At 40.3% G+C, this 72,089-nt stretch overlaps 1 protein-coding gene across 1 annotated transcript; it reads left to right on the top strand.

Moving 5' to 3' along the window:
- Window positions 1-6,569: 6,569 nt before the first annotated feature.
- On the top strand, window positions 6,570-33,454 carry ntsr1 (neurotensin receptor 1 (high affinity)). Its single transcript, XM_063015945.1, has 4 exons — window positions 6,570-7,223; window positions 26,144-26,345; window positions 29,078-29,162; window positions 33,205-33,454. Exons 1-4 carry the CDS (start codon window positions 6,570-6,572, stop codon window positions 33,452-33,454), a joined length of 1,191 nt encoding a protein of 396 aa, XP_062872015.1.
- Window positions 33,455-72,089: the final 38,635 nt, after the last annotated feature.

Raw genomic sequence — 72,089 nt, forward strand, 5'->3', positions numbered from 1 at the left:
TGGTTTGTCCACGTGATCTGTAGCAAACTGCAGACGAGCAGCAATGTTCTTTTTGGAGAGCAGTTGCTTTCTCCTTGCAACCCTGCCATGCACACCATTGTTGTTCAGTGTTCTCCTGATGGTGGACTCATGAACATTAACATTAGCCAATGTGAGAGAGGCCTTCAGTTGCTTAGAAGTTACCCTGGGGTCCTTTGTGACCTCGCCGACTATTACACGCCTTGCTCTTGGAGTGATCTTTGTTGGTCGACCACTCCTGGGGAGGGAAATCTCCTTTGGAAATCTCCTTTGTTCGTGCCATGATACACTTCCACAAACATGTGTTGTGAAGAGCAGACTTTGATAGATCCCTGTTCTTTAAATAAAACAGGGTGCCCACTCACACCTGATTGTCATCCCATTGATTGAAAACACCTGACTCTAATTTCACCTTCAAATTAACTGCAAATCCTAGAGGTTCACATACTTTTGCCACTCACGAATATGTAATATTGGATAATTTTCCTCAATAAATAAATGACCATGACTTTTAGGACTTGTGTGAAGATCTGATGATGTTTTAGGTTATATTTATGCAGAAATATAGAAAATTCTAAAGGGTTCACAAACTTTCAAGCACCACTGTAAAACCACATCCTTGTTTGGATCCTTGTTGTATTAACTGTGCTAAGGTATGGTGGTATATGAAAAATCCATACTGTATGAGGATTTATATACATATACAGTGTATCACAAAAGTGAGTACACCCCTCACATTTCTGCAAATATTTCATTATATCTTTTCATGGGACAACACTATAGACAAGAAACTTGGATATAATTTAGAGTAGTCAGTGTACAGCTTGTATAGCAGTGTAGATTTACTGTCTTCTGAAAATAACTCAACACACAGCCATTAATGTCTAAATAGCTGGCAACATAAGTGAGTACACCCCACAGTGAACATGTCCAAATTGTGCCCAAATGTGTCGTTGTCCCTCCCTGGTGTCATGTGTCAAGGTCCCAGCTGTAAATGGGGAGCAGGGCTGTTAAATTTGGTGTTTTGGGTACAATTCTCTCATACTGGCCACTGGATATTCAACATGGCACCTCATGGCAAAGAACTCTCTGAGGATGTGAGAAATAGAATTGTTGCTCTCCACAAAGATGGCCTGGGCTATAAGAAGATTGCTAACACCCTGAAACTGAGCTACAGCATGGTGGCCAAGGTCATACAGTGGTTTTCCAGGACAGGTTCCACTCGGAACAGGCTTCGCCAGGGTCGACCAAAGAAGTTGAGTCCACGTGTTCGGCATCATATCCAGAGGTTGGCTTTAAAAAATAGACACATGAGTGCTGCCAGCATTGCTGCAGAGGTTGAAGACGTGGGAGGTCAGCCTGTCAGTGCTCAGACCATACGCCGCACACTGCATCAACTCGGTCTGCATGGTCGTCATCCCAGAAGGAAGCTGACGCACAAGAAAGCCTGCAAACAGTTTGCTGAAGACAAGCAGTCGAAGAACATGGATTACGGGAATGCCCTGTGGTCTGACGAGACCAAGATAAACTTGTTTGGCTCAGATGGTGTCCAGCATGTGTGGCGGCGCCCTGGTGAGAAGTACCAAGACAACTGTATCTTGCCTACAGTCAAGCATGGTGGTGGTAGCATCATGGTCTTGGGCTGCATGAGTGTTGCTGGCACTGGGGAGCTGCAGTTCATTGAGGGAAACATGAATTCCAACATGTACTGTGACATTCTGAAACACAGCATGATCCCCTCCCTTCGAAAACTGGGCCTCATGGCAGTTTTCCAACAGGATAACGACCCCAAACACAACCTCCAAGATGACAACTGCCTTGCTGAGGAAGCTGAAGGTAAAGGTGATGGACTAAACCCAATTGAGCACCTGTGGCGCATCCTCAAGTGGAAGGTGGAGGAGTTCAAGGTGTCTAACATCCACCAGTTCCGTGATGTCATCATGGAGGAGTGGAAGAGGACTCCAGTAGCAACCTGTGCAGCTCTGGTGAATTCCATGCCCAGGAGGGTTAAGGCAGTGCTGGATAATAATGGTGGTCACACAAAATATTGACACTTTGGGCACAATTTGGACATGTTCACTGTGGGGTGTACTCACTTATGTTGCCAGCCATTTAGACATTAATGGCTGTGTGTTGAGTTCTTTTCAGAAGACAGTAAATCTACACTGCTATACAAGTTGTACACTGACTACTCTAAGTTATATCCAAGTTTTATTTCTATAGTGTTGTCCCATGAAAAGATATAATAAAATATTTGCAGAAATGTGAGGGGTGTACTCACTTTTGTGATACACTGTATAAGGTGATTTAATTTCCACTGGGTGCCAGATGAATTTTTGAATTATACTATGTTTTACAAAATGTGATAAAGCATGTTTGCTCAATGATCAGTATGTCAGTAGTAAAGGCAATGGAATGACCAAAAAAAAAATCACAGTATTTTTTAAGACTCTGACAGTTTCACAGTACTGTACTGTATTGTATGACTGGGACTTTTTTTTATATGCCGGTGGCTGATTTTATTGTCATAAGTACATAGAATATAAAAAATTTTCATTCACCAGGTATGTAATGAAGGTTTTAAGTACTATAAATGTTTGCTTGGTGCAATATGATGTTTATTATTAATATATTATTTAAGTATTGTACAATTACCATAAGCTTTCCCTTTAACAAATAACATGCAGTTTCCCAGTCACCACTGATGAAGTGCACAGTTATACTGAGGTATGACTCCATTGATTGTACAACTTGATCACAGGTCTGTTGTAGAAAAGTGGACGACTTTATATATCTATGCTTCCAGCTTGCTTTGGTGTCGTTGGTATACCATTAGTATAGTATTTTGGCCTTGGTAGTAACGTCGCTTAACATTTTGCTTTTGTGCAAGAACCGTGCCCCAGCAAACTGTACAGTAAGTAGTGTTTTAATCTGTGTCAGAACCAAAAACAACTTCTAAACTGCCGACACAGCTCATTTCTTTGCTGTTTTTGTTTGGGGGTTTTTTCCACGGTATCGAAAACACCTCTGTCATCTGTTAACACTGTTATGCTAATGCTGCCTTTTAGCGGTGAGCAATATTATATGATTTGCTGCCTATTGACGCTCACAACTGTGGCTACGGTATGGCAGTTTATGAAAAATCCATACTGTACGAGGAACCGAAGCTGGTATACCCTGATCAGCCATAACATTAAAACCACCTCCTTGTTTCTACACTCACTGTCCATTTTATCAGCTCCACTTACCATATAGAAGCTCTTTGTAGTTCTACAATTACTGACTCTAGTCCATCTATTTCTCTACATACTTTTTAAGCCTTCTTTCACCCTGTTCTTCAATGGTCAGGTCCCCCACAGGACCACTACACAGCAGATATCATTCATGGTCATGGTGGTGGTGTGTTCGTGTGTGTGGTGCTGGTATGAGTGGATCAGACACAGCAGCGCTGCTGGAGTTTTTAAATACCGTGTATCCACTCACTGTCCACTCTGTTAGACTCTCCTACCTGGTTGGTCCACCTTATAGATGTAAAGTCAGAGACGCTCATCTATTGCTGCTGTTTGAGTTGGTCATCTTTGAGATCTTCATCAGTGGTCACAGGATGCTGCCCACAGGACGCTGTTGGCTGGATGTTTTTGGTTGGCGGACTATTCTTAGTTCAGCTCCAGCAGCTCTGCTGTGTCTTATCCATTATATATCAATAATATAATATAGTGTATATACAGTGTATCACAAAAGTGAGTACACCCCTCACATTTTTGCAAATATTTTATTATATCTTTTCATGGGACAACACTATAGACATGAAACTTGGATATAACTTAGAGTAGTCAGTGTACAGCTTGTATAGCAGTGTAGATTTACTGTCTTCTGAAAATAACTCAACACACAGGCAATAATGTCTAAATAGCTGGCAACATAAGTGAGTACACCCCACAGTGAACATGTCCAAATTGTGCCCAAATGTGTCGTTGTCCCTCCCTGGTGTCATGTGTCAAGGTCCCAGGTGTAAATGGGGAGCAGGGCTGTTAAATTTGGTGTTTTGGGTACAATTCTCTCATACTGGCCACTGGATATTCAACATGGCACCTCATGGCAAAGAACTCTCTGAGGATGTGAGAAATAGAATTGTTGCTCTCCACAAAGATGGCCTGGGCTATAAGAAGATTGCTAACACCCTGAAACTGAGCTACAGCATGGTGGCCAAGGTCATACAGCGGTTTTCCAGGACAGGTTCCACTCGGAACAGGCTTCGCCAGGGTCGACCAAAGAAGTTGAGTCCACGTGTTCGGCGTGATATCCAGAGGTTGGCTTTAAAAAATAGACACATGAGTGCTGCCAGCATTGCTGCAGAGTTTGAAGACGTGGGAGGTCAGCCTGTCAGTGCTCAGACCATACGCCGCACACTGCATCAACTCGGTCTGCATGGTCGTTATCCCAGAAGGAAGCTGACGCACAAGAAAGCCCGCAAACAGTTTGCTGAAGACAAGCAGTCCAAGAACATGGATTACTGGAATGCCCTGTGGTCTGACGAGACCAAGATAAACTTGTTTGGCTCAGATGGTGTCCAGCATGTGTGGCGGCGCCCTGGTGAGAAGTACCAAGACAACTGTATCTTGCCTACAGTCAAGCATGGTGGTGGTAGCATCATGGTCTTGGGCTGCATGAGTGTTGCTGGCACTGAGGAGCTGCGGTTCATTGAGGGAAACATGAATTCCAACATGTACTGTGACATTCTGAAACAGAGCATGATCCCCTCCCTTCGAAAACTGGGCCTCATGGCAGTTTTCCAACAGGATAACGACCCCAAACACAACCTCCAAGATGACAACTGCCTTGCTGAGGAAGCTGAAGGTAAAGGTGATGGACTAAACCCAATTGAGCACCTGTGGCGCATCCTCAAGTGGAAGGTGGAGGAGTTCAAGGTGTCTAACATCCACCAGCGCCGTGATGTCATCATGGAGGAGTGGAAGAGGATTCCAGTAGCAACCTGTGCAGCTCTGGTGAATTCCATGCCCAGGAGGGTTAAGGCAGTGCTGGATAATAATGGTGGTCACACAAAATATTGACACTTTGGGCACAATTTGGACATGTTCACTCTGAGGTGTACTCACTTATGTTGCCAGCCATTTAGACATTAATGGCTGTGTGTTGAGTTATTTTCAGAAGACAGTAAATCTACACTGCTATACAAGTTGTACACTGACTACTCTAAGTTATATCCAAGTTTTATTTCTATAGTGTTGTCCCATGAAAAGATATAATAAAATATTTGCAGAAATGTGAGGGGTGTACTTACTTTTGTGATACACTGTATGTTAATATATATATTATTATTATTATATTATACACTGCCTGGCCAAAAAAAGGTCACACACTCGAATATTAGCTTTTAGCTTTGATTATGGCACGCATTCACTGTGGCATCGTTTCCACAAGCCCCCTATGCTCCCTAGCAAATTAAAGCCATTTTTGCTGGTTAGCCTCACTGACAAGTGGTTTTTTTAAGGCTACACAGCTGTTTAGTCCCAATCCCTCGAGTGCCCTTTGCATTGTGCGTGTGGAAATGCTCTTACTTTTATTATTAAACATATCCTTGAGTTTAAGTGATCGCCGATCACGATTATTCAAGATTTTTTGCACATTCCTTCCTTGAAGATGATGTTTCCCAACTGTGCTTGTCACTGTTTATTTCATTACGCATCTGGACATTTAATGACAAGACACTTATATAATTTTTCTATTATATTACATATTGCATGTATACTGTATTTATTTCTACCAACATTGTACTGCAATGCTTACTGATTATTTCTTATGCACCTTAAGCCTATTTAATTATGACTTTTTAACTAAGTCTTTTATTTACTTAATACTTTTTGCTATTGTACATTGAGCTGTTGTAATACTTGACTTTCCCTCTGGGATTAATAAAGTGATCTATCTATCTATCTATCTATCTATCTATCTATCTATCTATCTATCTATCTATCTATCTAATCTAACTCACTGCAACAGTTAGGGTTAAATAACTTGTTGCCAGCTGAAACATCCAATGGGAGGCTCTTACCTATTTGCTTAGTTAAATCCAGGTGGTGACCTTTTTTTGGCCAGGCAGTGTGGTGTGTATATATATATATATAGGGTAGAGGCGCCTGCATAGGGGGCATTTACTTTATGGCAGAACTGCATATTTTTATACTCCACGTTTTATTTGAAGACGACTTTGTCAAGGCTGAGAACAAGTATCGTGATGTTAGAAAAACAAGAACTATAGAAATCGATCAATAGCGGTGCGTCACTTCTCAAGGTCTGAGCACGTACCCACCTCTCTGCGCGCTCCCGCTATAAAAGCGCTCCAACTTCAGCGCGCCCCCGCTATAAAAGCGCTCCGAGTTCAGCGCGCTTTCGAAGCGCATGAGCTCGCTGTGTCTCCTTATACAGTAGTTTCTGATCCATATAACAAACAAGTGCACCATGATGAGCACCTGGTGCACTTTAGATTTGTAATCAATTAGCGTGGAATTTAGGCTTCTAAACCAAACACAATGGATCTAAACGGCACACTAACGCAGAGCGATTTGTTCAAGTTGCGCGCTTTTACGCAGGAACTTGTAGCGCGGGGGAACCACTCTAACGGAACCGAACCCGCACCTCTGGACGATCTAGACGTCAATACGGACATTTACTCCAAACTGCTGGTCACTGTGATATACGTGGTTCTGTTTATCGTGGGCTGCCTCGGAAACTCGATCACCCTGTACACACTCCTGACCAAGAGGTCCTTGCAGAACCTGCAGAGCACGGTGCATTACCACCTGGCGAGCCTGGCAGTGTCCGACCTGCTCATCCTGCTGCTCAGCATGCCGGTAGAACTCTATAACTTTATATGGGTGCACCACCCGTGGGCATTCGGTGCAGCCGCTTGTAAGGGTTACTATTTCCTGCGTGATGGCTGTTCCTATGCCACTGCTTTTAACGTGGCGAGTCTGAGTGCTGAGCGCTACATGGCAATCTGTCACCCGTTCAAAGCCAAGAGCGTGATGTCGCGCAGCCGCACCAAGAAGCTCATCAGCGCCATGTGGGCAGCATCGTTCCTGCTTGCAACCCCCATGCTCTTCACCATGGGTCAGAGGACTGTGGATGCTGAACCCATCTGCACCACCATCGTTTCCCTAGTCACAGCCAAAACTGTGTTACAGGTGAGGAGCTCTAAACTAGAATTAATTCATTTATTCATTTATTTATTCATTTTTGAGGATCATTTTGTTAGGATGGCATAATGGCTTGGTGGGTAGCACTGTCGCCTAGGTTCGATTCCCAGATGAAGCGGTCCGGGTCCTTACTATGTAGAGTTCTATGTATGCATGTTCTCCCCGTGTCTGTGTGGGTTTTCTCCGGGAGCTCCGGTTTCCTCCAACAGTCCAAAGACATGCAAGTGAGGTGAATTGAAGATACAACATTGTCCGTGACTGTGTTTGACATTAACAGACTTGAACTGATGAATCTTCAATGTAACAAATGTAGTGAGTGTGTAAACCATGATGTTAAAGTCACATGGCATCTACAATTCATTTATTATTATTATTATTATTATTATTATTCATTCATTCATTCCTACATTCATGTTAATGCTGCACAACTCCAGTTACCCATGATGTTTTTGTTACATTCTCCTCACACTTTAAAAATGAGTGACCAAGAGACTGTATTATTATTAATTATTATTATTAATTATTATTATTTTTATTACATTCATGGGTGGTTTCACTGGGCGAAAGGTAGGAAACACCCCAGACAGGCCGCCAGTCCATAACAGGGCGAACAGACACACACACTGTGGGAGGAAACTGGATTTTTCCAGGAAATCCCACGTGAAACTCCATTATAATTATTTTCCCCGCATACCTCTTCATTCTATTTAGGGTTGCAGTGGATCTGGTGCCATTCACATACACTGAGTGCAAGGCAGAAATACACCCTAGAAACGAAAATCAATTGCAGTGCTCTTATTGGCAATACAGAGGAGCAACCAAGTCACTTTCTGACTTTTTTTTTGTTGTGGGAGGAAACTCTAACAGCTGTGCCACTGTACTGCTTTTATGTCTATACATATTATGTCTATACATTTTGTAAAAAATTGTAGAATACTAATATTATATTAATAATAAACATTGGATATATTGCACCTGTTTCATGCGTACCGATTCCATATACAGGTCCTTCTCAAAAAATTAGCATATTGTGATAAAGTTCATTATTTTCCATAATGTAATGATCAAAATTAAACTTTCATATATTTTAGATTCATTGCACACCAACTGAAATATTTCAGGTCTTTTATTGTTTTAATACTGATGATTTTGGCATACAGCTCATGAAAACCCCAAAAAAATCTCAAAAAATTAGCATATTTCATCCGACCAATAAAAGAAAAGTGTTTTTAATACAAAAAAAGTCAACCTTCAAATAATTATGTTCAGTTATGCACTCAATACTTGGTCGGGAATCCTTTTGCAGAAATGACTGCTTCAATGCGGCATGGAGGCAATCAGCCTGTGGCACTGCTGAGGTGTTATGGAGGCCCAGGATGCTTCGATAGCGGCCTTAAGCTCATCCAGAGTGTTGGGTCTTGTGTCTCTCAACTTTCTCTTCACAATATCCCACAGATTCTCTATGGGGTTCAGGTCAGGAGAGTTGGCAGGCCAATTGAGCACAGTAATACCATGGTCAGTAAACCATTCACCAGTGGTTTTGGCACTGTGAGCAGGTGCCAGGTCGTGCTGAAAAATGAAATCTTCATCTCCATAAAGCTTTTCAGCAGATGGAAGCATGAAGTGCTCCAAAATCTTCTGATAGCTAGCTGCATTGACCCTGCCCTTGATAAAACACAGTGGACCAACACCAGCAGCTGACATGGCACCCCAGACCATCACTGACTGTGGGTACTTGACACTGGACTTCAGGCATTTTGGCATTTCCTTCTCCCCAGTCTTCCTCCAGACTCTGGCACCTTGATTTCCGAAAACAGTACTTTGGACCACTGAGCAACAGTCCAGTGCTGCTTCTCTGTAGCCCAGGTCAGGCGCTTCTGCCGCTGTTTCTGGTTCAAAAGTGGCTTGACCTGGGGAATGCGGCACCTGTAGCCCATTTCCTGCACACGCCTGTGCACGGTGGCTCTGGATGTTTCTACTCCAGACTCAGTCCACTGCTTCCGCAGGTCCCCCAAGGTCTGGAATCGGCCCTTCTCCACAATCTTCCTCAGGGTCCGGTCACCTCTTCTCGTTGTGCAGCGTTTTCTGCCACACTTTTTCCTTCCCACAGACTTCCCACTGAGGTGCCTTGATACAGCACTCTGGGAACAGCCTATTCGTTCAGAAATTTCTTTCTGTGTCTTACCCTCTTGCTTGAGGATGTCAATGATGGCCTTCTGGACAGCAGTCAGGTCGGCAGTCTTACCCATGATTGCAGTTTTGAGTAATGAACCAGGCTGGGAGTTTTTAAAAGCCTCAGGAATCTTTTGCAGGTGTTTAGAGTTAATTCGTTGATTCAGATGATTAGGTTAATAGCTCGTTTAGAGAACCTTTTCATGATATGCTAATTTTTTGAGATAGGAATTTTGGGTTTTCATGAGCTGTATGCCAAAATCATCAGTATTAAAACGATAAAAGACCTGAAATATTTCAGTTGGTGTGCAATGAATCTAAAATATATGAAAGTTTAATTTTTATCATTACATTATGGAAAATAATGAACTTTATCACAATATGCTAATTTTTTGAGAAGGACCTGTAGTGTGTCATTTTGTGGGGCCAATTTGTCACCTACCGCCGGCGGCATGGTGGCTTGATGGATAGCACTGTTGACTCACAGCTAGAAGGTCCTTTCTGTGTGGAGTGTGCAGGTTCTCCCCATGCTGTGTGGGTTTCCTCCAGGAGCTCCGGGCGTGCAAGTGAGGTGAATTGGAGATACGAAATTGTCAATAACTGTGTTTGACATTAACAGACTTGAACTAATGAATTTTGTGTAACCAAAGTGTGTAAAACATGATGTTAAAATCAGGTTAAAAAAAAGTAAAATTACACCATGATTAAAAAATATTAAATATCAGCTAAATTTCTTTACTTTATTACAAAGTTAAACTCAATTGTAAAAAAAAAAAAAAAAAAAGTCAATACATTTTTATTTGCCGATAGTTTTAAATGTAAAATCAAACTTCCTAAAACAATGACATAAAACATTTATGGATTTTGCAAATTTATGTATTTAATGTTAGTTTAATTACATAAATAGATTAATTTGTCAAAAATCAAACACCAGCTTGCCATTACAGTAAATATTATCAAAATCCATAAATGTTTTCTGTTGAAATATTGACATATCTTAGCTATATATAACTAAGAGCATAACTAAAAGATGTCAAATATTCTAGCATAACAGTATACGATGTTTATGATAAATGGATTAACTGCTATCTGACACCAAAAGGCCATTGTTCCATTGGTCAGTTAAAATGTCATTTAAATTCTCGCCAACAGCCAACATTTGATTCTGCTTAGTTTAATTAGTCAATCAGGATCAAGAGGCTTTATTGGATATAACTGAAATGACAATAAAGCCTCTTGAACTTGATTTTGTAATTAATTAATTAATTAATGTAATTAAACTAACCAGAGTAAATAGATTCATTTGTCATAGATCAAACACCAGCTTGGCATTGCACTAAATATGATCAAAATTCACCAATGTTTGTTGAATCCAGCTTGATTCTTGTTTGTTTATTAGGATTTTAACGTCATGTTTTACACTTTCGGTTACATTCATGACAGGAAACGGTAGTTTATCTTCACACAAGATTCATCACTTTTCAAGGTTATATCAAACACAGTTTGCATGTTTTTGGACTGTGGGAGGAAACCGGAGCTTCCGGAGGAAACCCACGCAGACACGGGGAGAACATGCAAACTCCACACAGAAAGGACCCGAACCGCCCCACCTGGGGATCGAACCCAGGACCTTCTTGCTGTGAGGCGACAGTGCTACCCACTTAGCCACCGTGACGCCCGTCAGCTTGATTCTATTGATGTCCACATGTATATGACATATCTTAGCATAATTAGCATAGGTAATATTGTAGCATAACATTGTGATGTTTATGATGAATTGATTAACTGCTAAATGACCACAAACAAGCCATTGTTCTGTTAATGTGGTCTGTTAAAATGCAATTTAAATTCACTACCAACAGTCAACATTTCTGCTTAAGAGAGCAGCTAAAAATCTGTATAGACTAAGAACACAGACCTGAAACACTCTCACTCATTCTACTCTCATCATGCATGTGCGAGCTCTGTGTATAGTCGCATTTTGAGTTTCTAATCCGAACATACAATATAGCAGAAGGGTGGCACGGTAGCACGGTCACAAGAAGGTCCTGGGTTTAATTCCCAGCTGTAATGATCCGGGTTCATTGTGTGTGGAGATTGCATGCTCTCACCATGTTCGCTTGGGTGCTCAGTTTCCTCTCACAATCCAAAGACATGAAGTCAGGTTAATTAGAAATACAAATTTGCCCTAGCTGTAACTGTGTGTATATGTGTCTGTATATGTGTGTATGTGTGAGTGTTTACCCTGTGATGGATTGGGGACCAGTCCATGGTGTTTTCTATCTTTCGCCCAGTGAACTGCACCCACCGTAACCCTGGCCAGGATAATGCCATGGTAAAACAGACAATGAATAAATATGGCAGGAATACACAGTGGAAAGAGTGCATAATTACCTCTTTTCTGATGAATGGCAGCACAACCTGTATTGTTCTCTAATAGTAACCTAAAGGTCCCATTCGCAGCTGGCACCACAGAATACTACACTTTTTGGTGCGAATTGTGACATTTTTGTGTTGTTGTGCTGTTTACTACGGCGTTTGATGCTGCACTTCCATCTTTTCCATGTTTTAAAGTTCAAACGAACCGTTTGATAAGACGTGGTAATGTACGAAAAATGCTTACAGTAAAAAATAAAGCCTAACATGGCTTGTTGTACTAAATCAATGGCCGAAGGATTTAGGCAGTACCAAGCACTTATAAACAGTAATAACTGAAAGAAATTTAGTGTTTCTATGTCGACTTTTGGTAGATTAAGCCGCATAGAAGTAAAAAACAGCTAAACATGGATATATATGGACACTTTTAGAGTGGATTTGATGATTATTTCATACAAATGGATGTTCATCTCGTGGAACACACGCTGAGCACAGTGGCTATTTGCGCCTGGGGTCACAGTGAGCGAAGCGCAAAATGCTTCTCAAGTGAATGCACTAAAAAAAGCAACAAAGCAAAGCGACATACACGAAAAACTAAGTCGCCGTATATGTCTTTTTATTACCAATAGTTAATAATTCGATGCTTTTTGCATACAAACAAACATCTGTAACAACAGCACACATGCTTGCAGGTAACCTAACTGCTCTGCCACCTTGTTACTACTCTTTACTTTTGTTGTGCAACTCCCACAGTTGATGGCGCATGTTTGGCTCCCAAAAACTGGTGGAAACGTGGCTCGGTTCTCTAAACAACACCAAGGTTTAAGGAAACCCGAACAGAATCGGTTCAAGAACCAGAGTTCTTTTGGTGGAAAAGCGCTAAATGTGGCTCACTGCTGAACTATCAGCAGCGGAGTCGCTACAGTCTGATTTTATGTGATGGACTTTCACCGTGATTGATTCATCCTCATGAATGTGTTTCTCTAAAGGGCTTTGAAGTCCCAGTGAATGGAGATGACTTCAAGAAAATGAATGTAGGAAAAATAAAGCTATAGGGAAATGGCACAGCATGCATCAGAGCCCCTGCAAAGTGTGTGGTTTGGCATCTGGTCAGAAGTACATCCTGGAGAGAATGTCAATCTATCGCTTAGCACCGCAGGACAGTTGAGTGTAACCTGTCCATCTACTGATACTGACCTACAGTAGTAATACTAAGAATACTAGAAAACCCTAAGCCTTTTTCCTGGCTTCCATTACGTCCCTGCATTCACGTTCATACACGTTTATGTTTCACGAGGCCAGACCTCTTACAAGATTAAAGTCTAGAGAATCTTTTTGTGTAATTTTGGCTTAAGAGACAGAGTAAGTAAAGATTTACTGTATCTCAGCCTATCACGCATTTACAAACCATGCCGTTATTTACAGTCATGTGAAAAAGTTAGGACACCCCATGAGAACCTTTGTCTTCTTGAACATATTTAAACATATGGACATTTGAGCTTCATTTGAACAGTACGGAGAGATGGAGCTTATATAACTACACAAAAAAAACCTAAAAAAATTACTTTTAAACACAAGTTGTAAAATGTAATGAACAAAAATGGAAATTTATTGTGAGGAAAAAGTTAGGACACCCTATGTACTAATAGCTGGTATTTCCCCCTTTGGCTGAAATAACCTCAATTAGACGTTTCCTATAACCATTTACCTGTCTCTGACATCAGCTGGGAGAAGGTTTTTCCCTCTCCTTCATGCAGAATTTCTTCAGCTGTGTGAGGTTTCAGGGGTTTCTTGCATGCACAGCCCGTTTCAAATCACCCCACAGCATCTCAATAGGATTAAGATCCGGGCTTTGACTTGGCCATTCCAGAACTCTCCATTTATTTCTTTTGATTCATTCCTTGGTGGATTTACTGAAATATTTTGGGTTGTTGTCATGTTGCATGGTCCACCTTCGCTTCAGTTTTTGGACAGATGGTCTTACATTTTCCTTAAGCACCCTCTAATACAGTGAAGAATTCGTCCCCAAACCATGACATTTCCACCCCCATGCTTCACAGTTGGTATGAGGTTCTTGTGCTCAAATGCTGTGTTTGGTTTGTGCCAAACATGTCTTCTGTGCCCAAATAATTCAGCTTTGGATTCATCTGTTCAAAGCACATTGTTCCAGAAGTCCTGGTCTTTGTCTCAGTGTTTCTCTGGTAAACTTTAGTCTTGCCCTGATGTTTTTTTGACAGCAAGGGTTTCCTCCTTGCACACCTCCCATGAAAATCAAACTTGTGCAGTCTCTTTCTGATGATAGATGCATGTACCTTGACATCAACTGTGGCAAGAGCTACCTGTAGATCCCATGATGACATTGTAGGATTATTGGAGACTTCTTTACCCATCTTGCAGTCTGCTCTTGGGCTGAACTTGCTAGGACGGCCTGACCTGGCCATGTTGTCAGTTGTTTTAAAGGTTCTCCACTTGTAAATTATTTTCCGGACAGTGGAACGGCTGCTTTCTAATTGTTTTGAGATCGTTTTAAATCCCTTCCCAGACTCATATGCATTTACAACCTTCTTTCTGAAGGCCTCTGAGAGCTCTTTAGATCTCACCATGGTGATAACACTCACTTCAACAATCAAGAGCAAACCAAACTAACGTCTGATGTTTAAATTAAACTCCAATGTGATTCTAACGATGGTCTAATCGTTGCAGCTGATGTGGTGCACCGGATTCTAATTTTAGACATTTTAAGTAGTAATAAATGTGGGGGTGTCCTAACTTTTTCCTCACAATAAATTTCCATTTTTGTTCATTACATTTTACAGCTTGTGTTTAAAAGTAATTTTTCAAATGTTCATATGTTTAAATATGTTCAAAAAGACAAAGGTTTTCATGGGGTGTCCTAACTTTTTCACATGACTGTATATTTGCCATTTGGCATAACCTACTTTCACCCTGTACTTCAATGGTCAGGACCCCCACAGGACCACCACAGAGCAGGTATTATTTAGGTGGTGGATCAGTCTCAGCACTGCAGTGACACTGACATGGTGGTGGTGGTGTGTTAGTGTGTGTTGTGCTGGTATGAGTGGATCAGACACAGCAGCGCTGCTGGAGTTTTTAAATACCATGCCCATGCACTCACTGTCCACTCTATTAGACACTCCTACGTAGTCGGTTCACCTTGTAGATGTAAAGTCAGAGATGATCGCTCATCTGTTGCTGCTGTTTGAGTTGGTCACCTTTTAGACCTTCATCTGTGGTCACAGGACGCTGCCCACAGGGCTCTGTTGGCATGATATTTTTGGTTTGTGGACTATTCTCAGTGCAGCAGTGACAGTGAGGTGTTTATAAACTCCAGCACGCTGCTGTGTCTGATCCACTCATACCAGCACAACACACACTAACACACCACCACCATGTCAGTTTCACTGCAGCGCTGAGAATGATCCACGACCCAAATAATACCTACTCTGTAGTGGTCTTGTGGGGGTGCTGACCATTGAAGAACAGCATGAAAGGGAGCTAACAAAGCATGCAGAGAAACAGATGGACTACAGTCAGTAATTGTAGAACTACAAAGTGCTCCTATATGATGAGTGTAGAAACAAGGAGGTGGTTTTAATGTTATGGCTGATCGGTGTACACCTTAATATTTTTTTTTCCATTAGGAAAGTAACCCCTAACCCTAGTGTGTATCAATTTCAGAAATTGAAACGTGGGTTGTAGGCATCACGTTTATGTTTCACGAGGCCAGACTTCTCACAAGATTAAAGTCTAGAGAATCTTTTTGTGTAATTTTGGCTTAAAGGTGAAACAGAGAAATTGAATAAAACATGGGTGGTAAACAACTGAGAACTGGATTCTCAGAGAAAGGAACGATAGGGAACACAATGCACTTGCAGTACCTCAACCCTATCAACTGGTGCAGGCTGTGCACAATGTGGATTTATGGGCGTGGGCTACATTGGTGCCCTAGTCAGGGTGTTTCCATGTGGTATCAGGTGCATTGCGACCTGCTCAGGATGTTCTCAGAATCACATGGAAAATGTTTATCCTTTGACATTTACCACTGTATGGCATGCCAGTATTAATAAGGCAAAAGAAAGAAGCTTGTTGCTAACACACACACACACACACACACACACACACACACACACACACACACACACACACACACACACACACACACACATGATAGCAAACTATATTAAGACGTAGAAACACTTATTGCCTGCAGCTGAATATTAAGTCTGAACTGATGATCAGCGTCATGGTGTAGCAGATGGCTCGTTTCTGAAAAGTGCATCAACCTTGAACAAAATGCCTGACGTAAAGCCAAATGGTACACAGGTGCACCGCCATCCAAAAAGTAGCTACATCATGCCATTATAAAGCTCTTAGATGAACTGACATTACCCTGCATGTGCTGGAATCAGTAACTTGCAGTAGAGGAGTATTAAATAGAAACTAGAAAATAATACTGAACTAAAAATAATATAAAAATATTAAAAATATATATAAAACATCCAGGTTGACAGTTTAATTCATTTATCAGGGTCATATGAAAGTATCCAGTGCACCCAACATGTGAAAATAACTTACTTTATAATTTTGCAAGGCTCAGGTGGCACATCGTGATAAGTCGCAAGCACACCAGCACAGAGATTCTGAACTCCCAGATTTGAGTCTGCTCTGCTACCGGTTGGCTGGGCGCCCTCTAGTAGGCATAATTGGCTAATGCCTGTAACAGACAAAATTGGCCTCCAGTGTGCTAGGGTGGGAAATGACCGGATTTAACAGAGGGGTAGGGCTGTGATAGGAACCCGGTTGCCCTGGGCACTTGCACAGCGGTGGAGGAGCGCAAAGGTCATTGCACCTCAGTGTAAGTTCTGGACTGAGAATAGTCCACGTGGTAAGCGTCCTGTGACCACTGATGAAGGTCTAGAAGATGACCAACTCAAACAGCAGCAATACATGAGCGATTGTCTCTGACTTTACATCTACAAGGTGGAGCAACTAGGTAGGAGAGTCTAATAGAGCTGACAGTGAGTGGACACACTGTGTCTGTGTCTGATCCACTCATACCAGCATAACACACACTAACACACCACCTCCATGTCAGTGTCACTGCAGTGCTGAGAAAGATCCACCACCTAAATAATACCTGTTCTGTGTGGTGGTCCTGGGAGAGTCCTGACCATTGAGGAACAGCATGAAAAGGGGCTTACAAAGCATGCAGAGAAACAGATGGACTACAGTCAGTAATTGTAGAACTACAACGTGCTTCTATATGGTGAGTGGAGCAAATAAAATGGACAGTGAGTGTAGAAACAAGGAGGTGATTTTAATTTTATGGCTGATTGTGTAGAAAGCTGTTTCAGTTATTTACTAAACGTTGTAAAAAGAAAATGCTGTCCTTTCTGTCACATGACCAAGGTGCATTTCTGCCTCGTGCCCTGTTTTTAAAAGGATGAGGCAGCTACTGAAGATGAATGAATACAAATTGTATGGGTAAAGAATCTATGAATGACAGCATCATGGCCCCCGGCTTGTTATTGCCTCGTTTATCTTCAGCTGCAACTTCTTCATTTCTCTTGCTGGAAGGGTCTGATTAAAGCTGACATGCTCCACCAGAGTGTGATCAATATTAAGCTCCTCCATGCCCTTGTCCTGGCTTTCTTTTATCTCTCAATTTATTAGCAATAACAAGAAGAGGAAAAATGACAACGTTTATTTCAAATAATGTGCTTCAATGCTGCATCGAATGAATATTATATAGAATGAGATTATCATAAGGTTTTATTTTTTAAATATTCACAATTAAATATTCTTACAGACATCTTGGTAAATCTACAACCCCCGAATCAGAAAAAGTTTCTTACATTTACATGGAATGCTGATTCATCTCACGACAATACACGTTTCCACTGTGTGATGGTCCATCCTAGATGCCTCCGAGCCCAGAGAAGTCGACGCCGCTTCTGAACATGGTTAACATAAAGCTTCTTTTTTTTAGCACAGTAAAGTAGCACAGTAGCATTTGTGCATGTAACTCTGTATTGTAGTGCTTGACAAAGGTTTGCCAAAGTAATCCCTTACCCATGTGGTTATATCAGCTATTGCTGAGTGTCGGAAGATCACAGGCGTTCAGCTTAAGCTTGCGCCCTTGGCCTTTACGCACTGAACTTCCTCCCGATTCCTTGAATGGTTTAATGATATTATCCACTGTAGAGGGAGAAATATGCAAATCCCTTCCAATCTTTCTTTGAGGTACATTGTTTTTAAACAATCTTTTTCTCACACTTTTGTTGACAATCTGAAGATCCTCTGATCATCTTTGCTCATCAAAGACTCGGCCTTTCCTGGATGCTGCTTTATTTTTTTATTTTTTTATTTTATTTTTCCCACTTTTTTCCCCCCAATTTTCTCCCCTCATCTAGTCGTGTCCAATTACCCTGATTCCATCAGTCAGGGGCCGCAGTTGCACCAGTTATGAGGACCTATGATCCGCCTCTCTACCCTCTAACCCTGAACAACAGCCAATTGTTGTTCATGCAGCCGCTCAGCCCAGTCGGAAAGGCAGAGCTGAGATTCGATACGATGTATTGGAAACCCCAACTCTGCTGTGCTAGTGTACTTTTTCACTGCTGCGCCACCTGAGCGACCATCTGGATGCTGCTTTTGAACCAAACTGTGATTGCAATCACCTGTTTGGAATCACATCATTATTTAGTTTTTTCACCTCATTACTAGCCCTGAATTGCCCCCGTCCCAACTTTTTTTGGAATGTGTTGCAGACCTGAAATGCAGGAATGGATGTTTATTAATAAATTAAATGAAGTTAAGCAGATAAAACATGAAATATCTCAGGTTCATCCTGTCTGCAATCAAATAAATTTCAAAGTAAATGTAAGGAATACTGCAGTTTTATTTTATTTGCATTTTCCATACTGTCCCAACTTTTTCTGATTTGGGGATGTAGACTTTTCAACAAGTCAGTTTGTCAAATATTCTCCTTGCTAGAACTCCCCACTGTTTTGTAAACATGAAATATCTAGAAGTGGGTAGCAGATAAACTAAATCAAACTATTTATTTTATTAGGAATTTAATGTCATGTTTTACACATTGGTTACATTTATGACAAGGCATGTAGTTACTCATTACACAAGATTCATCAGTTCAAGTCTTTTAACCCAGAACCTTCTTACTGTGAGGCTACAGAGCTACCCACTAAGCCACTAAAACTGTTGGTCACAAGCTTTGTGGGTTGAATTTTATAGCCACAGAGAGCTGCACACCAAGTGTTATCTGGATAAAAAACACCCTCACTTGACTCGTATTTGTAGAAATGTTTCTTTAGAGAGATAAATCGCTTCACTAGTTTATTTATCAGTCTTACAAATAGAGGACTTTTAGAGGACATAGTGCTTCCAAATCTGTAAAAACTGCCTTTATCTACTCAAGCTTGACAAGTCCTTCAGTGCCCAAAGTTAGGTGTTGATTTGGAGGACTCGGTGTGGCTGATTAGATATAGAAGGTGCACATATTAACCAACCGTTTCCTTTTATTTTATTTACAATTATTCCTGTATATACACCGATCAGCCATACCATTAAAACCACCTGCTTAGTTCTACACACATTGTCCATTTTATCTGCTTCACTTACCATATAGGAGCACTTTGTAGTTCTACAATTACTGAATGTAGTCCATCTGTTTCTCTGCATGCGTTGTTAACCCCCTTTCATGCTGTTCTTCAATGGTCAGTACACTTCCAGGACCACCACAGAGCAAGTATTATTTGGGTGGTGGATCATTGCAGCAGTGGCACTGACATGGTGGTGGTGTGTTAGTGTGTGTTGTGCTGGTATGAGTGGATCAGACACACAGCAGTCCATTCACTGTCCACTCTATTAGACACTCCTACCTGAGAATAGTCCACCAACCAAAAATACTGTATATCCAGCCATCAGCGCCCTGTGGGCAGTGTCCTGTGACCACTGATGAAGTTCTAGAAGATGACCAACTCAAACAGCAGCAATAGATGAGCGATCGTCTCTGACTTTACATCTACAAGGTGGACCAACTAGGTAGGAGTGTCTAAAATAGTGGACAGTGAGTGGACACGGTATTTGAAAACTCAAGCAGCGCTGCTGTGTCTGATCCACTCATACCAGCACAACACACACTAACACACCACCACCATGTCATTGTCACTGCAGTGCTGAGATCATCCACCACCTAAATAATATCTGTTCTTTGGTGGTCCTGACCATTGAAGAACAGGGTAAAAGCAGGCTAAAACAGTATGTAGAGAAATAGATGGACTACAGTCAGTAAGTGCTTCTATATGGTAAGTGAAGTTGATAAAATGGACAGTGAGTGTATATTCAGGCCAACTGGCTGCTTTCTTTAAACCAATGAAGCCTTGACTGCATCATGGGAATACAGACAGTTCCTCTGACGTCAAGATTCTCTGTACATCTTGTTAAAACAGACTGTAAGCCTACTGACATTTCACCCAAAATAGCTGATGTTCTAGTGTGAAGACTAACAAGCATTGCATTCGGTCATTATGGCCCCTGGGCTTGATTTCAAGCTCCACAAAACCCTCCATTTGCCCGAAGCAGACCTCAATCATGTCTCATTACATTGGTCTACCACAATCATCTGTGAACCATTGATGTTACAAACCAGTCTGCTTAAATCAATAAGCTAATCTGACATGAGTTCTAATTTGTAGAGGTAAATATCAGAAGAGACAGCCACTAGCCATTTAATCTCTGGATAGACTATGTAGTGGTGCGCAAATTATAGGCTACATGGTCAAAAGTATTACCTCTCTCTGTGGTTGTTAAATATCTCGTATCAAAACTATAGGGATTAATATGGATTTGGTCCTATTTGCTGCTATAACAGCCTCCACGTTTTTGAAAAGCATTAATTGAACTGGAATAAATGGAGAAAATAACTAGCTGAAGGCATGTTGGTGCAGCTTGTAGAGTAGTTCTATAAGACTTGAATATTCCCTGTGTGCCCTCATATTTTAATTTCCATAATTTGAGCTACAGGCCTGTAATTATTCAACTGAAGTTATAATAGAAAGTGAAATAATGTAATGTATGGTCAGTGTTTTCTGTACCACTCTGTTTCATAAATTTGGTTTATTAAACAGCATTTAAATAATTTAAGTAAAACTGTACCAAACCTTAGTATTATCAGAAAGTAATCAAAACTAAACTATAAACAGTGTGAAAAGAGGTATTGTATAAATACAACAATTTTACAGAATTTTAGAATCTAATCTGATTATGTCCACTTTAATGATCATTTTACAATGTTAAAATGTATATATACACCGATGAGGCATCATATTATGACTACTGACAGGTGAAGTGAATAACACTGATTGTCTTTTCATCAGGGCACCTGTTAGTGGGTGGGATATACACTGATCAGCCATAACATTAAAACCACCTCCTTGTTTCTATACTCATAGTCCATTTTATCAGCTCCACTTACCATATAGAAGCACTTTGTAGTTCTACAATTACTGACTTTAGCCCATCTATTTCTTGGCATGCTTTGTTAGCCCCCTTTCATGCTGTTCTTCAGTGGTCAGGACCCCCACAGGACCATAGGTATTATTTAGGTGGTGGATCATTCTCAGCACTGCAGTGACACTGACATGGTGGTGGTGTGTTAGTGTGTGTTGTGCTGGTATGAGTAGATAAACACAGCAGTGCTGACGGAGTTTTTAAACACCTCACTGTCACTGCTGGACTGCTCAATTCAGCCATTAAAAAAAAAATGTATTGTAAAACTGAACAAGGCATCATTTCAACCAAACACTGGAACCTTTTAATGTCCAATGTGGATAAGTACATGCCTAGACCAGGCTAATTGCCAATGCTGTTAAGCATAGTCAGGAAAGTATAATAATACTGTCAATAATCGTGGTAAATTATATATTGAAATTGCCTTTTGTTCATCATTCAGCGTTATTTTTGACAGATCTGTGCAGTTAGCAATCTAGCACAGTGATACAGGAGGGCTATACTTAAATCACAGTGCAAGCGTGTTGTCATGTCAACAAGAAAAGGCTGTTTCCCTTTGACTTAGCAACACTACAAACGTAACGTGCAGAAAGAGTGGCTTTTTGTCTACTTGTGAAGTGTGAAATTATTAAAAGGTGATTAATGACAATTAACTAAATGATTAACTAATGACAGGGCTATACCAGCTGTATTTGAACCTCAGTGTACATCATGTAGGGACCCCCTTGTAAAAAAAGAAAAGCTGCAATTTCTGGGGTCCAATCATGAATTAGCCCAGTGTGGCCCAATATGTGAGTGTGAGACCATTCCTGAACAAGATTAGAACACAGAAACACTATCCCGAATTGAGGGCCTTGCTCAGGGGCCCAACAGTGGCAACTTGGTGGTGATGGGGCTTGAACTGGCAACCTTCTGATTACTAGTCCAGTACCTTAACCACAGAACTACCACTGCCCATTTTTTGTTTGTGTAACATTATGTTGCATGTTGTAGCGCGATCTAGCACTGCAGGCTCACCATATTTGTGCCAAGCCGTACAAACCTTCTACTGTATGTGCTGTTGAAATATACTGTAGGTGCAATGTGTTTTAAATTAGAGCAGTATATGTTTTTGATTGATATCTGGCAACAGCACTGTATAGAAATTCCAAGATTTTCCTTATAATAGATAAACTTCAAGAGACTATGAATATGGACGTTGGAGAGTGACGAAATGCTATAGCTACAGCACAGCCTACATTAATGGTTAAATGTAAACCAAGAACATCCAGCAACGTTCTCAAATACAAAAATAATCATCTGTGTTTTGACACCCGCATCCACAGAATTGGTTTGGACTTTTCCAAACTCAGTTCCATACTCATTTTGACATTAATCCTGAATTCCTAGAACTGAATCACACTTAACCTTTTCAGAACAGGGACAGAAGGTGACATTTTCATCCATTTGCCCACGTATTCCCTGCTATGACGTAAACAACGTATGACGTATATACACCGATCAGCCATAACATTAAAACCACCTCCTTGTTTCTACACTCACTGTCCATTTTATCAGCTCCACTTACCATATAGAAACACTTTGTAGTTCTACAATTACTGACTGTAGTCCATCTGTTCCTCTACATACTGTTTTAGCCTGCTTTCACCCTGTTCTTCAATGGTCAGGACCCCCAGAGGACCACCACAGAGCAGGTATTATTTAGGTGGTGGATCATTCTCAGCACTGCAGTGACACTGACATGGTGGTGGTTTGTTAGTGTGTGTTGTGCTGGTATGATCAGACACAGCAGTGCTGCTGGAGTTTTTAAATACCGTGTCCACACACTGTCCACTCTATTAGACACTTCTACCTAGTTGGTCCACCTTGTAGATGTAAAGTCAGAGACGATCGCTCATCTATTGCTGCAGTTTGAGTTGGTCATCTTCTAGACCTTCATCAGTGGTCACAGGACGCTACCCACAGGGTGCTGTTGGCTGGATGTTTTTGGTTGGTGGACTATTCTCAGTATAGCAGGGACAGTGAGGTGTTTAAAAACTCAATCAGCGCTGCTGTGTCTGATCCACTCATACCAGCACAACACACACTAACACACCACCACCATGTCAGTCTCACTGTGCTGAGAATCATCCACCACCCAGATTATACCTGCGCTGTAGTGGTCCTAACCGTTGAAGAACAGGGTGAAAGGTGACTAACAAAGCATGTAAAGAAATAAATGGACTACAGTCAGTAATTGTAGAACTACAAAGTGCTTCTATATGGTTAAGTGGAGCTAATAAAATGGACATGAGTGTAGAAACTAGGAGGTGGTTTTAATGTTAGGTGTATTTATATGTGCTTTGTCTGAGCCAAATCTCTGTCCTTATTGAGATGTGGGTTATGAGGCACATCTGAGTCGTTGCCGGCTGCCTACTAAGCAGCTGATGGTAATGATGATGTTAATGAAGTGGCCTCCTCAGAGTCTGCTGGTCGTTCACGTCTCATATTTTTCTACCCATCCATAGTAACATCTATTTTCTCTGTTTCTCTGTACTGTGAGCAGCAAACCAACCATTCCACTTCATCTAAAACACCCATCTTGTATGGGGTGGTCAGTTTGAAAGCTTGAATTGTATTTATCAGTTCCCTGGATCTGTACGGTTGGGGTTGTTGTCTTGTTAAAAAGATTTGATTTTTTACATACGTATTTTACTGTGAATATGCCGTTCTAGGAATCAAATGCACAAGTCCGAAGAATCTAAGTGATCTGTTGGCTGAAAGTTGGGAGAAAACAAAGACTAATTAGACGATACAAACTCAGTTTTAATTAAATAAGACAATTTCAGCTTTTTTTTTTTTTTTTAAACCTGCTGTATTACCAATTACATGCCATTGTGCTAAATAATATATCTCTTTTGTGCCTTTCAAATGCTTTAACTGCACACAATGTAGGATAGGAATGCAATTTTGGACTCGGACAGTAAATCACTTGTAAACAATACGTCACCAGATAATTATACCAGTGAAAACAATGCAGTATAAATGTAGACTAGACTCAATTTTACATCCCTAAATGTAAATTAAAAAAAACCCTGCAGTGTTTGACATTTACTTTGACTTTTATTACATTGCAGGTAGTATGAACCCAAGAAATCTCATGTTTTGTCTGGTCATTGTGTATGTTAATACACAGTAGTACCTTAAAACTCGACGTCAATTGGTTCTGGGAGTAGCGTCGAGTTTTAAAGGCGTTGAGTTTCAAGGTTTTTTTTTCCCATAAGGATGTATGGGGAAACTTGTTCATGCATTACATGGTACCAGGGAACTGCATATATTTTAGGCTGATGTAAAATAATGGGGTTGTTTTTGACACTTATACACTGAAAATAACACATATATAACACAAAAAACACTGAAATACAATTGAAAAACAGTTACCCGCACTTTACCTTTACTTTTTTATTGTTTCCTTATGCTTCTTAATCGTGCTTGATCTTGGAATACTGTTTTCCATTCAGTAAAGGCACATTCACATCAGAAGTGGCACAATAGTTTTTGCGCTGGCTGTACTGTTATTTCCTATGGAGTGTGGCGGTGCACAAAGCTTAACATGACTAATAATTTAATTAGTGGAAAGAACAAGCAAGTGTTGGTGATGAAAAGGAAATAAAATCAATTTGTTACTGATTTATGTGGCTGAATCATCTAAACTCAACAATTAGGATAGATGTTCAGATACCTTTGGCCATACAGTGTATGTGCTTTTGCATATCAAACTTTTACTATATGGCTAAATTGCACGTTGCCAGAAATTTAGAAAGTGTGTACACAATCAGTAAATCAACAACTCTGCAGTACCAGAATGTACAGGTTACTGGGGCAGCTTTAGCAGAAAAAAAAATTGTCAGTATTCCACTACTGTCTGTCTGTAGGAAAGAAATCATGACTGTATGCTTGGTTTTATATGAAATTACCTAATGGACTTATTATTAATAGTGTCCTTGACTTTTGACCAAGTAGTGCATATTTAATACAAACATCAATTTCTATAGAGAGACATTGAGATTCCATTTAGCAATTCAGATGAAGCTTTTAGAATTATAAAAACATTACTCTTTTATCCTTTTGACCCAGCCTTTATTAAATCAAATGTCATCTAGGAGCTAGTGATGGAGACAGGGAGTGATCCATCTGATAATTACTTGTATTCACATTTCAGCCAGCATGCTGAGTGTGAAATAGCAATGAACTAGATGTCAAGGGAATGACGTAGACATTGGTGAGGGCATGAATGGATAATTAAAATACTGAATGGTCCATGTGGTTAAGTATCTATTGAATGTGTCTGCTTAAGCATTCAAAATGTTGGGTGGTTTTGGGGATTCAGTGGCAGACAGAGAAATACCTCTGCTAAATGGAGCCGGTAATCAACTCCTACCCATCCTTACTATAATGTCCTACCTTTTCACCACCCTATGCAGAATCGTTTGTTCAGCAGTTGAATGCAGCTGGTCAGGATGCTCACAACAGTTGATCTGTAGAAGATGCAGAGGATCTGTAGATGCAGGATAGTTCTTCACAAGAGGCATCATTGGGCCTTCTTGACGATGTGATGTGTTCAGTGTTCAAATGATATCCTCGGCTATGTGGACACTGAGGAACTTGAAGCTCACCTTATCCTTAATCGTCCACTTAATACTCAGAGGAGCACACAATCTGTCCCCTTTGTTCTATTCTCCTGATGTTAATGATCAGCTTTTTAATTGTGCTGACATTAAGTGCATGCTATTTATCCTCTTATGTCTTATTTTCTCTGTGTCCACCAGGTGAATGCATTCCTGTCATTTATCGTCCCCATGGCTCTGATCTCGACGTTAAACGGCATCATTGCCAGCCAGCTGCTGCGTATGTTCCGAGAGGCTGCTCAGGACAACCGCGTCTGCATCGTCGGGGGTAATTCCACTATGCTGAGTGTTGCTGTGGAGCCCAACCGGGCCCAGTCTCTGCGCCATGGTGTCATGGTGTTACGTAAGTACAAGTTAAATGTCTATCAAATGTCTATGCTACATAGATAAAAGCATCACAATACGCTCTACTCTAAATCTTTCTTGACCCTGATCAATCGCTAGAATAAGTGATAAAGAAAGTGAGTGAGTGTTTTGCCATAGATCACCCAGACACACTTTACACTTTCCCGCTTTAATGCCTAACCCAAGAGCAAAAGACAGACAGATTTTAATTACAGACAATCTACAGGGAAGGCTGTGTTAGGTCACACTGGGCCACAACTGTCAGAGAACGCTTTATCTATCTCCATTTATTTAATGCCTCTTCAAATTGGATTTTGCCTATATGGAGTGCTATAAAAGTCAGAGTCTGCTGAGCAACTGGGGTTAGTAAAAGGCTTTAGAGATTTATTCATTGCCAAAGTTAAACTGGAACCAGGATGGGCACTTACACAAAGTCTGCAGTAGTTTAAATGAAGATCAAAGGGCCAAAAAGTGAAAATAATAAAGCTTGATCTCTATTTTTATTTGTCTATATGTTTAAAATATACCTTACATGGTACAATACAGACCCCTGAACCTATATGTACTTACAATAAACACTTGATTTGCAAGCCATGGGCATTAATACTTTTTTCCCCAATTATGCTCCCAATCTAGCTGATGGAGTGTTTAAACACTTTACTGTCACTGCTGGACTGAAAATAGTCCACCAATCAAAAATATATCCAGCCAACAGGACCATTTCTCATCTGGTCAGCCTGCCTTTATCAGAGAGAGCACTGCATGTTAATAAAAGTTTTTCTTTCCGAGTTTCTGAATTAGATTGTGTCAGCTGCATATTAATGAATGTTTTGCTTGAAGTTACAGTTTAGCTAACTAACGACCATTCACCCTTCCCGATCTGTTGTTTTTACTTCTTTTTGGTTAATTAGGATGGCCTGACCTCCCAACCCCCCTGTAATTCAAACCACGATGAAGAGGGGTGTTCACAAACTAACTTCCACTACAAACTTGCACCTCAGCTAACCTCCTGCTACAAAGTCATTTAGTAAATGCCCTTCAGGATAGTTTTTAGAACAAATCCATTAAATAACAATATTCTTCAGTGCTCAACATAAAGAAAGCAAAGTGGAAGAGAGAAAGACAGAGAGACAATAAGCCATTTCTGGTTTCTTTAGCATGCTAATAAGATTGCCAGGGTGAACTCCCGTCCATTATTTAACATATTTTTGTTACAGTACAAAGAACAAATGTACCTCCAGTTCAGTGCTTCTTGAATTGCTTATCATTTAAATAATAGCAATCATACCAAATGAGCGTGATCTCAAAATATTCAGCACAGCTTAGTGGTTTTATTAGTGACCCACACTATATTTTATCCTCAGATATTGACACTAACTGCACAACAAGAAGACACTAATTTCATTGTCATAATGGCAATTCAGACTATTTTGCCAGTCCAGCTTTTGTCCCCATAACAGGGATATTTTAGTATCTATTTTACATAATATACAAATTTAATTTAAGGGATGCTTTTGAAAGTAAAGCTGGGCCTCAGCCCAGCAAAGGGCAAAGAGAAGTCAACCAACTGTCATCTAAACTAAATATCAACAAATCCCTGTTATATTTAAGCCTCATTTTAGGTCAATCAAGTCTTATTCACTTAGTTCTACAATAATGATTCGTTTAATTTAACTCAAAATGCAAGAAAACATGCACAACTTTTTTTGTTCGTTTGTTTTGTTTAATTGTTTATTTAATTGATTTTTAAAGCTTCTTTCTTTACACACTTTCTTTAAAGAAATTGTGTATTTTTAACAATCTTATATATTAATCATAGATACGTATATTCGTTAACTAATATTATTATGCGTTTTTTTTTTTTTTACTATTTGCACTCCTGATAGATGCCAACTGCATTTTGTTGCCTTGTACCTGTACTGAGAAATGACAAAGCTGAATCTATCTATCTATCTATCTATCTATCTATCTATCTATCTATCTATCTATCTATCTATCTATCTATCTATCTATCTATCTATCTATCTATCTATCTATCTATCTATCTATCTATCTCTCAGATAAATAAAATCACAACTATAATGACCTCCACCACTCAGGCTGATGCTTTACTAATGTATGTGTGCCCAAATATGTGGACATGCCTCTAAATTATTGGGTTAAGGTATTTTAATCAGATTAATTGCTATCGGGTATTAAAATCCGTTCTATAACCTAAAGTATATGTCTAAAATTAGGTTAAGTTACTTGATGACTGTGCCCCAGTGCAAAAAAGAGGTCCATAAAAAAAACCTATCTATCTTCTCACTAAACTACATAGACAGGAAGGAAGGTAGGTACTTCATTAATCCCAAGGGAAATTGTTCAAAGAAGCTATAAGCAAAGCCTTGTTGTCTGGCATCAGTGCCTGACCTGACTGTTTTTGTTTTTTTTACTGATTGGCCACAAATTTAACAGAGACTTTAAATCTTGTCAAAAGCCCTTCCTGTCGCCAGACCGGTCATGCTGTATGATGTTGCAGGCAACATTACGTACACCACAGCGTCTCCAGACTTTCACTTCTGTCACATGTGAATCTTTAAAGAGAAAGGGGTGCCAATGGTGGACAGGGAACCATGCAAAAATCTAAAGTGTCATTGTACAGTATTAGCTTGGTCAGCCAGATGGATGAAGCTCTGTAATATTATTTTACCATTCCTTTGACTTTTAACAGTTTTTCTCTTCTTGCAGGTGCTGTGGTTATTGCTTTTGTGGTGTGCTGGCTGCCCTATCATGCCCGGCGACTGATGTACTGTTATGTGACTGATTGGACTGAGTGAGTATTTTTAAAGCCTGTTACTTTCTCGGCACTAGTAAAACATCAATGACTGAAGGCCACTGTAGCACATACTGTTAACTGCAAACCATAGGCAGATAAATACATTTAGAAAACTGTTTACTGTTACTGTTTAGTGTAGCAAATCAGAACCATAGTGAGGAACACATTGTTTATGACTATCTTCTTCAAAGCAATGGAAACAGGAATAGATGAACCAGAAAAGCCCTTCCACCGCAGGGAGGTTATTTTCCTCGATATTTACTCAGAAATGAGCGGTGATTTGCTCGCAACATTGAACGTGGGCTAAGGCATCTGTATTCAAATACAGTCGGCAGCTCACAGAGCTGTGTATCATCTGCAAGCTGGAAGTTCTATGACAGGCAGGATGAGCAGTGGGTGAACAGAGTAGAAAGTAATAAAGGCTGGGCAGTTTTTATTATTTATCTAAAGCTTTTGTATAATATTCTCCAGCCTCAATATCACTGCAGAATGGGTTATACATTACAGCTTATATATTACACCGATCAGCCATAACATTAAAACCACCTACTTGTTTCTACACACATTGTCCATTTTATCGGGTTCACTTACCATATAGGAGCACTTTGTAGTTCTACAATTGCTGACTGTAGTTTATCTGTTTCTCTGCATGCTTTGTTAGCCCCCTTTCATGCTGTTTTTCAATGGTCATGACTCTCCCAGGACCACTACAGAGCAGGTATTACTTGGGTGGTGGATCATTCTCAGCACTGCAGTGACACTGACATGGTGGTGGTGTGTTAGTGTGTGTTGTACTGGTATGAGTGTATACGACACGGCAATGCCAATGGAGTTTTTAAAAACCTTACTGTCACTGCTGGACTGAGAACAGTCCACCAACCAAAAACATTCAGCCAACAGGGCCCCGCAGGCAGCGTCCTGTGACCACTCATGAAGATCTAGAAGATAATCAACTCAAACAGCAGCAATAGATGAGCGATCGTCTCTGACATTACATCTACAAGGTGGACCAACTAAGTAGGAGTGTCTAATAGAGTGGACACGGTATTTAAAAACTCCAGCAGCGCTGCTGTGTCTGATCCACTCATACCAGCACAACACACACTAACACACCACCACCATGTCAGTGTCACTGCAGTGCTGAGAATGATCCACCACCTAAGTAATACCTGCTCTGTGGTGGTCATGTGGGGGTCCTGACCATTAAAGAACAGGGTGAAAGCAGGCTAAAACAGTATGTAGAGAAACAGATGGACTACAGTCAGTAATTGTAGAACTACAAAGTGCTTTTATATGGTAAGAAGGAGGTGGTTTTAATGTTATGGCTGATCAATGTATATATTATATATTATTGCTTTATAATTTGACCGTTTAGTCAGTAAAAAAATCAATCAAGCTGTATTGTACTTATTTTGGGACAGGGGGTTCTGTTTTGCACATACAGTGTGTAATTTTTGGCAGTTTTTTGGTAGTTTAAGGACGTATTTGAGCTTAGCATAAGATTTGGTTACAAAAGGCCATGGTGCCAAGTTAAATGACTTTATAGAAGTTTCTGTATGTAAATTTTTGACCTATGATGATTTCAGAAAACCCTAAATTAACCAAAAATAATTAAAAAAGTTTTGGATAAAAGAGAACAAGTTCCAATAATTGCAACAAAATAAACTTTATTAAAACAAGGCAGTTCAGTAGGCACCTCAGTAGGCAGCCTTTTAAGGTATCTAAGAATTTAGACAGCCTTCTTCTCAGGAGCATTAGATGACGTAAAATGCTGTCTATGTAGAAAGCTCACTAAGTTTTCAGGCAGACCCAAGATCTCAAGCTCCTGACTTTAAATCTTAACTGTAGTATTGACCTTGCTGGGCATCCAAGAGGCACAATTGGCTGTGCCCGAGGAAGGGCAGTCACAAGGGTTTCTTATTACTGCTGGAAATGCAACCCCTGCTGGCTAGATGAGGCACCTACATGAGGGAAGCTTGATTTACGGATAGAAGTGCATGATTTTTCGTACATGAAATGGCTCATGATATGACTAAGCATGATGTATATGTGCCCTGCAGCTGCAGGTCTCCTTGGTCCGGCAGAGGAAGTTACACTCAGGAAATTGGACACAACTAGATGCAAAAAAGGGAAAATGCCCCAAAAAACTTTATTAATGCAGTTAAATATTAATTAGTGACCAGGCTAGTGACTGTTCTCTTAAAGAATTTGGAGTCTGGGGAGTATCATATAATCATGAAATTTTTTTACTATGAACATTTTTAAAGATACATGATAGAATCAGTGGGATTTCCTCAAAAACATATTTAAAAGACATTTAGACAGCTGCAGAATGTTTGTACCCTTGGTACCTAATAGTAGATAAATCTCTGACTGTAGATAAGATTTAAACCCACAGAGATAGGTCTCAGGAACCTTGGTGCTCCTCTGAATCCTGTTAGCGCTGCCATTATTTATGTCAGAATGCAAATAATCAATTGTTGTAATGGCTTGTACAACTGCCAAGATGGTGCCACTCAAGCCAAAATACCTACAGGCTAATGTTGAAATTACTGCCCAGTCAAAAGTCTTTGGCTTGTTCTAATGTCCTCATTTCACTTCAAACTAAATGCAGTGTAAGACAAATACAAGTTGCAGTATAATATAAGATAAGTTGCCAGAAAGTGTTACAAAGACACAGCCCTGCAACTGTGATGCACTGTGTATTCTGACACCTTTCTATCAGAACCAGCGTTAACTTCTTCAGCAATTTGAGTTACAGTAGCTCGTCTGTTGGATCAGACCACATGGGCGATGCTAATGTTATGCCTGGGTGGTGTATGTACACAATTACCAGATGTAAAACACCTGAATTCACTTTTGGGTCAATGAGGTGTGAGCCAATACTTTTGTAAATAATTATTTATTTATTTTTTTACTTCGTGTACACCTGTTAACAATGGATGTGGCAGAAATTCATGAACTCAATCATTTTAAGGTGTGTCCATGTACGTACACAAAGCTGATCCGCATACGAACGCGCCTCGTGCAGGTGAAAAGATGCCGTCGGTACGGCACACATGTCAGAGGGGGCATGTCAGTTGCGACGCTCCTCATTCAGCAGTAGAGGGTTGTATCAGTACAGAGGAAGCGTAATGCAATCAGGGTGATTGGATATCACAAGATTAAGTGAATAAAATAATAAAATGAATAATAAATACATATTTATAATGAAAAAAATAAAAATAATGACAATTTTTAATAGCATTGCAATTACCTGCGTTTGTCTTTGTAATAAATCTTAAAATCTTTTATAAACAAATTATAACATTACTACTGTATGTGGGTTTTTCTCAGTATTACGTAATTAAATAATATATTGTTATTATAACTAATATTATTCATTCATTCATTTACTCATCCGCTTATTTAATTAGGGTCACGAGGAAGTGCTGGAGCCTATCCCAGCTTTTCAATGGGCGCAAGGCACACAGTAACACACTGGATGGGACGTCAGTCCATCACAGGGCAGACACACATACACATACACACACACACACACACACACACACACACACACAATCACTTATAGGGCATATGTCTCCAATTAACCTGACTATGTTTTTGGACTGTGGGAGGAAACCGAAGCTCCCGGAGGAAACCCACGCAGACACGGGGAGAACATGCAAACTTCAGACAGAAAGGATCCGGACCGCTCCGCCTGGGGATCGAAACCCAGGACCTTCTTGCTGTGAGGCGACAGTGCTACCCACTAAGTCACCGTGCCGCCCATTACTAATATTAATATTATAATATTTTTTAAATTGCTTGTCCTTGCTTTTTTCCCCGAACACAAGGTTTTTAGCTTTACTGACTGAAAAATCTAAAAATTAAATAAAGAATGAAAGGTATTTTTGCACAGCCTTGACAGGTATTTTAGGTTTGGCACTAAAGATAGATTCAGCATTAGTACCACTCAATGTGTCGAGTACTGCATTAGGATAAAATCTTTCCTTCCCTCTTACATTTCTCCCTTCTTTCTCTTTCTCTTTATTCCCAGCACACTCTATGATTTCTACCACTACTTCTACATGGTCACCAACGTGCTGTTTTACGTCAGCTCGGCTATCAACCCTGTTCTTTACAACCTGGTTTCGTCCAACTACCGACAAATCTTTTTTTCCACGCTGAGCCACTTCTGCCTGCCCTGTCGTCGCAGAAAACAAACCCACATGCTCACCAGGCACTCAATCAGCATCTGCAGCAACCACACTTTATCCACCAACGTTATCAAAGAAACCATCTACTGACTCACAGTAACCCAGCAACAGATTGATTTCACTATTCGGTCCCCTGCAGAAGTGTCAGTTAAAAAGGGTAAAGCGTGTATCCGGGCATGGCTCTTTCTTTTTAAAACGTCAAGACTGAGTACAGATTAGCTCTGCAAGAACTTAGGTCAATGAAAAAGACCAAAATTGTGACGTGTAGTGACGTTGGTGTTATGAAACTCGTAATTGCAATGGTTGTACTTTTTTAATCAGTGTTTTTACAGTTTAAATGGCGCTGTGAAAATATTGTACATTTCGAACGTATTTTCAGATGTGAAAAAAATCGGTCATTATTTGTAACGTTTAAACTGATCAGCCATAACATTAAAACCACCTCCTTGTTTCTACACTCACTGTCTATTTTATCGGCTCCACTTACCATATACAGGGGTTGGACAAAATAACTGAAACACCTGTCATTTTAGTGTGGGAGGTTTCATGGCTAAATTGGACCAGTCTGGTGGCCAATCTTCATTAATTGCACATTGCACCAGTAAGAGCAGAGTGTGAAGGTTCAATTAGCAGGGTAAGAGCACAGTTTTGCTCAAAATATTGCAATGCACACAACATTATGGGTGACATACCAGAGTTCAAAAGAGGACAAATTGTTGGTGCACGGCTTGCTGGCGCATCTGTGACCAAGACAGCAAGTCTTTGTGATGTATCAAGAGCCACGGTATCCAGGGTAATGTCAGCATACCACCAAGAAGGACAAACCACATCCAACAGGATTAACTGTGGACGCAAGAGGAAGCTGTCTGAAAGGGATGTTCGGGTGCTAACCCGGATTGTATCCAAAAAACATAAAACCACGGCTGCCCAAATCACGGCAGAATTAAATGTGCACCTCAACTCTCCTGTTTCCACCAGAACTGTCCGTCGGGAGCTCCACAGGGTCAATATACACGGCCGGGCTGCTATAGCCAAACCTTTGGTCACTCGTGCCAATGCCAAACGTCGGTTTCAATGGTGCAAGGAGCGCAAATCTTGGGCTGTGGACAATGTGAAACATGTATTGTTCTCTGATGAGTCCACCTTTACTGTTTTCCCCACATCCGGGAGAGTTACGGTGTGGAGAAGCCCCAAAGAAGCGTACCACCCAGACTGTTGCATGCCCAGAGTGAAGCATGGGGGTGGATCAGTGATGGTTTGGGCTGCCATATCATGGCATTCCCTTGGCCCAATACTTGTGCTAGATGGGCGCGTCACTGCCAAGGACTACCGAACCATTCTGGAGGACCATGTGCATCCAATGGCGGTGCCGTGTATCAGGATGACAATGCACCAATACACACAGCAAGACTGGTGAAAGATTGGTTTGATGAACATGAAAGTGAAGTTGAACATCTCCCATGGCCTGCACAGTCACCAGATCTAAATATTATTGAGCCACTTTGGGGTGTTTTGGAGAAGCGATAGTGAGCATCACGTAGTGACCTGGCCACTATCCTGCAAGAAGAATGGCTTAAAATCCCTCTGACCACTGTGCAGGACTTGTATATGTCATTTCCAAGACGAATTGACGCTGTATTGGCCGCAAAAGGAGGCCCTACACCATACTAATAAATTATTGTGGTCTAAAACCAGGTGTTTCAGTTATTTTGTCCAACCCCTCTACAATCTGTTTCTCTGCATGCTTTGTTAGCCCCCTTTCATGCTGTTCTTCAATGGTCAGGACTCTCCCAGGAGGTATTATTCGGGTGGTGGATCATTCTCAGCACTGCAGTGACACTGTCATGGTGGTGGTGTGTTAGTGTGTGTTGTGCTGGTATGAGTGGATAAGACACAGCAATGCTGATGGAGTTTTTAAACCTCACTGTCTGAGTGAGAATGGTCCACCAACCAAAAATATCCAGCCAGCAGCGCCCTGTGGGCAAAGTCCTGCGACCACTGATGAAGGTCTAGAAGATGACCAACCCAAACAGCAGCAATAGATGAGCGATCGGCTCTGACTTTACATCTACAAGGTGGACCAACTAGGTAGGAGTGTCTAATAGAGTGGACAGTGAGTGGACACGGTATTTAAACACTCCAGCAGCGCTGCTGTGTCTGGTCCAGTCATACCAGCACAACACACACTAACACACCACCGCCATGTCAGTGTCACAGCAGTGCTGAGAATGCTCCACCACTTAAATAATACCTGCTCCGTGGTGGTCCTAAAAGAGTCCTGACCATTGAAGAACAGAATGAAAGCAGGCTAAAAAGTATGTAGAGTAACAGATGGACTACATTCAGTAATTGTAGAACTACAAAGTGCTTCTATATGGTAAGTGGAGCTGATAAAATGGACAGTGTCGTTATGGCTGATCGGTGTACTTTTAGCCATGTAGTGCAAGCAAAGCAAGGACATTTAATGTGGACCTAATAATCACTGTTGCTGGTGAACTTAGAAACATTTCTCCATTATTTTGCCCTGGGGACTAGGTAAACATAGAAGCACTGCAGTTCAAACCAGGAGCAAGTGCAGGAAAGGTCAAAACACTAAAGACGCTGCACTTTTAGTGGTTTTTCCATAGCAGTCATGATGGACTGTGAGATGTATTTCTCTGGGCAATCTGCCGAATAGAGAAACAGTGATGAACAGTCACAATGCCATGTAATATGAAACGGTTGGCCTAACAACTCATTTCTGTGCAGTTTGACTCACTGCTTGCATGTGCATGTTGTGACCGAACGGAAAACAATCCCCATGCTTCTTAAGAGCTCAAAAAGACTGCTCATCACAGGAATCCCTGGTGAAAGGCAGCATGATGTTAAAATTGTGTTTGGATGAATGTCCCTCATCACCGAACACAGCACAGAGCCTGCGGTGGTTCTCGCTGTGTAAAACACACCATTACTGCCGTCAAACTGCCCGCGGCTTATCCGGGAGTCCATAAATCAGACATTATATGAGATTTTAAAGCTGTTAAATAAGCGAGATGTGTGCTGCAGGGAAGTGAGCTCACATTATATTGGACATGTCTGTGTAATGAGAATTTAGATAAAAAACAGCATGTGAGCAAGAAATTCAAATATACTGACAAAAGATGACCAGCAGCTTGTTGTTGAATTGATTAAGAGAACTGTAAAGGCGTAATCTTTTATATCTTGTACAATACCTGTACATCTTGGACCTAATCACGGACTCACAGTACAGCATACCATAATTTTGACATCTGTACATTATTGGCTTTAAACAGTAAACCTGTATATATTAAAAAAATATGGTGCTAGTATATACACTGTCATAACATTAAAACCACCTTCATGTTTCTACACTCACTGTTCATTTTATCAGCTCCACTGACCATATAGAAGCACTATGTAGTTCTACAATTACTGACTGTAGTCCATCTGTTTCTCTACATACCTTTTTAGCCTGCTTTCACCCTGTTCTTCAATGGTCAGAGTACCTGTTATTTGGGTGTTGGATCATTCTCAGCACTGCAGTGACAGTGACATGGTGGTGGTGTGTTAGTGTGTGTTGAGCTGGTATAAGTGGATCAGACACAGCACTGCTGCTCCAGTTTTTAAATATCGTGTCCTCACTGTTCACTCTATTACACACTCCTACCTAGTTGGTCCACCTTGTAAATGTAAAGTCAGAGACGATCACTCATCTATTGCTGCTGTTTCAGTTGATCATCTTCTAGACCTTCATCAGTGGTCACAGGACGATGCCCACAGGGCGCTGTTGGTGGACTATTCTCAGTCCAGCAGTGACAGTGGGGTATTTAAAAACTCCATCAGCGCTGCTGTGTCTGATCCACTCATACCAGCAAAACACACACTAGCACACCACCACCATGTCAGTGTCACTACAGTGCTGAGAATGATCCACCACCTAAATAATACCTGCTCTGTGGTGGTCCTGGGAGAGTCCTGACCATTGAAGAACAGCATGCAAGGGGGCTATTAAAGCATGCAGAGAAACAGATGGACTACAGTCAGTAATTGTAGAACTACGAAGTGCTTCTATGTGGTAAGTGGAGCTGATAACATGGACAGTGAGTGTAGAAACGAGGTGGTTTTAATGTAATGGCTGATTAATGTAGGTAAATGTGTATATTTTTGTATTGAATGTGTATTACAATTGTGAGAGACTATGCACCAGATTTTTACTCACCTTTCACACCTGTGTTAATGTGACGTGACAATAAAGTTATTTGATTTGATTTAAAGGGTTGAGTTTTTGTTGTAAGGGTACAATATGAGGCCACATGAATGTAGCTACCAAAGCCTGAGATCAATTTACTTGTTAAGCATTGCATTCCAAATCCATGGGTATCAATATACGGTATATGGTCGCTTACCTCTGTGGAAGGGCATTTTACTAGATTTTGGAACATAACTGGAGCAATTCACCTGCATTTGTTTGAGAATTTTCTCTTGACTTTTTTAGCGTATCCAATTACCCTATTGCATTATGCTTCCGCTCGACTGATGTTGATCTCCACCCTGGTTGAGGAGCCGAGACTGACGCACGCCCCCTCCGACACACGTGCAGTAGTCGACTGCATCTTTTCACCTGTACAAGGTGAGTTCATATGCGGATCAGCCACCATTAATCAGAGGTCATTATTAGTCCCTGGTCCGGCTCCCATCCTGTATGAACAACAGCCAACTGTTGTTCATGTAGGCGCCCAGCCTGCCTGATAGCAGAGCTGAGATATGAAACAAAACAAGTTAGAAATGTCAGCTCTTATGAACAGATCATTTTATGTGCAACCAGTGGACCTGTTTTGTGAACCTGCATCACCTACAGGAACTCTTGTTGTTCCTAACCCTTTCTTTTTTACAACAACAGTTGGTCAAAGGGGCAAGTGTGTAAATCTAAGCAGCTATGTCGGAGAACAGGAGAAACCCCATCAAAAACCTCTACTTCTACCACTCATTTGTGGCGACTCTGAAATATATTTTTACTTTTTAGTGCTTTGGTTCAGTATGTAAAGTTGAGGCCCCTGATTTGAGCCCACAATAGTAAATCAGCTATGGACAACTTTGCCTAAACTTGTATTCATTTCTTATTCTAATATTTCACATATAAAACTAACTATAATAGTTCTTTAACATTATGTGGTCTGCAACTTCGTGGCCGAGTTGCTATAGTTCCCAAACGCTTTCATTTTTCAATAATACCACTCGACATTAATTGCGGAATATCTAGGAGGGAAGAATTTTAATGAACTGCCTTGTTGCAAATGCGGCATCCTATTACATTAGCACATTTCAATTCAGTGAGCTCTTTAAAATGACAATTTTTTAACAAGTGTTTGTTAAGACTGACTGCATGGCTAGGTGCTTGATTTTATACACTTGTGGCAACGAGACACCAGAATTAAGTGATGAAGAGGTGTGTTCTCAATACATTTGTATGTATACAGGGTATATAAATGACAGCTGCCTCTTGATTTTTTAATTTACTTTTTCAGGGTTTTTTTTATATAATCAAACACATTTTAAATAACACATTTCTATTATGTGTACTTTACACATATTACCAAAAAAACACACTCATACACATGCTTATTCATTAAGTGATCCCAACTCACAAATAGCTTCATCAGATGCATTTAATCATCAGCCACATTGACCGTTTTTACTGTCTGGCACATTTTACTGTCAGTGGCTATGTTTACATGCCATGATTTTCTCTAATCCGATTAAATTCTTTCCTATTATAGATTAAGGCTGATGTATATAAGTACAATTTACTCAACAATCTAATGAAAATTTTAATGTATACGTTTGCATTCTACAAGTAATCCGATGCCAAATGATGTGCTTGTTTAGGGTACCACTTGCCGTACACATTACCATGACAGCGAGCATCACGTGAGTCAAGTTAGACTAATGCCAAGTTCACACTACACGACTTTCCAAGTTGTCAGGTCACTGTACAGTTCACACTACATAACTGGATCCCTGGTAATCGGGAGTCTTTCAAGTCGGTGTGGCTTTCACACTACGTGACTGATCACCGATAGGGGGTTTTACACTACATGAGCAATCACCAACTGTAATCGCAGGCGAGCTTCTCTGGTCTCCCAAACTACGTTTTGTCATGAAAACACATGTGAGAAGTGATGAAAGGTTAAATGATACCATGTCCGAAAATGCACGACAACAAGTAGCAAGCGTTCAAAGTTTGTGTGCTGATGTGTAGTGTAAAATCAAGTAGGAAAATAGGAACAGCATGGACTGTTCCATAGTAAGTTGGAGGTTAATAAATATTTTTTTTCAATGCAATATTGGTGTTACTTAGAGAGTATTCTTATATAAACTATATTATGACCCGGCCCCATCTTTTTACAACTCCTCCCCTGCGTTTCCCCTCACACCGTATCATGTGTTCTCATTGGCTATTCGACATAGCACTTATTGCCAGTTGGGCCACTCAGATCCAGCTATTTCACAAGTTAGATATATTTCTGCAGTCAGCGAACAGCAGTATGTTACCTGAGTGTTCAGTTGATGTGTTTTTTTTAATTACTTTAAAATTATGGCAGACTCAAAAGAAAAATTTGCTTCACGTTTCACTTCTCAAAAAAAGGGAGAGAAGGGGTGAGAGGAAAATGTCATGTCTTGAAGAACATTCACATGTGCAGAGTGTACTTAAACTTTCTGATTGGGATTGTAACTGGATACAGGTGTTTATAAGGCTATTATTCTTTATTTTATTCTTCTAGATTATTTAAATTATTATCCACCTTGTTTCATTAGATAGAAATTGTATTCACAATGGCATCAGTTGGACTAGTTGCTAATCCCAATAATTACAAGGGTCACATACTATAGATTTGCCCCTAAATGTGTGGTTTTGATCCAGTGATTTAGATTACACCTTGCCACAAATCTTAATCCCAAAAAATTTATATTTATTACACAATATTTCTTTTCCTATCAAAGACTATTAAGCCTGAAGCTGCGCAAAATATAACTTGCCACTACAAGCAGTTCTGAAGTAAACACAATGAAGCTTTGTCATCTCAAGCAAAAAAATGGCTAAAACTTTTTTACACTATTAATAATTATTACTACTGTATAAGTAACTTTGTAAGGCCAAATGGAATGTGGAAACCTGACCATGAGTTTACTGAATATCTTATATGAAAACTATAAACAATAAGAAAAAAATATAATATGATTTTGTAACTGATATGATTATTTTATGTTTAATGATTCAAAATGACTGGTGTAATGGTACCTTAAAAAGCCATGAATGCAAATCTGATGTTTTGATGTTATCTGTAGTGTCTCCAAAATACAGATTACACAGTTAAGAGTTTAAGATGCTATTCCTCGTAGGAATTACATTTCATTTAAGAGATCAGGGGTGCATTTCCCAAAATGTTTGTAACGCTAAGTACTTCGTAACATAGTTAAGAACATTCTTAAAATTACGAGTGTTTCCCCAAAACCCTTTGTAAATAACATAGTACTTAAAATTGTTTGTAAATTACAAGTAGTCTGACCCATTCGTAAATCACTATCTACTGAATGAAGGCCCAGGAGATTTAGGACCGCTGAAAAGGAAAGATTGCACAGGGGATGTAGGCTGAGGTAAGGTAGATGGGTAGATGGGAACATACATTTACTCCCCCAGATATCCCTTCAGTCACTGTTAGGCCTAGTTTTCTCAGTGTTGCTTCCTGTTCCACAGTAAGGCATGTTCCAGATATCTGACCTCCACCTGTCTTAGCCCTCTCTTTCCTGAATTTGTGCCCCCGTTTGCGCTGTAGACTTGCTGTGCTTCTGGACTGATGCATGAAAGATTATTTGTGCGCCTATCTATAGGCTTGATATGCAATGTATAGCTATTGCAAATGTAATGTTTTTATACCTGTAATTTAAAGATCTATTTATTTGTAATTGTTTTTTTAAAAATGCATTGGTTTTCTTAATGAATTATTTAACTACTTAAACCTTGTTCGTAGTTTTGGAGATTTAAAAGGGTTTTTGGGAAACACTCGCAAAATTGGTGTTCTTAAAGTTATGTCGTTGTTGTTATCGGGAAACACACCCCAGATCCATTAGGCATGCAGATTAAATTTTTTTAACTGATGTTGGTTTAAATAGAAATAGTGATCTATAAATGACACTAAGCATTAAGGGAGTATCTGGGTTTGTTGAAACTTTTGGTCCTTGGGCGTTTTTTGGTGTGGGGGTGGGTTGTCTTGAATAATAATATTGTAAGATAAATTGATTACAAACATCTCAACAACTACAAGGGCTGTATTTAAGAGAATTTTAGGCAAAGCAAGCAAGATTATAGAGGCTACAATAATCTATGATTTTTCATTTTGATCATCCATTTTTACATCTTGATTTTACAATTTCCCGCCAGCCAATCCTTTAATCTTTGTTATAAACAAATGAACAGCAATTCTACTGTCATTTGAACAAGAGTAGTACTTAGAAGCCAAATTGGATTAAATTAGGGGACATGTGGCTTTTTCATTATGATAAAAGTACACTTCTTCATAAAATGGCTCTTTGATAATGTATGACTAATTATACACTTTAAAGATTTCTATGTAATATTTATGCTTAGAAATCATTACATTACACATGCACCTATACTTTGTGCACAGCCCTTAATTTCATTACATTTCGTCCGGGTCAGGGTCATGATAGGCTCAGTTGGGAGACACTGAGCGCAAGGCAGGAATATTCCTAACGGAGCGTCAATTAATCACAGGGCTTCGAGCAATCCTTCTCAGACACAGACAAACGTCTATGTACTGTAGATGCACGGCCAGGCGATTACAGTGCTGAGATTCAAACCCGGATCTCATGGGCTAGCATAACGGACCGCTGTGCCATCCGAGTGCCCCCAGCCCTTAATGCTTGGTTTGTGGTTTTGCATTGTCTTGTTAAAAAATGCATGGACGTCCCTGAAAAAGACGTGGCAGCATATGTTGCTCTAAGATCTCAATGTACTTTTCTGCATTATGCTGCCATCACAGAAGAATAAATAACCTTTGCCAAGGGCACTAACACAACCCCATACCATGACAGACCCTGGCTTTTGGACTTGATGCTGATAACAGTCTGGATGGTTTTTTGTCTTTGATTCGGAGCCCACGGTGTCCATTTTTTTCCAAAAAAGTCCTGGAATGTCGATTCATCTAACCACAATACATGTTTCCACTGTGTGATGGTCCATCGTAGATGCCTCCGAGCCCAGAGAAGTTGACGCCTCTTCTGGACATGGTTAACATAAGGCTTCGTTTTTGCACAGTAAAGTTTTAAGTGGCATTTGTGCATGTAACTCTGTATTGTAGTTCTTGACAAAGGTTTGCCAAAGTAATCCCTCACCAATGTGGTTGTATCAGCTATTGTTGAGTGGTGGTCTCGATTCCATTGAATCATTTAATGATATTATGCACTGTAGAAGGAGAAATCCCCTCCAATTAAATAAAAGTCAAAGTAAATGTAAAGAACTGTGTTTTTATTTGCATTTTCCATACTGTCCCAACTTTTTCTGATTTTGGGTTGTATAATTAATACAATAATACTGTATTTTGTATGGTCTGTGCATTTTCTGTGTCTACATACATTCGGCCATGAGGTGTATAGTATACTGTAAGGAAGTGCAATCTGTCTCAAGTTGTCACATCCATTACCGTGTAAACAAATAGCCACACGCTGAATTAAATAGTCACATACATGGACAAAATAACAAAGCCTGTGTGTTTGACCTTTATTAAAGCATCCTTTAAAGAATTTATTCTTGCCCTGCTCGAGATTGATGTGACTGCTTTGTGATGAAGTCTTTGGTCTGCACCTCCACAAGCATAAAGAACATTATCCAGCTGTCAGATGCAATAGGCTAGTCGGTCACTCTCATAGCTGCATCTAAATGTCAGGCGCATTCTTTAGCTAATACGACTAGCTGTGCCGTTCAATAAACTCAGGATCTATTCAGCCTTGATCAGAATTAAAATCCTGCAGAGCAGATCATGTGGATGCTTGATGTCTCTGTCACTAACAGTTTTGGTAATAATAGTGAGTCTTGAATAAGTCAAAATGTTGATAACGACAGCAGGTAGATTGTGTTAAACTTGGATTATTACATATTATCACTTCTGAAAATCAAGAGAAAAAGTAATAAATAAAATAATAAAAAAAGTATTATTATTATAGTTTTATGTATTAATTCATTTATTTATTGCATTTATATTTTTATCAAAGTCTGTTTATTTTGTTTTTTATATAGTTTTACAAAAATAGCAACAAAGAGAAAATAAAAAAAGGAACAAAGTCCCCTTCCCCCCAGACCAGACATGAGTATTCAAACTTAAAATACAGCCAGTATACAATAAATCAAAACAGAGAATGCCATCACATTAATGTTACTTATGTTAATGATACTACAGTGCCATTAGCCCCCATCTCCCCAATATGTGCCAGAAAGGGTTGCCAGATATTGTAAAATATCTTGGTAGACCCCCGGACAGTGTATCTAATCTTCTCCAGTCTGAGATGACAGCGACTTCTGTAAACCACTGGCAATATGTAGGTGGGGCAGAGTCTTTCCATTTAAACAGTATCAGTCTCCTAGCCAGGAGAGAGCTGAAGGCCATAACGCTAAGAGTGGCTGGGGCCTGTCTGCATCGGTCACATGTAGGATCTATGTCTGCTCTAATCTTAGAGAGTCTGATGTTAGTCCAGTGCAGCCGATGTACAATCTTAAATTGAATGACTGCATGTCTTAGACAGATAGATGAGGAGAAAATTCCCCGTATTATTATTTGCCACGCTTTGTCTGATATAGTTTGGTTAAAATCTGATTCCCATTTGTCTTTGAGAAGATCTAATGGGGTCGAGTTACAATCGTCAAGCAGGCCATAAATTGTGCTTATAGCTCCCTTATTAATAGGATTGCAGTTAAAAAATGAGTCCAATAGAGTAGTGGGAGGGCGTACTGGAAAGCAGTACTATGTATTATGACTGGGTTATGGGTAAAATTAGAGAGAGGCTGAGTGAATGGCAATTTGGAACATAATAAAGCTGCTAAGGATGTGTGGCTGACTGATGCTTCCTCCAGTTATAGCCAATCAGATGTGGCGTCCTCGCTCCTAATCCAGTATAGCAATGACCTTATATTGGCTGCCCAGTAATAGTACAGAAAATTTGGTAGTGCCATCCCTCCCATTGTACGAGATCTTTGTATCATACTTCTTTCAATACGGGGTGTGTTCTTGTTCCAAATAAAAGTAGATTTTGTTAAAATGACCGGGAGACATTGGAATATATATAAAAATTTGGGAAGAACGTTCATTTTTATTGAGTTAATTCGTCCCCCCAGAGAGAGGGCTAGGGGGTCCCAACGCTCAATGTCTTTCCTCAGATTATAGAGCAAAGGTTCATAATTAGCCACAAATAGGTCTTTATGATTATTTGTACATGTCTATCAATTTGGGAATGCTTGAGAGGGGCTGTGTGATGCATCCGCATACAGCGAGACCTTATGCTCCACCCCTGCTCGCATGATCCCTTTAATATTATCATTCTGCCTCAGAGCTAGAGCCAGTGGTTCGATTGCGAGTGCAAATAAAAGTGGGGATAGAGGGCAACCCTGTCATGTTTTACAAAGCCAGTTCGATCAGGCGAGACATTGGAAGGGAGGACCACCTCCAAATAGTGTGCAAGAATTTTAGCATCCGTGTTTAAAAGAGGGATGGGGCGAAATGAGCTGCATTCAAGTGGATTCTTGTCCTTCTTGAGTATTAAAGAGATAATTGCTTGCCGCATGGTCGGTGGCAGGGATTTTTGGTTGAGTGATTCTTCGAAGACAGACAACAGTAATGGGGAAAGCTGGTCTGAAAATGTTTTGAAAAATTCAGTTGGATAGCCATCAGGCCCTGGAGATTTACCACTTTGCATTGCCTTAATGGCCGGACAACACTACAACTCTTACACTGACACTTTTACATTGTATTTTATAATAAAAAACAGAATTTCATTCATAACTTCAATAGCATTTAAAGTATTCAACATATCAATAATTTCAATAGCTTTAAAAATATTCATCACAAAACAAATTGTATTTTATAAAGTGTAACCCACATTACACACTACAACTGTTATACTGGCACTTTTACACTGTATTACATAATAAAAAACAGATTTTTATTCATAACTTTAATAGCATTGAAAGTATTCAGCATATTAAGAACTTCAATAGTTTTTAAATATTCATCAAATTGCTCCAAAACAAGTTGTATTTTATCAAGTGTAACCCACATTACATACTACAACTCTTATACTGACACTTACCTTTTAATACATAATAAAAAACTGATTATTATTCATATTTTCAATAGCATTTAAAGTATTCAGCATATTAATAACTTTAATAGCTTTTAAAATATTCATCAAATTGCTCCAAAACAAGTTGTTTTATCAAGTGTAACCCACATTACACACTACAACTCTCATACTTACACTGTCACTCTTTATTACATAATAGAAAACATATTTCTATTTAATAACTTCAATAGCTTTTAAAGCATTTGTGATATTGCTCTAAAACTATTTATATATGATCAAGTGTAAATCACATTACATACTACAACTCTTATACTGACACTGTCACCCTTTATTACATAATAAAAACAGATTTTTATTAATAACTTCAATAGTTTTTAAAGTATTCATCATATTGCTCTAAAACAACCTTAATATATTTTAAAGTGTCTGTCATATTGCTCTAAAACAAGTTGTATTTTATCAGGTGTAACCCAGCAAATGCATCCCATCTTTTCTTTCTGCAAACATCTTTTTTTACATCTTGACCAGGCTTAACATTATGAACACTGACAGGTGAAGAGAATAACTCTGATTATCTCTTCATCACAGCACCTGTTATTGGGTGGGATATATTAGGCAGCAGGGGAACATTTTATCTTCAAAGCTGGTGTGTTAGAAAAAGGAAAAATGGACAAGCGTTAGGATTTGAGCAAGTTTAACAAAGGCCAAATAGTGATGGCTAGACGACTGGGTCAGAGCATCCACAAAACTGCAGCTCTTGTGGGGTGTTCCCGGTCTGCAGTGGTCAGTATTTATCAAAAGTCATCCAAGGAAGGAACAGTGGTAAACCAGCGACAGGGTCATAGGCGGCCAAGGCTCATTGATGCACGTGGGGAGCAAAGGCTGGCCTGTGTGGTCCGATCCAACAGACAAGCACAGCACAACAGCACATCTTCAGGGGTCTAGTGTAGTCCATGCCTCGACGGTTCAGGGTTTTTTTTGGCAGCAAAAGGGGGACCAACACAATATTAGAAAGGTGGGCATAATGTTATGCCTAATCGGTGTAGTTCTTGCAAAAGGTTATGCCTTTGGACATTTTGGGCCAAACAAATATCTGTGAAAATTGTTTTAAAGAACTGTTTATGTAATGAAAACAGTATGTAATTATGTGTTCAGCAATTCCAGGATGCTGCAGCTTCATACAGCCCATTTTACCTGTTTTCACTGTCTTATAAATTATCTGTGTCTGTTTAGCTTTTGACCCTCGGAATTGTTGCAAGTATAATTTATCAGTAATAGCTGAGTTTTAGCAACCCTTTGTTTTCTTTTAAATAAAAAAACACTGACAAACTGACACTGACTAATAAATGGTAATGTATGCGTAAATATAATAAATAAAACAGAAATGTCAATTCACAACGTCATCATTTCCACTAAATGCCACAAACAATTAAATTATACAAACATGACCCTTTTAAACTGATTAGTCACAAATATATTGTGCTTACACTTGTTGCAAATTGTAAAAACAGTTTTGTGCCATATAGGTGCATTTTGTGAATGGCATATGTATATATATATATAAATATATTTTATCAGCTCCACTTACCATATAGGAGCACTTTGTAGTTTTACAATTACTGACTAGTCCATATATTTCTTTACATACTTTTTAGCCTGCTTTCACCCTGTTCTTCAATGGTCAGGTTTGGGTGGTGGATAAGCCCTGCAGTGACACTGACATGGTGGTGGTGTGTTAGTGTGTGTTATGCTGGTATGAGGGGATCAGACACAGTTTTTAAATACTGTGTCCACTCACTGTCCACTCTATTAGACACTCCTACCTTGTTTGTCCACCCTGTAGAGTCAGAGACGGTCGCTCATCTGTTGCTGCTGTTTGAGTTGTGGATCTTCTAATCTAGACCTTCATCAGAGGTCACAGGACGCTGCCAATGGGGCGCTGTTGGCTGGATATATTTTTGGTTAGTGGACTATTCTCAGTCCAGCAGGGACAGTGATGTGTTTAAAAACTCCATCAGCGCTGCTGTGTCTGATCCACTCATACCAGCACAACACACACTAACACACCACCACCGTGTCATTGTAACTGCAGTGCTGAGAATGATCCACCACATATGGACTACAGTCAGTAATTGTAGAACTACAAAGTGCTTCTATATGGTACGTGGAGCTGATAAAATGGACAGTGAGTGTAGAAACAAGGAGGTGGTTTTAATGTAATGGCTGATCAGTGTATATGTTCATGAAATCTTTAAAATTACACAGATTTCTGTATTGGCTACCAAAATTTGGTCTGGGTGTAATAGGCCATAGGGATAAACTGTGGGCTCAGATTACAGAATCATGTTCAGCCTTGCCACTAATGGTCGGCACAGGGAATGAAGCCACAAATTACTGTGGCGGTCTCTTTAATCAAACAGTCTCTGCATCACATCAGTGGTAATGCGCTGCACCTGGGTAGGCCCTTTAAATAACATTCTAGTTGGGCTTTTTCTTGCTGGCTATTTGATTTACAGTATGTGTTGTGTGGTGTCCATGTCTCAGTGACACCGGCATGCTTGGTATCTATTGTTTTTGTCAGCGTAGATGTATGCATTCTTTGATCTTTTTTAAAGGAACTCAGCTGGTTTTGTGACACCAGTTGGCCGTCATGAAGTAACCAGCCTGGACAGGCAAGTTGCTTCCAGAGGTGGCTTGAGACACTCTTTTGAATAGAGTCTCATAGACGAATCCACACCAGACACAAGCTGTATTCGTAAAGGAGTGTATTGTTCTGGCTTGGTTAACCATCCTTCTTATTGGGTTCGTCCTGCCTGTTCCATTCTCATTTCTCATGTGTCCTGGATACCTGCATTGCAGCATACAACTTTGATTAACTTCGGTGATTGACCACTACCATGTTCTCTTGTTAAAATTTTGAATTAAGCAATGTGTACTGTTAAAAGTTATGTAATTAATATTATGTATAAATACTTTTTGAGGATTCTGTTTAAACCCAGTGGAAGTACCAATCACCATCTAATCCCTAGAGTCAATTAAAAGTAGCCCATTTCCATTTAACCCAGGTTTTCAGAACCCACTGATGTGTAGCACCCACTTTATCAGCTATCAATACTCCACAAAAATATTTTGTTACCAAGGACCCTAGAAATAAGTTGCATCCGATACAAGTGCCATGCCAATGTGCCCAGAACATGAGAAACCAATTTCATTGTCTGTTTGTATGCTTTGTCGTACCTCTGTTGAATTGGTTCGGTATAGAAACAATAATCGAGTTTAGTGATGTCACAGACATAAGAATTGGCCTTTGTCTCTTTCTCTCTCTCTCTCTCTCTCTCTCTCTCTCTCTCTCTCTCTCTCTCTCTCTGTGTGTGTGTGTGTGAGTGAGTGTGTGAGTGTGTGTGTGTGTGTGTGTGTGTGTGTGAGTGAGTGTGTGAGTGTGTGAGTGTGTGAGTGTGTGAGTGAGTGAGTGAGTGAGTGAGTGAGTGAGTGAGTGAGTGAGTGAGTGAGTGAGTGAGTGAGTGAGTGAGTGAGTGAGTGAGTGAGTGAGTGAGTGAGTGAGTGAGTGAGTGAGTGAGTGAGTGAGTGAGTGAGTGAGTGAGTGAGTGAGTGAGTGAGTGATGTGGTCAATCTGAGATTGAGCCCAAAAAAACATTTGGTGGCTTTTCTGGGTACAATTCATTAATTTATTTATATCTTTCCATACAGTTTCAGGTTGTGTTGCAGATTTCACCAAATTTTTTGTAACTCACTCGGCAATTTTAGCATTTTAAAAATACTCTACTACTGCCACATCTAAAAACACTTTCTGATAAATGATAAATCGCTCACTTGAGATAAAGAAAACCTATCTTGTCCCGGCTTGGAGATCTCTCATATCCTCAACGATTAATCCATTAGTGTTATAAAATAAAACAAACTACATCATTTCCCGTTTAGCCACAGATGTCCTCTTCAAAATCCAGCAGGGTTTAATGATCTAAAAACATGACAGAACTTTAACGGAAAATCTCAACTCTCAATGTGTCAATTCTAATTGGTCCATCGCGTTTGATTGACATCCACATCTTCCAATTGTAGACACTTTGGACGACACGCCGTCAAGCGAGATGTCACGTATTTTAAATGTTTGTATGGTGCTGTTAAACAAGCCAAAATGCTGCTAAATGTTCTGTGTGTAAAAGTTTAAATAAAAACAGCAGTTTTGTATAAGTGTGATGTTGTAGGTTCTGTATTTATTCCTTTAGAATATTTGTTTCACAGTCTGAGCATTGTTATTTAGATAGCTAGTTTAACCATGGTGCATTGAGACATGTATTATTACTGCTTAGTTGTTTGAGAGGAGAAATGACGGTATCGGATTGGTTTCGGTATAGGCAGATACTCAATTTGCAGTATCGTATCGGTATCGGACATAAAACAGTGGTATCAAGCCAACCCTAGTCTGAAGAATGGACATACTTCATTTACCCCTCTTTTGCTCCTAATTCTACATATTGCATCTTTAAATAAGTTGAAACTGTTCCCTTTCCGAAACAGAAGAACTTCATTTATTATTTGGTTACTGATTTCACAATGAACTTGATTGGTTTTCTCTCCATGTCATCTTGCACTTTTGATGCAGTCATTTGCCGAAACACTGAGTGTTCTCATTGCCCTGACCAGTTCATAAATTGTCTATATTAAATTCTCTCTCACAATTACATTATGCAAATGTGTATAATGGCATTTTGTCTTGGCATGCAGTGAACGGAATGGCAAGATCTGAGCTAATCTGCTCCATGCTGACTGTCACCTGCAACTCTTCCTTCTGTAATTATCATGTCCTACATTCATATCATTATCTAATGATCCCACAGCATTTGGTTTGTTTTCTTCTGTTTATGAGAGCTCGAGTAATGTTTGTTCAACACGGTAACATCTTTTTCAAACAGACATGAAAGGTTAATAATTTAAAATTTAATTATTGAATCAGCCAGTCTCTTTGACACTGACAATTTATGACTTTATTATCGGCCTTGTTCCCTTCTTATGAACATGTTTTTGGTGTGACATTTGAACAGATGCAGAGCTAGAGTTTGGCCTTTACAACTATAGATGAATTTGCTCAGCATAGTATTATAAATTTAAAGGCCAAAACTGTGCAAACAAAGACTGTAAGTATATCTGGTATACAGTCTAAAATGGGGACAGAATGGTAGCTTGGCAGGAAAAGTGGGACACCAGAACAAGGATCTTGGAAGTCCCGATTTAAAGCCTTATCACCATTTTCTCAATGTCCTCATAGATAGTGAACTGGCTACTGCAAAATGCAAGTTTGTGTCAATGTGAAGCATTTGTACAACCCCAAATCAGACGTTGGGACAGTATGGAAAATGCAAATAAAATAAAAATGCAGTGTTACTTATATTTACTTTAACTTTATTTGATTGCAGACAGTTTGAACCTGAGGTATTTCATGTTTTGTCTGCTCAACCTCATTTCATTTGTTAATATACCTCCATTCCTGCATTTCAGGCCTGCAACACATTCCAAAAAAATTTGGGACAGGGGCAATTTAGGGCTAGTAATGAGGTTAAAAAACTAAATACTGATGTGATTCCAAACAGGTGATTGTAATCATGGTTTGGTACAAAAGCAGCATCTGGAAAAGGCTGAGTCTTTGATAAGCAAAGATGATCAGAGGATCGTGAGAAAATTGTTGAAATGTTTACAGTGTACAAGGGCGCAACTTTAAGCTGAACGCCCGTGATCTTCAATTCCTCAGACGACACTGAATTAAGAACCTCCACTCAACACTAGCTGATATTATCAATAATGGGCAAGGGATTACTTTGGCAAACCATGGTCAAGCACTACAATACCTGAGTTACATGCACAAATGCCACTTAAAACTTTACTGTGCTAAAAAAAAAAAAGTCTTATGTTAATAATGTCCAGAAGTAGCGTCGACTTCTCTGGGCTCGGATTGACCATCACATCATGGTATTGGGCTGTGTCAGTGCCCAGGGCCAAGGTCATTTACACTTCTGTGATGGCAAGACAATGCAAAACCACATGCTGCACACATTACAAATGCATGGCTGTGGACGAAGAGGGTATGGGTACTTGACTGGCCTGCCTGCAGTCCTGACCTGTCCCCAATAGAGAATGTGTGGAGAATTTTGAAACGACAACGACGACCCCGTACTGTTGCACATCTTAAGACGTGTTTGCAGGAAGAATGGGACAAAGTAAAACCTGAAACACTAAATCCCTTGGTCTCCTCGGTGCCAAAACGTCTTTTAAGTGTGGTGAAAAGGAATGGCAGCATTACAAAGTGGTAAATGCTTTACAGTCCCAACTTGTTTTTGAATCTGTTGCAGGACTGAAATGCAGGAATGGATGTTTATTAATGAATGAAATGAAGCTGAGCAGACAAAACATGAAATATCTCAGGTTCATCCTGTCTGCAATAAAATAAAAGTAAATGTAATTATTTGCATTTATTATTTTTATTATTTCCATGCTGTCCCAACTTTTTCTGATTGGGGTTGTACATCCTATCAGTCCAGCAATAGGGAAAACAGTGCTACCCATCGAGCCACCGTGTCGCCCCATTTATATATTGACAAATATAAAAAAAATGATAACACTGGTAACATAGTTCAATAGTAAACAAAGCGGTGGCAAAAAGTCTGTGATAAGAAGTGTCTTTGTAAACATCAACCTTATTTTGTGGATTTCTTTTTCTTTTAAAACAATGGTTCTCACAAAAATAACTCAAAAGCTAGAATCAATATGAGTTCAAATTGAAACTGATAAAAGCTTTTCATGAAGAAAATAATAATTAGGAGGAGACGCATTCTTCACCTCTGTTGTTGGTGTGTGTCTTTCTTCTTTATCTAAATAAGAATAAATAGCCTCTCTGACATTCTGTATATGCTGTGGAGAGAAACTCGGCACATCGGCTCAGCCAGCAGAGAAAATTAATACTCCCTTTGCATTGTAAAGGAGCTTTTTATCCACAGTGACTTGCAGTTGTGACCATACACAATCCTCAAGGTGCTAACAGTGGCAACCTGGCAGTGATAAGGCTTGAACCAATGACCTTTTGAACAGCTAAGCTACCACTGTGTCTTAGTTACCTTAGTACTTTACTCGAATGCACTTATAAATGTAAGTAAATCACGGAAAATCATGAATTCTTATCATTGTTTTACCAGTGTGAATTTTAGGTAGTGCTGACGCCTCGAAGCTGCACTCACAGCAGTGCACGCTCTAGCAATATATAAAAACCTGATTATTCAGACAGCTTTTGCACCTATTAGAAGTCTGTATTCCAGTTTATTGCAGAGGGTTGTCATAGAAAAATGTGGTGAGAATTCTAAAGAAGTCAAATTATACCAACGGACTGGATTGAAGATTTATTAAAACACAATTGTGGGGCGCTCAGATGGCGCAGTGGTAAAACATGCTAGCACACCAGAGCTGACATTTCGAACTCTTCGGAATCCGGCAAGCTAGGCGCCTACAAGAACAGCGATTGGCTGTTCTGGGGGGGTGCCGGATGGGACCTCATAACTGATGCAATTACGACCTCTGCTGGCTGATTGATGGCGCCTGCTCAGAGACGAGGGATAACGCGTTGATCAGGGTGTGGCTTTATGTACACAAAGCTGATCGACATGTGAACTCGCCTCGTGTAGGTGAAAATATGCAGTCGGCTACTGCACTAGTGTTGGAGGGGTGTAAGTCGGTCTCGGCTCTACTCAACCAGGGTGGAAATCAACATCAGTAGAGAGGAAGCATAATGCAATCGGGTAACTGGATATGACTACTGGAAAAAAATGCAAAAAAAAAAACAAGGTACAGTGGTACCTTGTAACTCAATGTCCCCTAAAATTTAAATCTTTGAAACTCAACGCCCTTCTTCAAGAAATTTTGTTCAGCACTCGGCTTAAGCGGTTCAGTAACACGTCATCAAAGTGCGAACAGCAGTGCTGAGAATGATCCACCACCCAAATAATACCTGCTCTGTAGTGGTCCTGTGGGGGTCCTGACCACTGAAGAACAGCATGAAAGGGGGCTAACAAAGCATGCAGAGAAACAGATGGACTACAGTCAGTAATTGTAGAACTACAAAGCACTCCTATATGGTAAGTGGAGCTGATAAAATGGACAGTGAGTGTAGAAACAAGGAGGTGGTTTTAATCTTATGGCTGATTGGTGTATAGTGCAAGTCATGGCAGGATCTCTGAGGAACTAAAATTAATGACAATTATGGTCATAAATTACACCCTTAATGATTATTATACACTATATGATTAAATTCCATTGAATGACTTGAAATATTGATTGGGAAAACAAGGCCCTTTCAACCCCACAAAAGCTCTTTTAACTGAACCGGCACTGACTCACCCCTAAATCTTGAAAAGCCCTTTGCAGAAGAGCGGAAGTTGCTATAGTTAGAAACATTAAGCCAATTTAGTATAAATGCCCATGGTTTTAAAATGTGCTCAAAATTACAAGTTCATGGTGAGGTGTATACATACCTTTGTCCATAGAGTATTATTCTACAATCCCAAATCAGAAAAAGTTGGGACAGTATGGAAAATGCTAATAAAATAAAAATGCAGTGTCCCTTACATTTACTTTGACTTGATTTGATTGCAGACAGTTTGAACCCAAGATATTTCATCTTTTGTCTGCTCAACTTATGTGTCAACTTATTTGTCAATGTACCTCCATTCCTGCATTTAAGGCCTGCAACACATTCCAAAAAAAGTTGGGACGGGGCAATTTAGGGCAAGTAATGAGGTGAAAAAACTAAATAATTATGTGATTCCAAACAGCTGAAGTCTTTGATGAGCAAAGATGATCAGAGGATTTCAAGTTTGTCAACAAATGCATGAGAAAATGATTGAAATGTTTAAAAACAATGTACCTCAAAGAAAGATTGGAAGGGATTTGCATATTTCTTCTTCTACAGTGCGTAATATCATTAAACAATTCAAGGAATCAAGAGGAATTAAGTGCGTAAAGGCCAAGGGCACACGCTTAAGCTGAACGCCCGTGATCTATTACAATGTGGCTAATGCCTAGTTCACACTACATGTTTTTTCCCTAATTTTTGCTCGCAGGCAGGTTGATCTGAACACTTTGAAAGTAGTGTGAACTTAACATGGCTAATGCTACATTACATCTGTTAATTTAAAGCACATAATGGCTCCGAGATAATGACAGCAGAGCTAATGATACTGGCTTCTGGATTCATTCAAAATATAAGGTAAAAAAAAAAGTCCAGATGTCTCCAAATGCATACACCTAAAACTAGCATATAAATCTGTTAGCATTGCATTCACCTCTGTGAGACATAGCTGGTGGTTGTAAGAGTGAATGTAGTTTTCTTTCAAACAGTTTCTGCACTCCACCTTTCACCCCACTCATTACAGCTGCACTTTTATAGCACCGACTGATGATGTGATTAGCATAGTAAACCCCATCAGAGAGATGCTTTTAAATTTGCTTAGTTATGTATTCTGTATCTAGCTGAACTAAGTCAAATAAGCCAATGAGATGAACTAACAAATCCATCACTCTTTATACAAAGGCCTGCTGTGTTTGCCTTGTCATCTTTGTGTTTAACCTCAATCAGCACCAAGCTTGCTAGCATGTCTGTGATCTCATTTTGCATATTTGCATTATATTTGCATATTAAGGAATGTGTTTTGCATTCCCTGCTAATTTGGAATCCTTGGACCCAGTGTATTCAAAAAGCTTGAGTAAAAGACCAGCTAAAGCAGTCATTTACACAAGGAATTGACTCCAGATGAAAACCGTGTCACATTCCCTGTACTTCTAACGAATGATTCTTTCTGATTTATTTCTGCCCACTATAGACAGTCATGCTCGAACATGACTCTGACTGGATGCATTTTTCTGAAAGCCTTTATTAGTGTCCAATGCTGCCTCTCAGCTGTAAATCCTTGCTTTTTATTTTATTATTTTTCTCCGAATTTTCTCCCCAATTTTTCTCCCAATTTTTAGCGCTTCCAATCTGTCTTCCGCTGCTAACAGGCACACCAGACCTGCATCCAAGGAGAGCACGCCGCTGCCCCACGCCTTCTTTACACGTGTACAGCCCTCCTCTTCTCGTCCGTGCATTCTGCACGGGCGTCTCTTCTGCAAGTCAGGGTCCTTACACAGCGCATGAAGACCCACCCACCCACATATAGTCCGGTCCCCCACCCTGCAGGCACTGCCAATTATGCCCGCCAGATGGCGCCCAGCCGACCGGTGGCAACACCGAGCCTCGAACCGGGAGGTTCAGAAACTCGGTGCTGGTGCGTCAGCGGAATATCCCGCTGCGCCACCTGGGCGCCAAATCCTTGCTTTTTAGATGCTAAATCTTTGTCTATTTAATCTTTGTCTATGCTAAATCTTTGTCTATTTGCAAATATACAAAACTAAAAGCAACAGCATGCATCAACTTTTAAAAAAAAGTGTTGAAAAAGTGTTCAAAACTGGCTGTGATGGCGGAGAATCGTTCAAGCTGTGAGCACAGCTAGCAAAAACTGATGTCCAACATGACATGATATGGAGGGGCTAGCGGATCTGGCATTGGCAAGTTTAGTTGATTTTTTTTAACTCAGTAAATGATACTTTATAAGTTGTCTTACCAAATGCTCAAAGATACACTGACGAAGCATAACATTATGATCACTAACAGGTGAAGTGGATAACACTGATTATCTCTTCATCACGGCACCTGTTAGTGGGTGGCAGTGATGGCATAGTTACCTTGAAAAAGTAATCTGATTACTGATTACTCCTTTAAAAAGTAACTTAGTTACTTTATGGATTACTTGATTTTAAAAGTAACTAAGTTAAATTACAAGTTACTTTATTAGTTATACAGTATAATGCGGTCTGCTAATGTATCCCATAATGCAACTGGAGCTGCGATTGAAGCGGAATAAGAAACAAGAAAGACGCGGAAAACGGAGTCCTCTGTTCACAAGTGTAAGTAAGATAAATAAAATAACATTTTTAAAGACAAATAAATATAAAAAAGACGATAAATATCCTACATTTTGGCGAGTGGGATTTGTAATGAGTCTGTAACCATGGTGATATTACGTCATCACGTCCCCACGTCATCACTCGGCGTTGGCCGAGTAGTGCACACTTCCTCCAATCTAGTGCACACTCTGTAAGTAACCGATTCCGGACGCAGCCCGTGACTTAACTGTCGCATAGGCCAGACGTCACTCCCCGAGACGCAAGAAGAAAGCAAATATATATCTTTTTACTAAGGAAAATGACAAAAATAGTAACGCACAGTAACTTGGATAAGTAACTTTAATCTGATTACTGGATTGGAAATAGTAACACGTTAGATTACTCGTTACTGAAAAATGCGGTCAGATTAGAGTAACGCGTTACTAAGTAACGCGTTACTGACCTTCACTGGTGGGTGGGATATATTAGGCAGCATGTGAACATTTTATCCTCAAAGTTGATGTGTTAGAAGCAGGAAAAATGGGCAAGCATAAGGATTTGAGTGAGTTTGACAAGGGCCAAATTGTGATGGCTAGACAAATGGGTCAGATAATCTCCAAAACTGCAGCTCTTGTAGGGTGTTCCCGGTCTGCAGTGGTCAGTATCTGTCTAAAGTGGTCCAAGGAAGGAACAGTGGTAAACCGGCGGCAGGGTCATGGGCAGCCAAGGCTCACTGATTCACGCAGGGAGCAAAGGTTTGTTGCGTATGGGGCTGCATAGCCGCAGACCAGTCAGGGTGCCCATGCTGACCCCTGTCCACCGCCGAAAGCACCAACAATGGGCACGTGAGCATCGGAACTGGACCACGGAACAATGGAAGAAGGTGGCCTGATCTGATGAATCACGTTTTCTTTTACAATCAGGTGGATGGCCGGGTGCGTGTGCGTCGCTTACCTGGGAAACACATGGCACCAGGATGCACTATGGGAAGAAGGCAAACCGGCAGAGGCAATGGGATGCTTTGGGCAATGTTCTGCTGGGAAACCTTGTGCCCAGCCATCCATGTGGATGCTACTTTGACATGTACCACCTACCTAAGCATTGTTGCAGACCATGTACACCCTTTCATGGAAACGGTATTCCCTGATGGCTGTGGCCTCTTTCAGCAGGATAATGCGCCCTGCTACAAAGCAAAAATGGTTCAGGAATGGTTTGAGGAGCCCCCAAATTCCCCAGATCTCAATCCAATCGAGCATCTGTGGGATGTGCTGGACAAACAAGTCCGATCCATGGAGGCCCCACCTCACAACTTACAGGAGTTAAAGGATCTGCTGCTAACATCTTGGTGCTTTGCTGAGCTGCACAATGCAGTCCGCCAGTAAAAAGAGGGTTTTAGAGAAAAAATCTAGCAAAGCAATGTCCACCCCAGGCCTCCCAGTGCCGACCCTTATGGTCATCTTAAGTTCAAGGTCTTCATTGCATGCAATGAACCCAATACTGTGTAAAATAATCATTACCTACTGCAGTACGATAGAACATCTTGGTCCAAGCATTTCATCTCATTTCTCCATTTCTTTTAGTGCAACTGGAGCGCACAGAAATCCAGTCTCATTTAACCCCCCCCCCCCCCCCCCCCCACACACACACACACACAGCTACACAATTCACAGACATTCTCAGCTAATGATACTATTATGGCTAGCATCTTAAGAGTGCTTGAACAGAGTGATAGTGCGAAGAGTGGAAACAAAAAAGGCAGTTGCATTCAGCCGCTCTTTGTGACTAATCGCTCCTCCGTAAATAAAGCTGATAACACTAATCAAAGCTTATTAACATACAGCCTTTTGTTCTCAACCTCTTGCCCTGTAAAAAGTACACTATATGGCCAAAAGTATTGGGACATCCCTTTTTAATGCATCACCCCCTTTTTTAGCACGTCCAATTGCTCAATTGCATCATGCTTCCTCTCCGCCTATGCCGATCTCTGCTCTGACGAGGAGATCGAAGCTAACCCAGCAAGCTGCATGCATCTCATCACCCACACATTGACGAGTGTTGCGCCACCTAGCGTTGTGTACGGAGGGACACACCCAAAGAGCACTCTTTCCTCATCTCTGTGTAGGCGTCTCTAATCAGCCAGCAGAGGTCGTAACCGCACCATTCTGACAGAGAGAGACCCATATCCGGCTTTAGTCCCGCCCATCTGAACAACAGGCCAATCGTTTTTCATGTATCCGCTCAGCCCAAGCCGGCAAGGCAGAGCTGAGATTCGATACGAAGTATTCGAGATCCCAGCTCTGGTTGCAGCGTGTGTTTTTACCACTGCGCCCCCTGAGCGGCCGTAACAATTGCTTTTAAAATCAATTATTTAATGGACATTGATTAAACCTCACTGATCAATATGTGTTTATCAAGTTTTACTGTGAACATTTTATTGTGAAATGAACACCAATCTTAGGTGAATTTAGATGCCTTGTTTGAAAATCCTTTTAAAGCAAAGTAAAGCTTAATTTTAAAAAACCCCAGTGGCCCCAAGTTTTACTGTACATATTTATTTTCACTGTGATTGTAAAATGAACACCAAAAAATCCCTAAATAGGGTGTTTTACATGTTATTTTGCCCTTTCAACTGAAAATCCCTTTTAAGCAACTTTAAATTAGACCTACATGCATTACCTATTACCTTTTCTAACTGACTGTATGTTCTGTACTGTATACAGTACTGTACATCTGTATATTTATATACACAGATCAGCCATAACATTAAAACCACCTCCTTGTTTCTACACTCATTATCCATTTTATCAGCTCCACTTACCATATAGAAGCACTATGTAGTTCTACAATTACTGACTGTAGTCCATCTATTTCTCTGCATCCCTTTTAGCCTGCTTCCACCCTGTTCTTCAGTGATCAGGACCCCCACAGGACCACCACAGAACAGGTATTATTTAGGTGGTTGATGATTCTCAGCACTGCAGTGACACTGACATGGTGGTGGTGTGTTGGTGTGTGTTGTGCTGGTATGAGTGGATTAGACACAGCAGCGCTGCTAGAGTTTTTAAATACCATGTCCACTCACTGTCCACTCTATTAGACACTCCTACCTAGTTGGTCCACCTTGTAGATGTAAAGTCAGAGACGATCGCTCATCTATTGCTGCTGTTTGAGTTGGTCATCTTCTAGACCTTCATCAGCGGTCACAGGATGCTGCCCACGGGGCGCTGTTGGCTGGATATTTTTTTTGGTTGGTGGACTATTCTCTGTCCAGCAGTGACAGTGAGGTGTTTAAAAACTCCATCAGCGCTGCTGTGTCTTATCCACTCATACCAGCATAACATACACTAACACACCACCACCATGTCAGTGTCACTGCAGTGCTGAGAATGATCCACCACCCAAATAATACCTGCTCTGTAGTGGTCCTGTGGGGGTCCTCACCATTGAAGAACAGCATGTAAAGGGGGCTAACAAAGCATGCAGAGAAACAGATGGACTACAGTCAGTAATTTTAGGACTATAAAGTGCTTCTATATGGTAAGTGGAGCTGATAAAATGGACAGTAAGTGTTATGGCTGATCAGTGTATGACAAATAAAGGCATTCTATTCTATTTTGTATTTGTGATTCCCCCCCCTCTTTTTAGCAGCTTTTTAGCAGCATTTGCAGCTGGGTTTATTTCCATTCTTGCAGGTGTGTGGGTTCACCTCTCGCTTCAGTAGCGAGGCTTGTTCTGCCCCATTACATACAGTATACTTAAAATGTGCTAAATCCTCCCAGAACAATACTATCTTTAATCACATTATCCAGCTAAATATTAAACCCTGTGGTCTGAATAAACAGCACAAAAAGCTGTATAATGAAACTTTTGTGTACTAAGGGAAAATTAATGGATAAAATGAAAGCATATATTTAGCCATCTATCAGGATGCCATCTCCTGTAATGAAAGAGAAAAGGAAATTGAAAGGCCCTTTAAAAGAAGTCAATTTTTCATTACACTGCCGTTAAGTGGAAGCATATGCTGTACTGAGAACTGAGTCACAACTGACTTTTAGAATATAATTTTTTTGTTTATACAGTATAACACTTTTACAGTGGATATTGTGATAAATCCATTTAACGAAGACGAAACAGGCCAGGCGCAGTTTGAAAATACACAGAAAAAAAATACTTGGTCAAAATAATATGAGGTACTTAACATTCTGGTCTTGAACAATATTATAAAAATAAAATTTTTCAAATTTAAATTCATCCCTGAAGGACACAGTAGAGCCCGGAGCTGGTAAAACCTTTTACAAACCCAGGAGCATACTAATTGCTGCAAGTTTACGAGTGACATTTTTACCAGGGCAGAAATACCTAATAAAGAGAGCGCCAATCATTTGCCGTGCAGCAAGCAACACATCTAGTTACCTGAAGTAGCTGGAAAAAAACCCGACAGAGGAACAACATGCAAAACTCACCCAAGTCAGACCCATGTGGCATGCTGCTGTTTGGAACCAGTATTACTGGCTGTGTTTTTGTGCTCTTATGAATATTTAAGGAAATGCAAATTGGAGAAGAATGAAAGAAACCGACTATTTTGTTTCTCTTCCAATTTACATGCAGCTTTAATATTTAATTTCAAATTAGTGTGATGCCCCATCGGTCGGCTGGCTGCCATCTAGCGGGCACAATTGGCAGTGCCTGCAGCAGACACGGTTCTGCTAGGGCGGGATGACCGGACTATTTGGGTGGGGTCTTCAAACGCTGTGTAAGGACCCTGATTGGCAGACACAGAGGCGCCTGTGCAGAATGCATGGGTGAAAAAGGGTTCCGCTAAGGGCTGCACGCAGGTCAGGAAATATACCCACCTCGACTGCAATCAGGGATCCCCCAGCAGCGGAAGACAAATTGACTAGTGTGATGCCCATGGTGTCAATAATATTCTGACATAATACAGATAGAACACACAGTGTACTATGCATTATCCTTTAGCCAGAGCAACTTAGCTACATGCAGCACTGTTGCCTTACAGAAAGAAGGTCTTGGGTTTGATTCCCAGGTGGGTCCTTTTTGTGTGGAGTTTGCATTTCCCATGTCTGTGTGGGTTTCCTCCAGATGCTCCAGTTTCCTCCCACAGTCCGAAGACATGCAGTCAGGTTAATTGGAGGTACTAAAAGATATGTGTGAATTTATGTGTGTTTGCTTTGTGGACTGGCGACCTGTCCGGGATGTTTCCTGCTTTTCGCCAAATGAATCGGACCCACCACGACCTTCAATAGGATAAAGCGGTGGTAAAACAGACAATGAATATATTAACTTAGCAATCAGGGGTCCTTGAGCGTTGTTTTGTTCAGTGTGCGGTGTATGGTACAGGTTAAAACCATCACTCCAGATGTCTCCAGCTCAGCCTGAATTTCTTTGGATGTTGTACTTGGTTTCTTTTTCACATTTCAAATCACATTTCATATGGTTATCTCAATAATTTTCCCTATTACACCTTGTCCTGAAAGGTTCGTCACTGTTTCATGAGTAGAAAACTTTTTGATAACATTCTATCTTGTTTAAGCTGGGATGCCAATGTCTTTGGAGATTTGGCGTCTTGCACAGTTAGACTGCTTGTGCTTGGTGATAATAGAATTTCCATTCTGCTCAGACAGTTCTGATGACAGCATGTGTTTCTTTAAAATCCACAGTAACATCACACATACGCTATTCTCACTGATAGACTTTTTTAACTTTGCACAACTTTAGCCCTGCCTCTAACTTTGCACAACTTTAGCCCTGCCACTATACTCCAGCTGGCGTATGGGTAATGTGATGTCATCCTGTGGCTGTTAAGTGACATTAAAATGAGTGGATTAGATAGATTAGAAGGTGGCCTGGTCTGATGAATCACGTTTTCTTTTACATCACCTGGATGGCCGGGTGCGTGTGCGTCACTTACCTGAAGGCAAGCCAGTGGAGGCAGTGTGATGTTTGGGCAATGTTCTGCTGGGAAACCTTGGATCCTGCTATCCATGTGGATGTTACTTTTTTTTTATATATATCTTTTTAAAAAAAATTTTACCCCTTTTTCTCCCCTTTTTAGCGCATCCAATTGTTCAATTAGCATCGTGCTTCCTCTCTGTCTATGCCGAACCCTGCCCTGACGGAGGTGATTGAAGCTAACCCGTATCCCCTCCGAAACACGAGCAGCAGCCAGATGCATCTTTGCCACCCACACATTGACGAGTTTGGCGCCACCTAGCGTTGCATGCGGAGAGACACACCCTAAGGGCACCCCCTCCCATCTCTGTGTAAGCGCCTCCAATCAGCCGGCAGAGAACGCAATCGCATTCTGACAGAGAGAGACCCACATCCGGTTCTTTGTCCCACCCCCCACATGAGCAACCGGCCAATCGTTGCTCATATAGCCACTCAGCTTCGAACCGGTAAAGCAAGGCTTGATTCGATACGACGCTTCTCAGAATCCAGCCCTGGTTGCAGCGCGTTTCTTTTTACCGCTGCGCCACCTGAGCGGCTTGTGGATGTTACTTTGACACGTACCACCTACCTAAGCATTGTTGCAGACTTTGTTCATTCTTTCATGGAAACAGTATTCCCTGATGGCTGTGGCCTCTTTCAGCAGGATAATGCGCCCTGCCACAAAGCAAAAATGCTTCAGGAATGGTTTGAGGAGTTGGCCTCCAAATTCCCCAGATCTCAATACAATCAAGCATCTGTGGGATGTGCTGGACAAACAAGTCTGATCCATGGAGGCCCCACCTCACAACTTACAGGAGTTAAAGAATTTGCTGCTAACATCTTGGTGCCAGATACCACAGCACACCTTCAGGGGTCAGGGCTGTTTTGGCAGCAAAAGGGGGACCAACACAATATTAGGAAGGTAGTCATAAGGTTATGGCTGATCGGTGTATAAGCTACATATACACAATGGGTAAAATTAAGAGAAGAGAATGGCGGTTTCACTTGAGGATTTCACCTGCCTATTTATTGTTGATTTTGTGCCTATTTTAAATAAAAAAATACGATTTCTGCGTTAGTAAAGTCCATCCTTTATTTACCAATCACAAAACCAGTTCAGGGACATTTTTCTCAAGGTTTTTCTAGATGGAAAAATGTAAGCAGTTGACAATATAACTGCCTGGTTTGTGCCCACCATTTGCTGCAAATGTGATTTATAACATAACATAAATTGCTGCATTACTTCTAAAGGAGCTTTCACATATCACTCACACACTGTGAATCCTCTGTAAATGAAATGACTATTTACTGAATACATAAAACCTTAAAAACTAAAACACAAACACCTTATTGAAATCTGCAGGCATTAATATAATCCCCCCCCACCACCACCATCAGCGCTACATTCTTCAGTCTGAATCAATGCAATCACTACAATTTAAAAGCATAGGTGAGGGCTCTGAGGTTAAGTCGAAAGGCCTGGCTGTGACTCTGTTTTAGTTTATAATCATGGTATCTAACACAGACCAATCAAATGCTTTCACAACAAAGCAAAATCAGCCATGACATTGCTGTAGTAGTGCTTAAGCTCTTCAGTACAATCTAAGTGTTTGTCTGTTTGGTTTGTACGGCTCTGTGCTTAATCATGTCACTTTAATAGCCAAATCCACTACTTAGAAGGAGTGATTACATGCGCTCTGTCATGTTGTGCATTATGCTGGATAGAAAACATACTCCATTTCAGTAAATGGATAAAAAATGCAAAGCATATCTTATTAAGTGACAGGATGTAATTACATTTCTTCTTCTAAACTGATCAGCCCCAAAGCCACAATCACTGGCAGCGGCTGTGGTTGTACGAAGATTGGTAAGAACAGACAGGACACAAAGAAAAAAGAGAATAAAAGCAAAAGAAAATGAGTAATTATTATGCCCTTTAAAATTTTTGAGATGTCTGACTGTCTTTGTCTAATTCAGGTACGGCATGACCTGTGCTTCCTGACGTGACTGATGTTAAAATGGTATCATATCTTTAATGTCATATTTCTTGCCTTTGTTCTTCTAACCCCATTTTACTTTAATTCCCTAAAAGTTTTCTTTGTTTGAGACAGCATGACATTAACTTCTAAATGATCAGGTCCTGAATAAGCAAAGCAATCTCACTCTACTAACATCATGTTTGTCTATTCTTACTATGAAATTCTGTATCTCTTTTTGCCAGCATATATACACTGATCAGCCATAACCATAAAACCACCTCCTTGCTTCTACACTGTCTATTTGATCAGCTCCACTTACCATTTAGGAGCACTTTGTAGTTCTACAATTACTGACTGTAGTCCATCTGTTTCTCTATATACTTTTTTAGCCTGCTTTCACCCTGTTCTTCAATGGTCAGGACCCCCACAGGACCACACAGAGCAGGTATTACTTAGGTGGTGGATCATTCTCAGAACTGCAGTGACACTGACATGGTGGTGGTGTGTTAGTGTGTGTTGTGCTGGTATGAGTGGATCAGACACAGCAGCGCTGCTGGAGTTTTTAAATACCGTGTCCACTCACTGTCCACTCTATTAGACACTCCTACCTAGTTGGTCCACCTTGTAGATGTAAAGTCAGAGACGATCGCTCATCTATTGCTGCTGTTTGAGTTGGTCGTCTTCTAGACCTTGATCAGTGGTCACGGGACGCTGTTGCCTGGATATATTTTTGGTTGGTGGACTATTCTCAGTCCAGCAGTGACAGTGAGGTGTTTAAAAACTCCATCTGCATTGCTGTGTCTTATCCACTCATACCAGCACAACACACACTAACACACCACCACCATGTCAGTGTCACTGCAGTGCTGAGAATGATCCAACATCCAAATAATACCTACTCTGTGGTGGTCCTTGGAGAGTCCTGACCATTGAAGAACAGGGTGAAAGCAGGCTAATAAAGTATGTAGAGAAAGAAATGGACTACAGTCGGTAATTGTAGAACTACAAAGTGCTTCTATATGGTAAGTGGAGCTGATTAAATGGACAGTGAGTGTAGAAACACGGAGGTTTATACATATATCATGTCTTTATAGACCTTGTTTTGTGCACAGGGGCACAGTAATACTGGAACATGAAAGCATCTTCCCTAAACTATTGCGGCAAAGTTGAAGATATAATTTCCTTTATAAAACTGATTTATTTCACCTGCCTGTTAGCAATTCTCACACATAATTGAAATAATTAAAAAGAGTGTCTCAATACTCTTGTCCATATAGTGTGTATATGATGCCAACCACCTCCAAGCTGACAGTTACCAGAACAATACAACAGACCCGACATGTCACTTGCAACCAAACAACATATGCCGCATAATCATCAATCTCCACTTTCCACTCTAATTTCCAACCTCTCACATCTGAGGCCGACAATTTCAAAAGGCCGGGTAATAAAACAGAGCTCTCTCCACACACATTGCCTCACGCTGTAATCAAGCACACTCTAATTGAGCTTCAGGCTCCCCAGACTCATCAATAATATTTAAATGTGACACATACTAACACCAGACATTATTACTGTCTTACTATAAGGTCTAAGCAAAGCTTTGTTTATGACAAGAGATACAAATAGAGCTAGAAGTCAGAGTTTGCTAATGAGTATATGAGTAAATTACTAAACCTGACACATTTGTTTGATTTGCATTTTGATCCTTGGTCAGCTTTAATGGGTGTTCACCTTAAAACCATTAGCAGTACTCTCAGTTGAAGTTTTCTTATACTTTAAAAGAATGTGCAGTGAATAGGAAAGATAATTATAAGCAGCTAATTACCTGGTATTGTTCTAAGAAAGAAATAATTACTGAGTAGAAACAGTGATTAATATCACATTCCATATGGGTGTGGGTTGATGTTATTTTTATGCATATGGTACCAGCTACACTAATTGGAACCAATTACTTAGAGAAAAATTAAACAATGTCTATTTTAAATCTATAGTATTTAGTAGATGTAATAAATTGTCAGTACAAATGGCAACATACGAGGGTTCTTCAGAATTTCAAAATCAAATTACATCACTTTTCTACATAGTCGCCTTCCAGTGCTTTTTTCCCAGCATTGTACCAACTGTTTAATGCCATCTGATGCACTTCTGCTTTCACATCATCATCACATGAAAATCTTCTTCCCCTTAAAGCTTAGTTACTGACCACTGCAGACCGGGAAGACCCAGCAGGACAAAAAGCAGGACAAAAAGCAGGACAAAAAGCAGGACAAAAACACAGCAGTATATATATATATATATATATATATATATATATATATATATATATATATATATATATATACAGTGTATCACAAAAGTGAGTACACCCCTCACATTTCTGCAAATATTTCATTATATCTTTTCATGGGACAACACTATAGACATAAAACTTGGATATAACTTAGTCAGTGTACAGCTTGTATAGCAGTGTAGATTTACTGTCTTCTGAAAATAACTCAATACACAGCCATTAATGTCTAAATAGCTGGCAACATAAGTGAGTACACCCCACAGTGAACATGTCCAAATTGTGCCCAAATGTGTTGTTGTCCCTCCCTGGTGTCATGTGTCAAGGTCCCAGGTGTAAATGGGGAGCAGGGTTGTTAAATTTGGTGTTTTGGGTACAATTCTCTCATACTGGCCACTGGATATTCAACATGGCACCTCATGGCAAAGAACTCTCTGAGGATGTGAGAAATAGAATTGTTGCTCTCCACAAAGATGGCCTAGGCTATAAGAAGAATGCTAACACCCTGAAACTGAGCTACAGCATGGTGGCCAAGGTCATACAGCGGTTTTCCAGGACAGGTTCCACTCGGAACAGGCTTCGCCAGGGTAGACCAAAGAAGTTGAGTCCACGTGTTCGGTGTCATATCCAGAGGTTGGCTTTAAAAAATAGACACATGAGTGCTGCCAGCATTGCTGCAGAGGTTGAAGACGTGGGAGGTCAGCCTGTCAGTGCTCAGACCATACGCCGCACACTGCATCAACTCGGTCTGCATGGTCGTCATCCCAGAAGGAAGCTGACGCACAAGAAAGCCAGCAAACAGTTTGCTGAAGACAAGCAGTCCAAGAACATGGATTACTGGAATGCCCTGTGGTCTGACGAGACCAAGATAAACTTGTTTGGCTCAGATGGTGTCCAGCATGTGTGGCGGCACCTGGTGAGAAGTACCAAGACAACTGTATCTTGCCTACAGTCAAGCATGGTGGTGGTAGCATCATGGTCTTGGGCTGCATGAGTGTTGCTGGCACTGGGGAGCTGCAGTTCATTGAGGGAAACATGAATTCCAACATGTACTGTGACATTCTGAAACAGAGCATGATCCCCTCCCTTCGAAAACTGATCCCCTCCCTTTTTCCAACAGGATAACGACCCCAAACACAACCTCCAAGATGACAACTGCCTTGCTGAGGAAGCTGAAGGTAAAGGTGATGGACTAAACCCAATTGAGCACCTGTGGCGCATCCTCAAGTGGAAGGTGGAGGAGTTCAAGGTGTCTAACATCCACCAGCTCCGTGATGTCATCATGGAGGAGTGGAAGAGGATTCCAGTAGCAACCTGTGCAGCTCTGGTGAATTCCATGCCCAGGAGGGTTAAGGCAGTGCTGGATAATAATGGTGGTCACACAAAATATTGACACTTTGGGCACAATTTGGACATGTTCACTGTGGGGTGTACTCACTTATGTTGCCAGCCATTTAGACATTAATGGCTGTGTGTTGAGTTATTTTCAGAAGACAGTAAATCTACACTGCTATACAAGTTGTACACTGACTACTCTAAGTTATATCCAAGTTTCATGTCTATAGTGTTGTCCCATGAAAAGATATAATGAAATATTTGCAGAAATGTGAGGGGTGTACTCACTTTTGTGATACATTGTATATATGAGATAGAGGGATATCCTTTATTTGTCATATATACATATACAGATGTACAGTACAATGAAATTCTTTCTTCACATATCCCAGCTTGTTTGGAAGCTGGGGTCAGAGCACAGGGTCAGCCACTGTACGACTGTATATATATATATATATATACTGTATATAGTCCATGTAGTTCAGCAGCGCTGCTGTGTCTGATCCACTCATACCAGCACAACACACACTAACACGCCACCACCATGTCAGTGTCACTGGAGTGCTGATCCACCACCTAAATAATACCTACTCTGTAGTGGTCATGTGGGGGTCCTGACCATTGATAAACAGGGTGAAAGCAGTCTAAAAAAAGTATGTAAAGGAATAGATGGACTACAGTCCGTAATTGTAGAACTACAAAGTGCCTCTATATGGTAAGTGGAGCTGATAAAATGGACAGTGAGTGTAGAAACAAGGAGGCAGTCATAATGTTATGCCTAATCGATACTGATTATTAATAACTCATTAAATTAAACAAATACCCTGTTAGGCACATTTCCTTTTAAATCAACTGGTAAGCCAGTCACAACAACAAGAAGCTAAAACAACAAGATAAGTCAATTGAGTCCGGGTTTGAGTATCAAAGGGCATGTTCTGAACAGCCTGGATGATTAGCCATGGCATCAGAGAAGAATGGATCGAAACGGTGAATAAATGGGTACTTAATAGCAACTTCCCTTACAAATTTCTGTGCACTGCCCTGATGTAAAACATGATTAATAGAGACTGATGACTCACTTATCCAGTATATTCCCTTCGCTTTCCGAGGTAGCTTTCAGAGTGGTAAATTAATCCACAATAATGCTTCTGCTCTAAAACTAATGTGCACGATTTTTATATTCATTTATCCTCAGTAGAAAGTATTTGGACACCTGACCATAAGAGTGATGGACATCTTATTTCCAAAACAAATAGTATTAAATTAGAGTGACCTCTATGTGATCTTTTCAGCTAGAACAACACCCACCCTTGTATGAAGTCTTTTTCACAGGACTTTTAAGTATGTCTTTGGGAATTTGTGCTTATTCATTCATAATAGCCTTTGTTTGGCTTGGCACTGATGTGGTCAAAAAAAGTATCAGTCTGATGGTCCAGTTCATTTCAAAGCTGTTTAGTGGGACTGAGGTCTGGGCTTGCTGGGCTTGCTTTTTTTTATATTTTATTTATGCTTTTTTTCTCATTTTCTCCCAATATATGTGTAGTCAAAGAGAGAAATAGTTACTGAAGTCATGTTAAAGAGGATGTTAATCAATAAACTAGTCTGCACACTTTTGACATTATTATACCCTGGTACTAAAGCCAAAATGTATCAAGCAAGGTTAGTTTTAAATCTCTTTTACAGCTTATCCATGGCTGTGGGATTAGGTTATCATGTTGGTTTATCTACAATAGCTTTTTATGGCCATCAAAGCTCTTGGAGCAAATATAACCCACTGCACCATTCAATTCAGTCATCACAGAATCATAAAATTCATATTAAACTATTTGATTACAATATAATATGATATATTAGAGCAGTATTAGTGTAATGATTTATTCCTAAACCCAAATTGAATTACTGGTTTCACCATCAAAAAGCCATAGTGTTTCTGAACAGATGTAATTTATATGGCTAATATTACAAAACCCACTGTAAATATGGTAACTTAAATTATGATTCAGGGTGGCACGGACACTCAGTGTGTAGCACTGTCGCCTCACAGCAAAAAAAAGTCCTGGTTTCGATCCCCAAGAATGGTTGGGTGGTCCGGGTCATTTCTATGTGCAGTTTGCATTATCTCCCTATGTCTGTATGGGTTTCATCTGGGAGCTCCGGTTTTCTCCCACAGTCCAAAGACAGGCGGTTAAGCCAAATGGAGATATTATAATTGAAGTGTTAGTGTATGTGTGTGTATGTGTGTGTGTGTGTGTGTGTTTCTGACCAGGATAAAGCGCTGAAAAACAATGCATGAATGTTGTTATTGACAGCGTTTCTGTGTGTGGTGTGTCTATGCAGAAGTTGATATTTTACCGCCATCTACTGGTAGAACTTGACAATTGCAACTCTATATGAAGCGAACTGACGTTAGGCGTATAAGCAGTTTGCCTTGAAGTTTTATACAGTGAAAAGATCCTTTCCTGTTCCAGCATGATTGTAGACCTGTGCACAAAACTACAAAGGCATATTTTGGTAAGTTTGACATCAGTTCTGGAAGTGATGAGCCCCTGGCCTTACCTGTGGCTATATACTGTACATCAGTGTGCAATTCTGCTGGATTCATGAATGACTGTTGTTGAGCACTTTTGGGTAGATTTACAACTTGATACAATTACCAAACTTAAAGGTAATTGTTTGAGAGTAGAGGTTAAGACAAGTAAAAGTGCTGACTAAACTTTAATTGGATGAATTAGCTTAACATAAATAATTTTACTTTTGTTTATTTAGTTGTCTATTTGTACATCACCATATAGGGCTTATGCATTCTTTCCTACCAAAACCATACAGAAAAGCAATGTGTCTGTTTCAGCACTATGGACAGCAACACTGATCTGGTCTGCTTATAAAAGCAGGTGTTAGTAAAAACCCATATATATGAAATAAATTTTGATATATATATATATATATGTATATATATATATATATACAGTACAGGCCAAAAGTTTGGACACACCTTCTCATTCAATGCGTTTTCTGTATTTTCATGACTATTTACATTGTAGATTCTCACTGAAGGCATCAAAACTATGAATGAACACATGTGGAGTTATGTACTTAACAAAAAAAGGTGAAATAACTGAAAACATGTTTTATATTCTAGTTTCTTCAAAATAGCCACCCTTTGCTCTGATTACTGCTTTGCACACTCTTGGCATTCTCTCAATGAGCTTCAAGAGGTAGTCACCTGAAATGGTTTTCAGGTGTGCCTTATCAGGGTTAATTAGTGGAATTTCTTGCTTTATCAATGGGGTTGGGACCATCAGTTGTGTTGTGCAGAAGACAGGTTACTACACAGCCGACAGCCCTATTGGACAACTGTTAAAATTCATATTATGGCAAGAACCAATCAGCTAACTAAAGAAAAGCGAGTGGCCATCATTACTTTAAGAAATGAAGGTCAGTCAGTCTGGAAAATTGCAAAAACTTTAAATGTGTCCCCAAGTGGAGTCACAAAAACCATCAAGCTCTACAGCGAAACTGGCACACACGAGGACCGACCCAGGAAAGGAAGACCAAGAGTCACCTCTGCTTCTCAGGACAAGTTCATCCGAGTCACCAGCCTCAGAAATCGCAAGTTAACAGCAGCTCAGATCGCAGACCAGTTGAATGCCACACAGAGTTCTAGCAGCAGACCCATCTCTAGAACAACTGTTAAGAGGAGACTGCGCAAATCAGGCCTTCATGGTCAAATAGCTGCTAGGAAACCACTGCTAAGGAGAGGCAACAAGCAGAAGAGATTTGTTTGGGCCAAAAAACACAAGGAATGGACATTAGACCA

This window comes from Trichomycterus rosablanca, chromosome 19 (assembly GCF_030014385.1).
Source record: "Trichomycterus rosablanca isolate fTriRos1 chromosome 19, fTriRos1.hap1, whole genome shotgun sequence".
NCBI classification, from domain to species: Eukaryota; Metazoa; Chordata; class Actinopteri; order Siluriformes; family Trichomycteridae; genus Trichomycterus; species Trichomycterus rosablanca.

What these genes read in the sequence shown, in the direction of transcription:
- ntsr1 (XM_063015945.1), top strand. Translation starts at nt 6,570, where the DNA reads ATGGATCTAAACGGCACACTAACGCAGAGCGATTTGTTCAAGTTGCGC. An exon ending in CAGCCAAAACTGTGTTACAG is followed by an intron (nt 7,224 to 26,143) that starts GTGAGGAGCTCT and finishes TGTGTCCACCAG; the next exon opens with GTGAATGCATTCCTGTCATT. An exon ending in CCATGGTGTCATGGTGTTAC is followed by an intron (nt 26,346 to 29,077) that starts GTAAGTACAAGT and finishes CTCTTCTTGCAG; the next exon opens with GTGCTGTGGTTATTGCTTTT.